General features: G+C 43.4%; 1 protein-coding gene across 1 annotated transcript; it reads left to right on the top strand.

Moving 5' to 3' along the window:
• Positions 1 to 46,955: 46,955 nt before the first annotated feature.
• SOX14 (SRY-box transcription factor 14) lies at positions 46,956 to 47,678 on the top strand. Its single transcript, XM_060149175.1, has one exon. It carries the CDS (start codon positions 46,956 to 46,958, stop codon positions 47,676 to 47,678), a length of 723 nt encoding a protein of 240 aa, XP_060005158.1.
• The last annotated feature ends 24,411 nt before the right edge of the window (positions 47,679 to 72,089 follow it).

Genomic DNA, 72,089 nt, shown 5'->3' with positions numbered 1-72,089 from the left:
ATGCTCTGGAAACAATGTGTGAATAAAGAGCCCCTGGAGAGTGTGCAGACTAAGGATAGAGGTGGTCTGAGGACAACACCTAGGGATTGACATTTAAGGCATGGGCCAAAACGGTGATTGATTCGAGAGGAAAGAGAAGTTGATGGATACAGTGGAGGTAGTCATAGTACTCAAGACAGTAGTGTTCTCCCACTACAGATACCTACACTGCTGCAATCTTGAGAAGGACTGGCCTCGCCTACATCTTTTTCCACACTTATTATTGGCCCCTCTAACTCTTGCTCCTAGTCCAGACTGTATGCCAGACCCTTACTAATTAATTAGAAAATTCCTAATAGAAACATTAGCCCCAGAAGTGTTACTTGGTCTTGTTAAAGATGTCTGTCCAGTTGTAATCCATTGTACTTCTTCAAGTTTAGTGAAACAGCCCCCTGGCTACTTCAACCCATCCATCAAATGTCTCCCTTAAGGTGCTGGTGATGAAGACCCACAGAGTCTCAGGATCATTAGTCCGAGGCTCCTTCAGTTTAATTCTCTATGGACTTTCCTTAGTAGCCTTCACCAGAGGCCCTGCAGCCCTGGGCCCAGGAAAAAGAGAGCATGTTCTGGAAAGGCTTAACCAACTAGAATTCCCTGCAGTCCTCAGGAACCAGAAAATGGAGGGGTGTCGCTCTCCTAAGAAACACATTCATCTACACACACAAAACAGCATGGGAAGCATATTTAAAGAGGGAAGGTAAAGAACAGACTGGGTGTGGATTTAGACGCATGTTCTTTAAGGATTCAGAATTCACTTATAACAGTAATCACAAACTACTTGAATCTCTAAACTGAAAAGAGATATGTTTTCTAAGAGAAAAATGAGTTTCTAGGTAATAATGAAAGATTAAGCCATATTATCTTTCTTTTCTTTTTTTTAAATTAATTAATTAATTTTTTAAAAAAATTATCTTCACCAACACTTGGTATTGTTGGTCTTTTTATTTATTTATTTTTTCTGTTCATTTTTTTTTAATTTTATTTTTTTTTATACAGCAGGTTCTTATTACTTATCCATTTTATACATATTAGTGTATATATGTCTGTGTTGGGTCTTCATTGCTGCGCACAGGCTTTCTCTAGTTACGGCAAGCAGGGTCTACTCTTCGTTGAGGTGTGCAGGCTTCTCATTGTGGTAGTTTCTCTTGTTGCAGAGCACGGGCTCTAGGCACGCAGGCTTCAGTAGTTGTGGCTCACAGGCTCTAGAGTGCAGGCTCAGGAGTTGTGGCACACAAGCTTAGTTGCTCTGCAGCATGTGGGATCTTCCCAGACCAGGGCTTGAACTCATGTCCCCTGCACTGACACGTGGATTCTTAACCACTGCGCCACCAAGGAAGTCCCCATCTTTCTTAAATTTCAGAAGACACAGTCATACTCACAACCAAGGAGGAGGATTTAGGTAAATATTTGAATAATCCTGAACTGGAAACAGAATAAATTTTGAAGTAGAAACAACAGTATCGTTGGGAAGAGGATGGAGGGTAGGCTGGAGAGGGTGCTTCAGGGGAAGGAAGTAGGAAATAGATGGAGTTTTAAAGAGACTTGCAGCTTTTATGAAAACTCAGGGTATCTAAGAACAGAGAAGATTTCCGCCCACCCACCCCGCCCCTGCAAATTACATGTACTTAATTGTACAATGTGATAATTTGATATATGTATACCTTGCTAAATTATTGCCACAATCAAGTTAAATAACACATCCATCACTTCACCTAGTTACCTTTTTTGTTTGTTTTTGTTTTTTGGTGGGAGCACTTAAGATCTACTCTCTTAGGAAATTTCAATAAAATATTTAAATACAGTACAGTACTGTTAACTTAGAGCTACTCATAACTGAAAATTTCTACACTTTGACCAACATCTCCTTCTTTTCCCCACCCCCAGCCCCTGACAGCTGCCATTCTACTCTGTTTCTGAGTTTAACTTTTCTTCTTAGATCTCACATATAAGCAACACCCTGCAGTATTTGTCTTCTCTGTCTGACTTATTTCCCTTGGCATAGTGCCCTCCAGGTTCACCCATGTTGCCACAGATGGTAGGATTTTCTCCTTTTTTGTGGCTGAATAATATTCCATGTTAGTACAGCTGGGGACTACAGTTAATGATACTGTGTCATATATTTGGGAAGTTACTCAGGGAGGAGATCTTAAGAGTTCTCATCACAAGAAAAAAACTGTAATTGTGTGTGATGATGGATGTTAACTAGACTTATTGTGGTGATCATTTGGCCATATGTGCAAATATCAAATCATGTTGTACACCTAAAACCCCTATAATATTATACATCAATCATATTTCAATAAAAAATTCTATGATATATACATCACATTTTTTCATATATGGTATATATATATATATATCTCTCTCTCACATTTTTTAATTCATTCATCCATTGACAAACATAAGTTGTTTCCATATCTTAGCTATTGTGAATAATGCCACAATGAACATGGGAATGCAGATATCTCTTCAAGATCCTGATTTTGATTCCTTCAGGTGTATACCAAGAAGTGGGATTGCTAGATCACATGGTAGCTCTATTTTTCATATTTTGAAGAATTTCCACACTGTTTTTCATAATGGTCATACCAATTTACATTCCCACCAACAGTGTACAGTGTTCCCTTTTCTCCATATCCTTCCTAACACTTGTTATCTCTAGTCTTTTGATAAAAGTCATGCTAATGGGTGTGAGGTAATTTCTCATTGTGGTTTTGATTTGCATTTCCCTGACGATTAGTGATGTTGAATACTTTCCCATGTACCTGTTGGCCATTTATATGTCTTCTTTGGAAAAAAAGTCTATTTAGATCTTTTGCCCATTTTTAATTGATCTATTTTATTTTCTGCTAATGAGTTGTATAAGTCCCTTATATATTTTGGATATTAACCCCTTATCAGATACATGGTTTGAAAATATTTTCTCCCATTCCACAGGTTGCCTTTTCATTTAGTTGATTTTTTTTTCTTTGCTGTACAGAAGCTTTTTCGACTGATGTAGTATTGTTTGTATAGTTTTGCTTTTGTTGCCTTTGTCTTTGATGTCATATCCAAAACATCATTGCCAAGACCAATGTCAAGGAACTTTTCCCCTATGAATATATCACCTGTGATACATTCTAGCCTAAATTCTTTAACCTGAATCATCAAATTTTAAAATATAACCTCCAGTCCCATGCTGCCCACATGCAACTGACTTGGTCAAAGTCATTCTTAACCACTTGAGCAGGGCAACTGACCCCTTCAGAAGCTGTAGTGTAGAACAAAGTAACTTAGAGCACAGACCCTGGGGCTAGACTGGCTAGGTCTGAATTTCACTGGTTAATCTTACTAGCAGTAGGACTTGGGGAAGTTATGTCTGTGCCTCAGTTTCCTTATCTGCAAAATGGGGATGATGACTGTACCTGTCTCATAGGGACTCTTAGGACAGCACCACACACATCATGAGGAGCTCCATTGCCACTGGCTGTTATTAAACGTTAGCTGTTCTTGTGTGATATACTAGTAATGTAACAGGTGTCTATGTATACCTTAGGGATATGAATATGGTCTTGTCCTGATTTTTCTGGCCCTATCTTTCTACCCCACTCACATCATTGTGCCTTGTCTCCCACTCTACTCACTGGATTCCCACCTCATCAGTCTTGGGTCCATTCCTAAAATATCTACCTCTTTCCCCTCCCAGGACATCACAATGTATTCCTTTTGCCTGGATACTCTTCACATGGCTGACTTTTTCTCACCGTAAATCTCGTCTCCTTCTCAGTCCAGCTACATGGGCCATACCATCTAAAGTGGCCTTGCCCCACCCCACCTTTCACAGTCCTGTGTTCATTTTTTTAGGTCATCTTGTTTTGTTATTATGTTGTTTATTTACTTTGTTATCTGCCTCTGCCCATGAAGGTTAGCTCTGTCTCATCCACTCTTGTAATCACAGTGCTTAGCACAAGGCTGTGCACATGGAAGAACTCTGTAAATAGTTGTTAAATGAATGAATAAACTATCGGAGGCATTCAGGTCATTCTTCTCAAAATAAAAAAAGGAAGGAAGGAAAGAAGGAAGGGAGGGAAGGAAGGAAGGGAGGAAGGAAGAAAGGGGGAGGGAGGGAGCAAGGAAGGAAGAAAGAAAGAAAAAGAGAAAGAAAGAAAGAAGGAAAAAAAGAAAGAAAGAGGAAGGGAATGAGGGAGGGAAGAAGGGGAAAAAAAATGAAAGAAAAGGTGACATTATACATCAGAGAAACAGTGTAAGTGTATATCACTTACACGGCATTATCTCTTCCTTGAAAAAAATGTGAAGTTTTGTTCACTTCACTCCACTGTAATAAGATTGAAAACAATAAGAAGTATAATAATAGTCAGAATGGAAACCAGAGATAAGCTAATTTAAAGGAGGTAATAAAAAAGGCCAAAGAATACAGAAGTGGAAGAACATGGCCATGGAAAACTAGCCAGTAGGTACTGAGAGACCGGGAGCTTAGTACAGATTGGGGGTCTTCTTAAGAAGAACAAAAGAAGAAAATCTGAAGGAGAGCCATGCCTGCTTTGTTCATGAAGTGTGTTCCCACAGTCGTAGGGGTGGCATGGACACAACTTCTGGGCCCTACTGGGAAATTTTCATGGTCAAAAACAACAGGAAATAGAACTCATTTCTTCTGAATCTTGATTTCTGGCTCTTTCCACTGTACCACACTGTCTGTTTTATTTTCAAAGTGACCGGAATGTGGAATTCTCTTCAAATGGAAAGTGAAAAGCAAGAAACATCACGAAGTAATTATGTCTAGAATGAGTTAGGAAATAGCAACAAAGCCCTGAGTCCTTTAGTGAATCTGAATTCAAGTCTCCAAATCCTGAATTATAGGCAGGCAGGGATCATTTCAGGGTCACTTTCAATGTTAGAAATGGGGACCTGAAGAATGAAAACAAGCAAATACTATTCCAATTTTTTTTTAAGTTAACAGACACACTTAAGTATCTACTCACCAATAAGCTTGACATTATGTACAGTCAAGTTCCAGGGAAAAATCATTTGCCCTATAGGGCTTGCATTTTAGTGCATCTCCTTTCCTCTGCAATTGCATTCTTGGTGTTATACTAGTCCAAACATGTTTGTGTAACTTCTTCATATAGATGTCACTAATTGCTATACACAAATGGAGGACGCACCAATGAATGGAAGCCCAACATCCCAGACTAGAAGAATTTCTGAACTGGAAGCCTAGCATCTCAGACTAGAATAATCTCTATTAGAAGGATTTGAAAATCCCAACACATCATAAAGGTGATCTTTTAGAAAAAAAGGGAGAAATCAATCAGAACAAAAGAGTTTGCAAAGAACAGACCATGCTGCAACATCCCCAATTCTGGAGTTACTAAGAGAAAGGAAAATACCAGAGAACTTATATCTGTATTTTGATATCAGTAAGCATCTGAAACACCTGTCTATGTACCATTTTGAATAAAATAACTGTGTACTCAATGATATTACTATCAGATGAATTTAGATCATTTTTCATCTACAGTAGAAGCCTGGTATTTCACCCATTAACTGAAAAAACAAATCAGAGTTAAGCATCACTAAAAAAAAATGATACTTATATATTCTATTTTAAATTTTTTATTTGATGCTAAAGTGTATTAAAAGGAAAATCACTTGGCAGTCTTTGGATTGAGACCAAGGTCCACGTTTTGTTTTCTTTCTTGCAAAAAGCACATCTTTGATAAATCCTATATGATTTCTATGTTATTGGGTTTGTTTGTTATTTAGCAAACAAATATTTAAACCCTTTAATTTTTTTTGTGATTTTTATTTGTTTGTTTTACAATTCTTTACAGTTCTCTCACCTACATCTAAATGGGCAGAATTTTTTTAAGCATCTCAGCCTTATCAATTTTTTCAAAGCACTTGAAAAATTTTCTCCGTTTTCATATAAACAACTTTTCCTTTTCACACTAATATTTCGTTGGTTTCCATGATATTTAATTAATTTCCATAATTACAGTAGCAAGAACAGCTGGTATAAATGGGCTTGGAGCAAACACAACGAACTCCTAGAAAGCATAAACCTTAATGCTGGAAGCAGCAGGAGCCCTAGACATACCTGAGCAGGCTGCCAGCCTGATTCTGCAAAATAGGGTAACTCCTCAGTGGGTTTAGAGAAGGAATGGAGAGCGCTGCTTACCAGAAGTCGTTCAGTGGAAGCTGGTAAATCCCCACAATGAGAATTTAGAAACTGCAGCAAAATCGTAGGTATACTCTGGAGCAGTGCTGACTCACTCTACAAAGTTCAGCGTTTCTTTCAGTGTCACGAAGAAGACATATGAATCAAATTTTCCAGTGGCACAGAGCTGGGAGGAACACTAACACAGCAAGGATCAACTCAAAATCAAAACACTCTCAACTTCCTTGAATTCCTCAGATGTCCTTCCACAAGGAATCTGATATGGAAAATGGTGGTGCAACCCTATTAAATGCTGGGTAATTGCATAAAGATTAAATTAGATGCACATATGTGTATACGACATGATCTCTGGAGTAGCTCAGATCTCCAAATGCCTGGATCAGTGCCCGGCATATGGAAGGTGTTCAAGAGATATGTTTGAATAGATAGAAAAAAAGCAAGGTGCGGAAGAGTGTACATGTTGTGTTTAAGTTTGTGCAAAAACAAAGAAGATATTTATAGTCTTTGCTAGTTTGTGCATAGATAATTGGTGCATAGATAAATTACTGGAAAGAAGATCAAGAAATTGATGAGTGTCTCTAGGGGGAGGAACTAGGATATCTGGGGTATGAGTTAGAATCAAAATTTACCTTTTTGTATATATTTTTAAACTGTTCTGATTTTTCACTATGTATATGTTTTAATAAATCTAGCAAATAATAACAACTTTACACTATCTGGAATGTTGGACTGAAACCATGATATTTAAAGTACACAGTGTGTGATCCTGCATTTTGCTTCAAAAAATACTTTCCTACGCCCAGATGAGGAGGGCAAATTTCTGCACACTTGGGCTCTGCAGAGGGCCTCAGACTCAGTCTCTTTACCCTTACGAGGGGGCCCTCCTAGCTTAGCCCCCTGTGTCTGCTGGCTAGGCCACTTCAAAAACCTCCAACCTGAGCTCCTGGTCCCTCCCTCACTAAACCAGCCCCGCCCAACACAAGACAACCCTCCCAAAGTGCAACTCGGATCTTGTCACTCCCCAAGTCAAAAATCAAAACTCGTTTCCCATCACCTTTTTATCTTTTGCTTTTTAAAAACTGAAATAATAATGTACTTTGTAAAAAAGGCGAAAATTTTTACTAGGCTTATCATGGAAAAAGCAGAAGCCCCTGACCTCCCACCCTCCAACACCCCAAGGTTCTACCACCCGATTGCAGCCACTTCCATCTTTTTAGGCCACTTCTGCTGCTATTTCTCTATATATTACTATATTATTTACGTGATATAACATGATGTGATATTCATATTATATATCCTCATCGCTTGCATTTCAGTGTACGATATTATCTATTGATTTATTACTATGGAAGATGAAGTTTTAACACACTCACAAAATACCCCTACACAAAACACAATCCATTCACACCTTCCTATCCTTTCTATATAGTGACATCACAAATTTTAGCTGAATTTACATTATTATGCTTATATTAATACTATGTATGATTAAGAAATGTATTATTCTTTCTTTTCTTTTTTTATACAATTGTCTTGTTTTTTCTATTTTGCTTACTTTTCTGTGGACCGTCACATAATCTCAGTAGACTCAGACAGACCCAGAACTCCAGCAGTAAGTACCTCAACCTCCCCTCCTTCCTGAAGCCCTTTTTTTTTTAACTAATTTATTTTTTTTATTGAAGTTTAGTTTATTTACAATGTTGGGCTAGTTTCAGGTGCACAGCAAAGTGATTCAGTTATACATACATATTTGTATGTGTGTGTGTATATATATACATTCATATACATATATTCTTTTTCAGATTGTTTTCCCATATAAATTATTACAAAATATTGAATATAGTTCCCTGTGCTATATAGTAGGTCCTTGTTGTTTATCTATTTTATATATAGTAGTGTGATTATGTTACTCCCAAATTCCTAATTTATCGCTACTTCCCACCTTTCCTCTTTGGTAAACATGTTTGTTTTCTATGTCTGTAAGTTTATTTCTGTTTTGTTAACAAGTTCATTTGTATCATTTTTTTTTGATTCCACATGTAAGTGGTATCATATGATATTTATCTTTCTCTGTCTGACTTACTTCACTTAGTATGATAACCTCTAGGGCCAACCATGTTGCTGCAAATGGCATTATTTCATTTCTTTTTATGGCTGAATAATATTCCATTGTTTGCATATATATATATACCACATTGAACCCCATTGATTGTTTTGTTTTTGCTTTTTGGTTTTTTTTTTTTTTTGCTTTTGCTTTTTTTTAACATCTTTATTGGAGTATAATTGCTTTACAATGTTGTGTTAGTTTCTGCTGCATAACAAAGTGAATCAGCTATATGTATACCTATATTGCCGTATCCCCTCCTTCTTGTGTCTTCCTCCCACCCTCCCTACCCCACCCTTCTATGTGGTTACAAAGCACCAAGCTGATCTCCCCGTGCAATACAGCTGCTTCCCACTAGCTATCTGTTTTACATTTGGTAGTGTACATATGTCAATGCTACTCTCTCACTTCGTCTCAGCTTACCCCTCCCCCTCCCCATGTCCTCAAGTCTATTCTCTACATCTGCCTCTTTATACCTGTCCTGTCCCTAAGCTCTTCAGAACTTTTTTTTTTTTAGATTCCATATATATGTGTTAGCATACAGTATTCATTTTTCTCTTTCTGACTTACGTCACTCTGTATGATACTCTCTAGGTCCATCCACCTCACTACAAATAACACAATTTCGTTTCTTTGTATTGCTGAGTACTATTCCATTGTATATATGTGCCACATCTTCTTTATCCATTCATCTGTCGATGGACACTTAGGTTGCTCCCATGTTCTGGCTATTGTAAATAGAGCTGCAATGAACATTGTGGTACTTGACTCTTTTTGAATTATGGTTTTCTCAGGGTATATGCCCAGTAGTGGGATTGCTGGGTCATATGCTCCATACCACCTTGTTTATGTTTCCTTTGCTGTGCAAAAGCTTTTAAGTTTCATTAGGTCCCATTTGCTTATTTTTGTTTTTATTTCCATTTCTCTAGGAGGTGGGTCAAAAAGGATCTTGCTGTGAATTATATCAAAGAGTGTTCTTCCTGTGCTTTCCTATAAGAATTTTATAGTGCCTGGCCTTACATTTAGGTCTTTAATCCATTTTGAGTTTAATTTTGTGTATGGTGTTAGGAAGTGTTCTAATTTCATTCTTTTACGTGTGGCTGTCCAATTTTCCCAGCACCACTTATTGAAGAGGCTGTCTTGCCTCCTTTATCAAACATAAGGTGACCATATGGGTGTGGGTTTATCTCTGGGCTTTCTATCCTGTTCCATTGATTGATATATTTTTTTTGTTTTTGTGCCAGTACCATACTGTATTGATTACTGAAGCTTTGTAGTATAGTTGGAAGTCAGGGAGCCTGATTCCTCCAGCTCTGTTTTTCTTTATCAAGATTGCTTTGACTATTCTGGGTCTTTTGTGTTTCCATACAAATTGTGAAATTTTTTCTTCTAGTTCTGTGAAAAATGCCAGTGGTAGTTTGATAGGGATTACATTGAATCTGTAGATTGCTTTGGGTAGTAGAGTCATTTTCACAATGTTGATTCTTCCAATCCAAGAACATAGTACATCTCTCGATCTGTTTGTATCATCTTTAATTTTTTTCATCAGTGTCTTATAGTTTTCTGCATACAGGTCTTTTGTCTCCTTAGGTAGGTTTATTCCTAAGTATTTTATTCTTTTTGTTGCAATGGTAAATGGGAGTGTTTCCTTAATTTCTCTTTCAGATTTTTCATCGCTAGTGTATAAGAATGCAAGAGATTTCTGTGCATTAATTTTATCTACTGCTACTTTACCAAATTCATTGATTAGCTTTAGTAGTTTTCTGGTAGCATCTTTAGGATTCTCTATGTATAGTATCATGTCATCTGCAAACAGTGACAGCTTTACTTCTTCTTTTCTGATTTGGATTCCTTTTATTTCTTTTTCTTCTCTGATTACTGTGACTAAAACTACCAAAACTATGTTGAATAATATTGGTGAGAGTGGGCATCCTTGTCTTGCTCCTGATTTTAGAGGAAATGGTTTCAGTTTTTCACCACTGAGAAGGATGTTGGCTGTGGGTTTGTCATGTATGGCCTTTATTATGTTGAGGTAAGTTCCCTCTATGTCTATTTCCTGGAGAGTTTTTATCATAAATGCATGCTGAATTTTGTCAGAAGCTTTTTCTGCATCTATTGAGATTATCATATGGTTTTTATCCTTCAGTTTGTTAATATGGTGTAGCACATTGATTGATTTGCATATATTGAAGAATCCTTGCATTCCTGGGGTAAACCCCACTTGATCATGGTATATGATCCTCTTAATGTGCTGCTGGATTCTGTTTGCTAGTATTTTGTTGAGGATTTTTGCATCTACATTCAACAGTGATATTGTTCAGTAGTTTTCTTTTTTTGTGACATCTCTGTCTGGTTTTGGTATCAGGGTGATGGTGGCCTCGTTGAATGAGTTTGGGAGTGTTCCTCCCTCTGCTATATTTTGGAAGAGTTTGAGAAGGATAGGTGTAAGCTCTTCTCTAAATGTTTGATGGAATTCACCTGTGAAGCCATCTGGTCCTGGGCTGTTGTTTGTTGGAAGATTTTAAATCACAGTTTCAGTTTCAGTGCTTGTGATTGTCTGTTTATATTTTCTATTTCTTCCTGGGTCAGTCTCAGAATGTTGTGCTTTTCTAAGAATTTGTCTATTTCTTCCAGGTTGTCCATTTTATTGGCATATAGTTGATTGTAGTAATCTCTCATGATCCTCTGTATTTCTGCAGTGTCAGTTGTTACCTCTCCTTTTTCATTTCTAATTCTATTGATTTGAGTCTTCTCCCTTTTTTTCTTGATGAGTCTAAGGCCATTTTTAAAACCTAATCTGAGTTTTATGCTCTCTGTATCCCTGCCACACAGTCATCATCCCGGGACCATCATCCTGAAAATTCCTCGCACTTCTCTCCTAGGAGGGATTCTCACTCCCCAAATCTAGTGTCTTCAGCTGATCCTATCTCCCGTATTGGAAGAGCCCATCCTCCAGTGGCTTCCCTGAAATAGTGCATGAAAGGTAAATTGATACCTGAATACTAAAAAATGTCTTTATTCTACTCACAGTTTTTTGAAAATTTTGCTAAGTATAGGAACTCAGATTGGAAAACATTTTGCTCTATTGTCTTTTAGTTTATACTGTTGCTGTTGACAGGTTCTGAGTCCATTTGGATTTTTGATCCTTTCTATATGACCCATTTCTCACCTCCAGTAGTTTTTAAGTACTCACTCTGTCCCCAGGGTTTTGAAATTTTATAATAATACAACTTTATATAAGCCTTGTTGTTACCCTTGTTGTGTTTCTTTCACTGAAATGGAGTTCTCTTAAGGGCCCTTCCAACTTCGAAACTTGTGTCCCATGGCAAAAGGAAATTGTTTTGAATTACTTCTTTGGTCATTTTCTCATCTGTGATTTTTCCGTTCTCTTTCTGAAGAGCCTTTTCTTTGGATATTGGATTTCTTGTCCTGCTCCTCCAATTATGTTACCTTTCCTCTTATTTTCTTCTCTGTTTTCCATTCTTTGCCAATTTGTGCTACTGTTTTATCTTTCAAACCCCCTATTGAATTTTTGCTTTCTGCTTTCATATTAATTTCCAAGAACTCTTTTCTTCCTTCTCTCTGAATGTTTCCTTTTTATTAGCTTTCTGTTCTTGTTTCATGAACAGAATATTCTCTCTGAGAATATTTATCCACACGGTTTTATTTTTGTTGTTCAATGTCCTTTGGCCCACTCTGCATCATCTCTCTTTTCTATACTTCCTGCTTTCTATATCTTTATTTTGATCTTCATATTTCACAGGAGACATTTTCCTCAGATGTCTGGTGAGGCACAGCTGTCTTCTCCTATTCAAGAGTGAGCCACTAAAAAGCTGATAGGAAGCCCTGTGTGCTTGGCTGTGCTTGTCCAGGGCCAGAAGAGCTCCCACTTGTCAATGTCTGTGCATCTTTTCTCTTCAGCATCTTGTTCTCCTCTCATCTCTAGCTAGGAGAGAAAATCCTGACTGCCAGTGTTCTTGGAGTTGGTGTCAGAGGCATTGGGCCTTAGTAACTAATACAGTTTTTCTCCTTGCCTCTGTCATATTCCTGAAGTCCTAACATACAGAGCCCGGAATCCTTCCCTTTTTAACTATGTGGGGCCAGGACAGGGGTTGGGCTTCTAACTGCTTCTTGAGTCAAACATGTTTTAACACCAGCTGCACCCACCTTCAGTGTCCCTAATTCTGAAGATCTTCAGGGTTCTGTGAAAGGAATGGGATTGTTTCTTCATTTACTTCCCCCACACTCATACCCTCTGCAGGCTTTCACTGTTCAGCTTTCCCTGGACTACTGGGTCAGTTACCAGTTGTGTATCAGCTTTCCAGCTTCCCATATTTGGCTAACATCTCTCTGCAATGCCTTTACCCTGTTTTATCCTGTAAGTGTCATTTTGGGGGACATTAGGGACATAGCATAACTAGAAGTCCCTCTGCCTTTTGAATTAAGTACAGACTTCCCACTCTGGTGTCCCTAGTTCTCCAAAATATCTCTAGTCGGCTTGTCCAGGCCCATCACCACTGCTGCCCCATCATGCACTCCTAGCTTCTGCCTTGGTTCTTTATGCTCCCTAAACACATTTGCCCCATTTTTTAAGGCACATCCTTTCTGCTGCCTCCTCAGCAAACTTACCCTGATTCCACAAACAGAAATGGGTTTTCTATTGCTAAAAAATGGAGGGACACAGCTATTGAGAACTAATATCATGCTGGGCTCCCTGAGTAGCTTATCTCATTTGTTTAAAAAATAAAAAGGAGTAATTTCTCAAGATCAGTAATATTGTTCCTCTAAAAATAAATCTTAAGGGTTACACATTAAGATAGAAAACAAAGAGTCGAAAAATATATCCTTGAGGGCACATTTCCAATCACAAAGAGGTTACAATTCTAGTAAGTTAGCTGGAGTCTGACACACACACACACGCACAGGAGACAGAGGGGAAAAGAAATTGTAGGAAAATAAATCTTTGTAGGATCAAAGTTTTAAATCTGCTCCTCACTTATGCTATGAGTTTCAAAGGTTTACAAAGGCCTTTTGAACAATAATTAACAGTTTAACCATTGTTTAGAGTTTTTCTACTGCTCTTTATACTTTTATATGGAAGGTTCTGCTCTAGTGGTTGGGTAAAATGAAGCTGAGTTTGGGTTTCCAACCTTGGCTTCTATATTCCATGTTTCCATGCTCACTCATCCTAGCAGATGACTCCTGGCCTCCCACACAGGAGCACTGAGATGCAGGGAGCTGATGGAGGCTGCTTTGGAGGGTCTGTACTTCAGCTGCAGTATTTTGCTATGCTAAGTCACTGCATTGAAATAGGATCTACTCTCCACTGTATCCTAGTGGAGTGCTGACCAGGCCAAAGCTATAGACAGACTTTATCTGCAAGCCTTAAATCAACTCTTGTGGCCAGTGATCAGAGCCCAAGCTGGTGACTGTGCACACCTACCTTGACGGTAGGGGGCAGGGCAGGGGTTAGAAAGCTCAGTTCCTAGGGCCACTCATTGAAGTTATTTAGAAAACAAAGACTAATGGACCCTAATGAACCCCTGAACACTGAAGCAAACTGGGTTTAGGTATTTTTAGTGATGGCTAATTCTGTAAGCCTATTTGTTTAGACATGGCTAAACACAGGTACACTATAAAAAAATCAGAAAAGGAAAAATCAGAAAATACCTTTTAGAAGTAGACCGATGTGTCACTATAAATCATCTTAGCATATTATTGAAAAACACAGCCCATCAACACCACAAAATATTTGCATCTAGAAAAGTAGAATTTCATTTTTCTAACTCAAGTGGGTGATGTGTGCTCTTCTCATTAATCTACACTTGGTGACCTTTCTGAATTTTCCACTTGCCTCTGGAGAATCTTGCCCTCAATGTGTCTGCTGCTCAACACAACCAAGGATGGTTATAACACACCAGATACTGTGAATTATAGCTCCTTCCAAGATCCTCTCCGTAGTTTGACTTTATTATTTTTCTTCAACAGAACACACAAGCAGAATTATCAGAAGAGGGAGGTAATAAGCATTAGAAAACAATGAAGAATGAACCTGTCTTTCCTTGCTGTTGAGGCCACACGATGAGCAACATTTTCAAAGTGCCATCTATTGTATAACATAGATTTTAGGGAAAATTAGATTATGCAGATAAAAAATTCTTCTGAGGTTTTCATACTGGTCTCACAAAATTTAAAGTGAGCACTGCAGGTCTTCTTATCAATCCTTAAATATTATTAACATATAACCTGAGTTACTACATCATCATCATACATGCAGATTATTGAATCACTGACTTGGGTATAATTCTCACCAATTTCCTTAGGAGTACAGTGATGGAATCATGAATCTTGCAGGGATCCAAGATAGCCCAAATCCTTTCTTTTATTATTGATGTATATGAGTAAGTTTGGTAGTAGGTAGGTAGGTAGGTAGAACAGTAGGTAAATAAGTGATAGTTAACTCCTCTAGTTTCACAGTGGATTTGATGCTTTGAGGCAGGTCAGCTCCTTCCATACTGGCAAATATCCCCAGGTATTAATCCAGAAGTTAAAATTGGAAACTATCCAAAACCAAAGATTTTATAAATAAATAGAAAAGCCTTTTAAGTGGGGTGCACATCATTCCCTTCAGTCTCACATCCAATCACTTCTGACATTTACACTACCTACCTGACTCATGAAGTCAACTGCATTTTTCACCACCAATTTAAACTCTAAATCATCTCTAACAGAAGTTTTTGTCATGAGGGAAATTTTCAACATCTATGTTGTTCAATTAAATAGCCACTAGCCACATGTGGCTATTTAAATTAGTTAAAATTAAAGAAAATAAAAAACTTCAGTTCCTCTCTCGCACCAGCCACATTTTCAGTGCTCAACAGCCACAGGTGGCCAGGGGCTAATGTTTTGGACAGCACAGATGTAGAACATTTCCATCGTTACAGAAAGTTCCATCTGACAGTGCTGTCCTAACCTATCAAAAACACTTTAAAAACATTCTGAAGCAGAGGTGCTACCATTGTTTTATTATAAATGTTTTTCCATATTAAAATTTCTTTCTTCATCAACTATATATGTATACACACACGTACGCACACACACACACACATTCTAAACTCTAATAACATATTTGAAAATCACTTTTTATTTCACAAAGAGCTTTCCCAACCACAATATTACTTTATCTCCACAAGAACTTATGGTCAGACAAGATTAGTGTGTTCAGGGTACTACGAATAGATAGTAGTATCTCATTTCACAATGAGAAAACTAAGCCCCAAGGAGGTTAAGTGACTTATCTATAGTTATAGAGCTAGAAGTTGGAGGGGTCAAGATTTAAGCAAAGGTTTTCTAATTCCAAATCCAAATCTCAGTTTAATAAGTCACAGATTCATGCTGTTCATTCATTTATTCATCAACATTTATTACCTACTCTGAACCAGCCACTATGCAGATTCTAGAATACCAAGGTTAGTAAGACATGTTCCTATTCCCAAGGAGCTCACGGTATAGTGAACAAGACAGACCAGTAAAATTGGCAGTTAAAATCCCCATGGACTTGAGCAACAGCAGTGGAAGAAGGAGATGCTATAGGAATACACAGAGGAGCACCTTCCCTGGTTGTAGTCAGGGGAGGCAGGAGGCATCAGAAGAAACTCTCTAGAGGAAACATCTAAGCTGAGAACAGAAGAAAGAGCAGATGTTGATTAGATGAAGAGTGAAGAGTGTCCTGGAAAAGAAAGCAGCACATTCCAGGGACTAGGGGAAGGAGTGCACAGGACAAATGCACAGAACTTGCATGATAAAGTCAGATATTCTCATGTACTCTGATTTAATTTCTTCCCTTCATCTCATTCTTCTCTTCCAGTTCCTAGTGTGTTTAATCCACAGGGCAAGTTTTCTTTTTCCTGATTCTTCCCAAATGCAACTCCTTTTCCCACTGTATCCAAGGTTGCCCAACTCATGATACCTCTATTGCCCCTGCTGCCATCACTCTTTTTAACCCTTGAGTTCTCAATGACAACGTAGACTTCTGGCACTCTCTTCTTCACAATCTTTGCCAGCTGATCTCAGAAGCCTTTCCTAACACATATACACACAAATATTTGTGCATGTGCATAACCACACTCCCCAGAGAGAACACATAGTGTGCTGCACGTTCCTGTATGTATTATTAGATCAATCAGCAATTGTTTATTGAGTGCCCACCATGTACCAGGCACTCACTGTTCTAGGCACAAAACACAGTCCCTGCCTTCTTGGAGTACATATTCCAATAGGGGAGCACACAATAAAGGAAGAAATAAATATAGATGCCAGAAGGTGACACATTACACATATCCGTGCACATTAGTACATAAACACGATCATACCATACATGATTCTCTAAGTTGCTCTTTTTTCACTCTACTGTATATCAAGTGTGCCTTTACTCTTCAATACATATTGATCTTTGTGATCTTTTTTGATCACCAAGGCAACCTTGAGCAGCATGCAGAAGCAGCCTTTTCCTCCCTTTATTGTGAGTCTTTCTGGCAGAAGGCTTAGGCCCCTGCTTTCACACTACACATTGTTGCCTGGCTCCACTTTGAACCCAGGTGACCTTGTGAGCCACTTCCAGAGCATATCGTGGTCTCTTCCATATCCCAGGTTTGTTTGTCCCTGGGGGATGCACTTGGCAAGGGGCAAGGTACCCTCTGTCCTCGGTGCCCAGCCCATAGCGATCAGGAGGACCATAACACCTTAGACTATCTTTTAGTCACATCTAAGCAAGTCCACACTCATCTTTCCAATCAGGGATCACAGGGTGTCCAGTCTGTGTTTGTTCTTTTGACTCCCTCTCTCCGGATACATCATGAGGACATTGCAATTTCCCTTCTGAGTTAAAAGTGTTTCCTTGTTGCTTGTAAACTAATTCAAACACCCACAAATAAGCTTCTTTTGTTTTCCCTAAAGGATTGATAAAGTTTACAACCCAGGGCCCTCCCCAGACTGCACTTCATATGGCACATGCTCCCGGAGGCAAACACTTATTTTGCTGTCAGACTGAGCCAAGTCCCCATTAAAGGCTCTACCTTCTCCCAACTTGGTGACCTGGGGCTGGTTCCTCTATGGTTACTCTCCCAAGTACGATCTACCTTCTAGCTACTCCAAACCACTGGCATCCTGAACATTCCTTGCTTCCTCTCACCATAAGTCTGTACACATTGTTGGTCCGTCTATCTGAAATGATAACAATAATGCCCATCACTTATTGTACACCTGCTATGTGCCAGTCCCTATGTCAACCACTTTATAAACATTATCTCACTTGATCCTCAGAAAAATCCTTGAGATAGAATAATTTTCTATTTCTTGGAACCCAAGAATGAATCTATTTTCTTTCTTTCTTCTTCTTATACTTTTATTAAGGTACATTAACATACCACAAAATTCATGCATTTTTTAAAAGTGAGCAATCTAATCACTTTTAGTAAATTTACAGAGTTCAGCAATCATCACTACAATTTTAGAACATCTCCATCACCCCAATAAAAGATCCTTCAAGCCCATTTGCCATCACTCCCTATTCCCAAACTCCACCCCAGGCAACCACTAATCTATTTTCTATCTCTATAGATTTTTCTTTCTGGACATTTCAAATAAATGGAATCATCCAATATGTGGTCTTTTGTATCTGGCTTCTTTCATGTAGCATAATGTTTTTGAGGTTCACCCCTATTGGAGAACGTATCAGAACTCTATTCCTTATTAGTACTGCATAGAGTTCCATTCTATGAATATACCACATTTTGTTCATCTGTTCTCTGGCTGATAGACATTTTGGTTGTTTCCAGTTTTTGCTACTGTGAATAATGCTGCATATGTGTTTTTTTGTGGACATACGATAGACTGAAATTATTGCTCTCAATACTTCATTCCCCACCAATAAGATAATACTTCCACATCCTTTGCCATGTAATCTTGTAGTGTCTCCCCCTGTAAGCAGAGTATAATTCTTCCACATTAATGGTGGACTTGGCCATATGAGTTATTTTGACCAATGGATTGTTTGCAGAAATGATAGTATGGGGACTTCCCTGGTGGCACAGTGGTTAAGACTTCACGTGCTAATTCAGGGGACACAGGTTTGAGTCCTGGTGCAGGAAGATCCCACATGCTGCGGAGCAACTAAGCCCGTGTGCCACAACTACTGAGCCTGCACTCTAGAGCCCGCGAGCCACAACTACTGAGCACGTGTGCCACAACTACTGAAGCCCACGCACCTAGAGCCCATGTTCCGCAACAAGAGAAGCCACCACAAGGAGAAGCCCACACACCACAACGAAGAGTAGCCCCCACTCGCCGCAACTAGAGAAAGCCCGTGTGCAGCAACAAAGACCCAACGCAGCAAGAAAGAAAGAAAGAAAGAAAGAAAGGACAGTGTGACAGCTTCAAGATGAGGTCCTAAGTGACATGACAAGTGTGCACTCATCCTTCTTGAGGTCTGTCATCTGCCATAAGGAGAATATGCCCCAGGTACCTTCTGGCTCCTAAATGAGAAGACATGTGGAACAGACCTGAACCCAATCTATAGCCTCTGACAATAAACCCAGCTAATCTCACCTGAGCCCAGCATTGGCCCCACCAATTGCAGACCTATGAATGAGAACACTGTATATTACCTGTTGTAAGCCACTGATTTTGGGGAATGGTTTGTTATGCAACATTATTTCAGCAATAGCTGACTAATACATCTAACTCTCTTCCCAATCCCTAATCCAAATTACTTACCATTACATGTCCCTATACCACACACTATATATGTATAATATATGATAGATTTTGCAAGATTCTGTTGAATTATTCTTTACTTCCATTTCTGTGGTAATTTCCATGATTAACATGAAATTCCAAGGGACTATCTTTTATAGTAGAATCATTAAAGTATAGTTCTTAGTATGTGGTAAGCACACAGAGACATTTCTTAAAATGTTTTTGGTATATACAGCATTTTCCTGGCACCAAGAAAATAATCTCCAACCAACACTGAGCATTATCTTATGAACAAAATTAATTCTCATTTTTTTTCTCTTTTCTACCTTCTCTTACCTCTATTTTCCTTAATAATTTTAATCATCTCTTTTACATCCATTCTCTCTGGATCCTCATAATAACCCAGCTTTATTCCCAATTTATAGATCATTATGAGAGAGTAAGTGACCTTCTCAAGGTCACACAGCTAGGAAGGAGACCTAGGAGACCTCCTAGGTTTGACCATAGGCCCAGTACGCTGCCCACCACCAGATGTCTCTGGTCATTTCTCTCCTGAGTCTTTATTATACGTGTGTTTTGCCTTTTCTTCTCTCCCAGCCAGTCCATCTGTCAGCAGGATCACAAACTTATGCTCTTCCAGTTTCCTTTCTGATAAACTCGGATTTTGTTTCTATATTACTGGGCAGCCAACTTTCTGAATCTTCTACTATATGACAGCAAAGGCTGATGTTGGTATGTTTTCTGTTTTCCATACCCTTGCTTTAAGCACATAGTTCTTTTCTTATATAGAACCTGGTGCTACTTCTGTTTTGTTTTGTTTTGTTTTCAGATGTTTTTAATGTGAAATCATCTATAAGACTTATCTACTTGACCAAGTTATTCTATTGATATTTCCTGCAGCCTCTACAAACAATTTTTAATAACTTCATCTACTCATCCATAAATTTCTCTTTTATGAGTATGGCTCTCCTTTGAAATATCTTTGTGTATTAAGTTCTCGGGTATTTTTTTAAGTTCTTCAGTCTTTGCCTCTTCCTTTTCCCTGACACTTCCCTTTCAAAGGTTAACACTCATAACATCTTGTGTCCCTGTATATGAGTTATTTCAAAACAAGAACAAAGAACACTGCTCCATTCTGTATATGCTGTCATTTGGTTACTTGTTCGAGAATTCAAGGGGTTCACAACTCTTGAAATAAGTTTAAATTGATAAAATCTGGGTCAGTTGAGAGAGGATAATAAAGTCACTTTTCCCCTCCAATTATAGCTCTCTTCGGAATGAAATAAAAATGTGTTGAATGTTAAGAGTAAACGAAGACAGGATGATGGCAAAAGATGGTAAGAAGCACTCTTTGGAACAATTCAAAAGCTGTCTTAGCAGAGGAGAAACAAACAGAAAAGGTAGATTGGTTGATCTGATAATATTTAAGGCAACCATCAATATTAATTCCTACTGACCTATCTGCAGCTTTTATTCATCTATCCATTCAACATATATTTATTGATATTCTACTATGTGTTAGCAATTATCAAGGTGCCTAGCCTGTAAATTGGCATTCAATAAATATCCAATGAACTGGAGTGAATTGCTTAAACAAGAGAATGGAGATAAATACTATAATGAAGATAGTATGGTCTCTTGAGCTTACACTCTGTAGGATTAAGAAGAGGCTTAATATTTATTGGAGAATGAATTACGTACTGGAAAAGTTTAACCTAATTGCCCATTTAATCCTAATAGCTCATACTTTAAGAATAAGAAAAGTAGAGACATACGTCACTTAGGAGTACACTGGGTGAAGTAGCAGTAAATCCAATCAACAATGACCTAAATAAATAGAAATTTATTTTTCTCACATAACAAGAAAGCAAGTGAATTTCTGGAGATGATACAATAGGTAAAAATTTCAGGATGTACATTTCTATGGCTCTTTTGTTCTTTCTTTTCTTCTTATAGTCTCATGGTAACAAGACGGTTGCTGTATCTCCACATATCACATCCATATTCAAGACATGAATAAGGTGATAAGGAGAAGAATGGTGCTATATATTTTTGTCCCTTTTAATAGTAGAGAAAAAGCAGATTTAACATCATACTAAATGCTTCCTATGCATCATCTCATTAAACTGTCTTCTTGTTGGAATACATTTTTTAAGGATAAGGATCTGTGGTAGTAAAATTTCTAAGTCCTTATTATCTGAAAATTTACTTATTTAACATGCATACTTGAATAAAGTTGAGCTGGGTATAAAAATAAGTTCAAAATTACTTTCCATCAGGGTTTAAAAGATATTTCTCCATTGTCTTCTTGAATTAAATGCTTTGAATAGAAGTCTGGAGTCACTCAAATGATTACTTCATTGTAGTTAATCTGCCTTCTGTAATTGCTATCTTTTTCATAATTTTTGATTTTTCATTGAAGTATATAGTTGATTTACAATGTTTCAGGTGTACAGAAAAGTGATTCAGTTATACATATGTATATATATATATATATTCTTTTTCAGATTATTTTCCATTATAGGTTATTAGAAGATATTGAATATAGTTCCCTGTGCTATACAGTAGGTCTTCGTTGTTTATCTATTTTATACATAGTAGTTTGTATCTGCTAATCCCGAAGTCCGAATTTATCCCTCCCCTCCCCACTTTCCCCTTTGGTAACCATAAGTTTGTTTTCTATGTCTGTGAATCTGTCTCTGTTTTGTAAATAAGTTTATTTGTATCATATTTTAGATTCTACATATAAGTGATATCATATAGTATTTGTCTTTCTCTGACGTACTTCACTTAGTATGATAATCTCTGGGTCCATCCATGTTACTACAAATGACATTTATTTCATTCTTTTTGTAGCTGAGTAATATTCCATTATATATATACATATATATATACACACACACATATATATGTATATATGTGTGTATATATATATATATATATATATACACACACACATCTTCTTAATTTAATCATCTGTTGGACATTTAGGTTGCTTCCATGTCTTGACTATTGTAAATAGTGTTGCTATGAACATTGGGGTGCATGTATCTTTTCAAATTTGAGTTTTCTCTGGATACATGCCCAGGAGTAGGATTGCTAGATGATATGGTAGTTCTATTTTTAGTTTTTAAAGGAACCTCCATATTGTTCTCCATTGTGTCTGAACCAATTTACATTCCCATAAATAGTATAAGAGGGTTCCCTTTTCTCCTGTCTCCAGCATTTGTTATTTGTAGACTTTTTAATGGTGGCCATTCTGACCAGTGTGAGCGGATACCTGATTGTAGTTTTGACTTGTATTTCTCTAATGTAAATGTTATCTTTTAATTTTTCTGTTTTTTCTTAATGTTCTGAGGTTTCGTAAAACATCTCTAAGTATGGGTTATTTATCCTGTTCTGCACTGGTGGTCTCTATAAATCTGAAAATTATGACCATCTCAGGTGTTGGAAATTTTTCAGTTATTATTTTTTCAGATATTGCCTTTCTTCCATTCTCTTCATTTTCTGTTCCTGATACTCATCACAATGTTTGGGTTTCTTTATCTATTTCCATTTTTTCTTTATTTTTTTCCATACTTTTGTCAGAGTAAGACAAGACATTCAGTTTAGTTAAAAACAAAGCTGAAATTTACTTGACTAAGAGAAAGATTAAACATATATAGATTGATTACCAGAAAAAAAGGTGATACAGGTTTATAAAATAAAAAGTAAACACATTTTGTGGAAAAGTGAGACATTTTTATGTCCTTGGTAGATGTTTGAATAAAACTGTGTGCTCTAGAGCACACTGACATTGTAGTCAGGGAGATAGCTCAAGTTACTTATGGATTTTTCACAAAATACTGTGATCTCACCCACGGAATGCTTGTGGGATGCTCATCTGTGGGCAGCGGCTGCTGCTGTCCTTCTGAAGGTTTCTCCACCTCAGTAAAGCTGAGACTGCACCATTTCCCTCATTATTATACTTTACTTTTCATCTCTTGTTCTATTTGCATACCATTCTGGGAGAATTTCTCAGCTTAACTGTTTGGCTCACTGATTCACTCTTCAGCTGGTTCAATGTGCTACTCAAACCATAAACTGAGGATTCTTTTTTCAGTAGCTATAAGTAGATAGATAGATTAGATAGACTCATGTGACTGGCCAGTTGGTGTTTGCTATCAGCTAGGAACTCAGCCTGTGCTGATAATCAGGGGCTTTTTTTTCTCTTCATGTGGGGTGCTGGGGTTTTCTCATGGAGTGGCTCAGTTCCAAGAGCAAATGTCCAGAGAGATCCAGGTGGAAACGTATTACCTTTTATGATTTAGCCTTGGAAGTACAATAACCACTTCTGCTGTAGCCATAAACCTCCCCAAATTTAAGGGATGAGAACATAGATTCCATCTCTCAATAAGAAGTGTGTCCAAGTCATATTGTAAGAAGAGAATCTGGAATGGGAGTTGTAGGGATGGCAAATTAAGAAAGTACAATCTGTCACATTGTCTCTTTTTTAATGGTGACCTTCCTGAGTTACTGGTCAGTTTTGTTGTGGGTCACTCATATAGCCTGTCCTCTCTTGATGGGGCAGACTCATGACAGTGGCAGCTTCAGACTCACAGAGAAGATGCTACAAAAGCCCAGAGACCACCTGAGTCCTTAGCAGCAGTATGGTGGCCTCTGCTTACTGATCTGGTTCCTGTTCTGTTTTTTCTATTAAGGACTCTCCATTTCCACTACACAGATAGTCCCCTTTGTTGTTTTATGGCTTGGCTATGTATTCCTTTTTATTATTTTGGTGATTTGGTGTATGTGTGGAGATTTTAGCATTTCCTCAAGCCATCATACTGAACATAATTTCCTCAGGTTGGAACTTTTATTGTCCACATTTTATAGTTAAAGAATGTGAAACTCAGAAAGGTTAAGCGACTTGCCTAAGCTTGAGAGATTGAAACGAGTTTGATTCCAAAGTTACTATGCTCTATTCTACATGAAAGTTCTTGTTCATGTCTAAAGTACTACTATGGATAAATGAGACATATTTCATCAACCATACATATAAATCCATCCAACTCTCTTGTAATCAAACCTCATCTATGAAGTATTTTAGTATCATCAGTAGAAATGGCTTATGAAACTTTGATAGCTTGAATCCAGTGGCCTCTTATCCTATGATTTCAAAAGATGTATCACACCATTTTAGATAACAGATTCTTTACTGGGAAAAAATATGTATGATTTTATAACTTGTAATGGGCACATACTAGGTAGCAGAATCATAAGTAACTTTCAATATAATATTTTATAATAAACCTAAAATTTTCTGCTTAAACCAGAAGCAATTAATTTTTTAATTCTCCTTTTAATAAGATTTCTAGTGACTCATAGGCTTCCTTCCCTCAAGCCTGTGAACATGGATTCGCTCAGGATAGTAAACCAGAACCAATCCTCAAGGAGTTGGACCATCACAGGTGCCTCAATAGGCATCATATCTGTATCATTATTATTTCAGGAAAACTAACTTACTTAAAACATGTTGTTTAAATATAAATTATATATCAATTTTCACTGAGACTCCTCGGTGGACTCTTCTTCACTTTCACACCCTCTGAGTCATTTCTATTTCACTTCTTTGCCCATTCTCACCATCTTTCAACCCAACATGAAAGTCTTGACTAAGCTCTCAATATGCTGCTGAGCAGTGGTTCCGACATGTGGAGCAGTATAACTGCCAACAAAGCACAAGAAAAATATCACACACAAAAATATCGGGTATATACATGAGAGTTGATAACTGTTTATTTTGCTGAGAATATCAAAATTGAAAAAAAGAAAAACAGCTACTACCTACTATCATTTCCTAACCAAGGACATGTATATTTTTAAAGATTAGGAAAAACATAATCTCACACTTTAAATTTTCTTTTTCTTTCTTTTCCATTATTGTTTATCACGGGATATTGAATATAGTTCCCTGTGCTATAATACAGTAGGACCTTGCTCTTTATCCATTCTATATATAATAGTTTGCATCTGCTAATCCCAAACTCCTAATCTACCCATTCCTCTTGGCAACCACAAGTCTGTTCTCTGTATCTGTGAGTCTGTTTCTGTTTCATAGGTAAGTGCATTTGTGTCATAGTTTAGATTCCACATATAAATGATATCATATGGTATTGGTCTTTCTCTTTCTAACTTACTTCCCTTAGTCATACGTTAAATTTTAAACATGAAAAATTCATTATATAACTTTTTTCCTTAGTTCCTTCATCTCCCCACAAGACAAAACTGGCTTGTGGTTTGGGAACTATTGCTCTAGGTAACATGAATAATTGTTTCTTCTCTTAATCTTGTTCCAGCATGATGTGACCCACAGCTGTGACTGGACATCAGCTGGCATATCATTGTCCCTTTTCTTCTTCATAGTCTGCCTCCTGGAGGTGGACTTCCTGGTGTGTGGGTCTGCTGAGTACACCCACAGTGACTGATGGCAATACAGTTTTTCCTCACTCCCCTGCAATGCACCGCTTCCTCCACTCACCCATGAAATACAGGGAAGCCAGCCATGCTGGTCAAAATAACCGCATAAAATTCTGCCTGCTTAGAATTCAATAACTCTATGTACTTTTGTGACTTGGGCAGGTATACTGTGTAACCAACAATCTCATCTATCCCAAAGGCTTGTTGGTGAGGTTTTGGGTATCTACTTGCTTCACGTGTGCTTCTTAGTCACATGGGTAAAGATTTCACCACTATCCACAGAGCCTTCTCCCTCCTATTGACAAAGGTAGCCTGGCAGTGCCCTTGATAATTCCTTCTTGTTTCTTCATCCTGAATACTCTCCCAGCCCTTGGAGGAGCAGAAAGGGAGAAGAGGCTAACAAGAACCAAAAGAGGAAGGGTGCAAGAGGCTGAAAGATGTTCTAGACCAGCTGTTCCCAAGGCTTCAGAGGATACAGACCCCTTTCCAACATCCAAGTATTTCACATACCTCAGTATGATTGGGGATACACTTTGAGTACTTGTTGCCTGAGAAAACATAGAACAGAAAGTTACACTGAATTCAGTAATACTTTGAAACAGGATGCCTTCAGTGGCAAGACACGGAAATCCAGATTCAAACTGGCTTTTCCAATCAGGATATATTGGATTGGCCAAAAAGTTCGTTCGGGTTTTTTTTTCTGTAACATTTTAGAAAAAATCCCAAATGAATTTTTGGTCAACCCCGTGTGGGGGTGTGTGTGTGTGTGTGTGTATATATATATAAAATCTCACACAACAGAAAGTCCAGGGGAAGGACTTCAGAGAGGGCTGATTCACTGGACTAGCATCATCATCAAACCCAGGGTCTTCCCATCACACAACTCTCCATCTTCCCTGTGGGCTTCACCTCCAAGCCGGCAGCACAAGGGCTGTCACTCCAGCTGTCACGTTCAGATTCACATCAGAAAGGCAAGGAAGCCCCTATCTTCCCATAGTTCGCTCACAGAAAGGAAAGTGTCCCCAGAAGCCCCTAGAAAACTTTCCTTCAAGTTTCATTGGCTTCAATATATACACATGCCCACTCCTGGACCAGTAATGAACAGAGACTACGATTAGACCAAAACAGATCAGGTTCCTTCTTGGAGCTGGGAGTGGGGTCAGCTTACCCTGGGTATCTGGCCACAAGGGAAAGCGGGGTGGATGCCTAGGGGAAAAATCAGGGTTCTGTTATGAAGGGAGGAATACGTGTCAGGCAAGCAAACAATAGTGCCTCCCACATCCTTTTAAATGAATTTGTAGTTCACTAACATGCATTAGAAAAACAAGAGTAAATAAATATTTGTGGAAATATTATTTATTCATCTCCAAGCAAATACATTTATGGATTCTGTGTTGTTAAAATATTGATACTTTCAGCTGCAAGTTCCATAATCAACTAAAAGTGATTTAAACAATTGTAGTTTACTTTTCTCACATAACAGAAATATCTGAGGTATTGATAGATCATTCCAGGCTTGGCCCAATGGCCAAGCATTGTGAGCACCTCTGGATCAGCTTCTCACTGATTCTATTGACTCTCTCCTCATAGTCACAAGCTGGCTGCTGTTGCTTCACATACCTCATCCCCACAGGACACCAGGAAGGAAAAAGAAGAGAGGGGAGGGGAGGAAGAGGGAGTGAGGGTATTTCTCTTCAAGGAATTCTCTTAGTCTGCACTTTTCTGAATGCTGAGATGTACTGTTGTCCAGTTTTCCCAGCACCACTTATTGAAGAGGCTGTCTTTTCTCCATTGTATATTCTTGCCTCCTTTATCAAAAATAAGGTGACCATATGTGTGTGGGTTTATCTCTGGGCTTTCTAAATGTTCCATTGATCTATAGTTCTGTTTTTGTGCCCGTACCATACTGTCTTGATTACTGTAGCTTTGTAGTACGTCAGAAGTCAGGGAGCCTGATTCCTCCACCTCCATTTTTCTTTCTCAAGATTGCTTTGGCTATTCTGGGTCTTTTGTGTTTCCATACAAATTGTAAAATTTTTTGTTCTAATTCTGTGGAAAAATGCCATTGGTAGTTTGATGGGGAATGCATTGAATCTGTAGATTGCTTTGAGTAGTAGAGTCATTTTCACAATGTTGATTCTTCCAATCCAAGAACATGGTATATCTCTCCATCTGTTTGTATCATCTTTAATTTCTTTCATCAGTGTCTTATAGTTTTCTGCATACAGGTCTTTTTTCTCCTTAGGTAGTTTATTCCTAGGTATTTTATTCTTTTTGTTGCAATGGTAAATGGGAGTGTTTCCTTAATTTCTCTTTCAGATTTTTCATCGCTAGTGTATAAGAATGCAAGAGATTTCTGTGCATTAATTTTATCTACTGCTACTTTACCAAATTCATTGATTAACTCTAGTAGTTTTCTGGTAGCATCTTTAGGGTTCTCTACGTATAGTATCATGTCATCTGCAAACAGTGACAGATTTACTTTTTCTTTTCCAATTTGGATTCCTTTTATTTCTTTTTCTTCTCTGATTGTTGTGGTTAAAACTACCAAAACTATGTTGAATAATAGTGATGGAGTCAGCAACCTTGTCTTTTCCTGATCTTAGTGGAAATGGTTTCAGGTTTTCACCATTGAGAACAATGTTGGCTGTGGGTTTGTCATGTACGGCCTTTATTATGTTGAGGTAAGTTCACTCTATGCCTACTTTATGGAGAGTGTTTATCATAAATGCATGTTAAATACTGTCAAAAGCTTTTTCTGCATCTATTGAGATTATTATATGGTTTTTACCCTTCAGTTTTTTAATATGGTGTACCACATTGATTTGCACATATTGAAGAATCCTTGCATTCCTGGGATAAACCCCACTTGATCATGGTGTATGATCCTTTTAATGTGCTGCTGGACTGTTTGCTAGTATTTGTTGAGGATTTCTGCATCTATGTTCATCAGTGATATTGGTCTGTAGTTTTCTTTTTTTGTGACATCTCTGTCTGGTTTTGGTATCAGGGTGATGGTGGCCTCGTTGAATGAGATTGGGAGTGTTTATCTTTCGGCTCTATTTTGGAAGAGTTTGAGAAGGATAGGTGTTAGCTCCTCTCTAAATGTTTGATAGAATTTGCCTGTGAATCCATCTGGTCCTCGGCTTTTGTTTGTTGGAAGATTTTAAATCACAGTTTCAATTTCAGTGCTTGTGATTGGTCTGTTTATATTTTCTATTTCTTCCTGGTTCTGTCTCGGAAGGTTGTGCTTTTCTAAGAATTTGTCCACTTCTTCCAGGTTGTCCATTTTATTGGCATATAGTTGTTTGTAGTAATCTCTCATGATCCTTTGTATTTCTGCAGTGTCAGTTGTTACCTCTCCTTGTTCATTTCTAAATCTGTTGATTTGAGTCTTCTCCCTTTTTTCTTCTTTTTTTTTTTTTTTTTTTTTTTTTTTGTGGTACGCGGGCCTCTCACTGTTGTGGCCTCTCCCGTTGCGGAGCACAGGCTCCAGACGCGCAGGCTCAGCAGCCATGGCTCACGGGCCCAGCCACTCCGAGGCATGCGGGATCTTCCTGGACCGGGGCACAAACCCACGTCCCCTGCATCGGCAGGCGGACTCTCAACCACTGCGCCACCAGGGAAGCCCTCTCCCTTTTTTTCTTGATGAGTCTGGCTAATGGTTTATCAATTTGGTTTATCTTCTCAAAGAACCAGCTTTTAGTTTTATTGATTTTTGTTATCGTTTCCTTCATTTCTTTTTCACTTAATTCTGACCTGATCTTTATGATTTCTTTCCTTCTGCTAACTTTGGGGCTTTTTTTTTTCTTCTTTCTCTAATTGCTTTAGGTGTAAGGTTAGGTTGTTTGAGATGTTCCTTATTTCTTAAGGTAGGATTGTATTGCTATAAATTTCCCTCTTAGATCTGCTTTTGCTGCATCCCATACGTTTTGGGTCATCGTGTTTTCATTGTCGTTTGTTTCTAGGTATTTTTTGATTTCCTCTATGATTTCCTCAGTGATCTCTTGGTTATTAAGTAGTGTATTGTTTAGGCTCCATGTGTTTGTATTTTTTACAGATTTTTTCCTGTAATTGATATATGGTCTCACAGCATTGTGGTCGGAAAGGATACTTGATACGAGTTCAATTTTCTTAAATTTACCAAGGCTTGATTTATGACCCAAGATATGATCTATCCTGGAGAATCTTCCATGAGCACTTGAGAAGAAAGTGTATTCTGTTGTTTTGGGATGGAACATCCTATAAATATCAGTTAAGTCCATCTTGTTCATTGTATCATTTAAAGCTTGTGTTTCCTTATTTATTTTCATTTTGGTTGATCTGTCCATTGATGAAAGTGGGGTGTTAAAGTCCCCTACTATAACTGTGCTACTGTTGATTTCCCCTTTTATGGCTGTTAGCATTTGCCTTATGTATTGTGGTGTTCCTAGGTTGGGTGCATAAATATTTACAATTGTTATATCTTCTTCTTGGATTGATCCCTTGATCATTATGTAGTGTCCGTCTTTGTCTCCTGTAATAGACTTTATTTTAAAGTCTATTTTGTCTGATATGAGAATTGCTACTCCAGCTTTCTTTTGACTTCCATTTGCATGGAATATATTTTTCCATCCCCTCACTTACAGCCTGTATGTGTCCCTAGGCCTGAAGTGGGTCTCTTGTAGACAGCATATATATGGGTCTTGTTTTTGTATCCATTCAGCCAGTGTATGTCTTTTGGTTGGATCATTTAATCCATTTACATTTAAGATAATTATATATGTATGTTCCTATTACCATTTTCTTTATTGTTTTGGGTTTGTTATTGTAGGTCTTTTCCTTCTCTTGTGTTTCCTGCCTAGAGAAGCTCCTTTAGCATTTGTTGTAAAGCTGGTTTTGTGGTGCTGAATCCTTTTAGCCTTTGCTTGTCTGTAAACGTTTTAATTTTTCCATCAAATCTGAATGAGATCCTTGCTGGGTAGAGTAATCTTGGTTGTAGGTTCTTCCCTTTCATCACTTTAAATATGCCCTTCCGCTCTCTTCTGGACTGCAGAGTTTCTGCTGAAAGATCAGCCATTAACCTTATGGGGATTCCCTTGTATATTATTTGTTGCTTTCCCTTGCTGCTTTTAATATTTTTTCTTTGTATTTAATTTTTGATAATTTGATTAATATGTGTATTGGCATGTTTCTCCTTGGCTTTACCCTGTATGGGACTCTCTGCGCTTCCTGGACTAGATTGACTATTTTCTTTCCCATATTAGGGAAGTTTTCAACTATAATCTCCTCAAATATTTTCTCAGTCCCTTTCTTTTTCTCTTCTTCTTCTGGAACCCCTATCATTAGAATGTTGGTGCGTTTAATGTTGTCCCAGAGGTCTCTGAGACTGTCCTCAATTCTTTTCATTCTTTTTTCTTTATTCTGCTCTGTGGTAGTTATTTCCACTATTTTCTCTTCCAGGTCACTTATCCGTTCTTCTACCTCAGTTATTCTGCTACTGATTCCTTCTAGAGTATTTTCAGTTTCATTTATTGTGTTGTTCATCATTCTTTGTTTGCTCTTTATTTCTTCTAGGTCCTTATTAAATGTTTCTTTTATTTTCTCCATTCTATTTCCAAGATTTTGGATCATCTTTACTATCACTACTCTGAATTCTTTGTCAGGTACACTGCCTATTTCCTCTTCATTTGTTTGTTCTGGTGGGTTTTTACCTTGCTCCTTCATCTGCTGTGTATTTCTCTGTCTTCTCATTTTGCTTAACTTACTGTGTTTTGGGTCTCCTTTTGCATGCTGCATGTTCGTAGTTCCCGTTGTTTTTGGTGTCTTCCCCCCATGGGTAAGGTTGGTTCAGTGTATTGTGTAGGCTTCCTGGTGGATGGGACTGGTGCCTCTGTTCTGGTGGATGAGACTGGATCTTGTCTTTCTGGTTGGTAGGACCACGTCTGGTGGTGTGTTTTGGGATGTCTGTGAACTTATGATTTTAGGCAGCCTCTCTGCTAATGGATAGGGTTCTGTTCCTCTCTTGCTAATTTTTGGAATGGGGTGTCCAGCACTGAAGCTTGCTGGTCATTGAGTAGATCTGGGTCTTAGCATTGAGACAGAGATCTCTGGGAGAGCTATGGCTGATTGATATTACGTGGGGCCAGTAGGTCTCTGGTGGTCCAATGTCCTGAACTCAGGTTTCCCACGTCAGAGGCTCAGTTCTGACACCTGGCTGGAGCACCAAGACCCTGTCAGCCAGAAGGCAGCAGCATCAGTATGCCATTATTATTGCTTTCTTTCTCTCTCAACAACTGAGCATGATAACATACACCCTCTTTCTCCAAGGATGACTGGTACGATGTCAACAATGTAGAAGACCAGCATGATGGCCTGTGGGTTAGTGAGATGATCAAGGTTCCTGCAGATGCAATAGGACAGAGTCGGAGAATTAACACTGATGTGAGGTAAATGAAGGAAGGCAGATTGCTGTTCCTAGATGGTCCACTGAAAGGTGGTAAAGCCCAGTCGCAGCCTGGAGTTCATTTAGGCTCTGCCTGGAGAGACCTGGACCAGGAGAAGCTGAAGCAGAGTTGGTGGGAGCAGGAGGAGCCACAGTCACAGCTGAGGCTTGACTCCAATGAAGTCAAAGCAGCACAAACCACCTTCCTCCTGCACCCTGAACCAACTTTCCCAGCACGTGAGCTGCCGTGTCACTGGCTATGTATTTCTTGATCAGTATAACGTATTCTTATGAACTCTTTGTTAAAATTCTGTGCCCAAGGAAAATAGACAAGAGGAAGAAAAATTTAAAAGTCACCAAGATGATATAGCAGAGACCACTGGTTGTCTCCCTAGCTCCTCTCTTCTTCCGTAGTAACAGAATATTTGGGACAGCACGTCTGTCCAAATCAAAGACTACAATTCCCAGCCCCCTTGACAGCCAGTTTGGGCATGTGACTCCGGTCTGGACAATGAAACAGAACAGATTTAATGTGCATAACCTCAGGGTGAGAGTCAAGAGGTTATCTGGAGCCACAGTGAGGAAGAGAAATAATGGAGAAATAACACTTGGTTCTGCTTCTATTTTGTTTGTTGCTTATATAGTATTTTATTTTTGATCCCCATGTCACCCAGTGGGAAAGGCATTAGTATCTTTTAGAGTTCAGGAAACTGAAACACAAATAGACATTTAAAATTTACTGTAAAGACAGAGAGTCATATAAGAGTGGCAAGGTTACTTCCATCAGTAACTGACCCTGTGTTTCAGCAGATTTCCCTCTCCCCTCCTCTCTCACAGGCGTCCTGAGGGTCTTTTCCCCTCTGCCAGCCACTGCCATAGTGTGAGAGTCACCCACTTGGGGAGCAACTACAAAGACCGAGTGCCTCCAAACAAAAGACAGAAGATTGGGTGCTTATTTGTCCAGGGAGGTTTTTCTACAACTTGAAACAATGTTAGACCCAGTGGGAGGAAGGGAAGGAGGAGGAAGAGTGGGACAACTGAGGCACATGGGCAGGAAAGGGAAATTCAGTTCTACCTGAGGGAGGATTGGTGGAGTCTTTGCATCTCGAGAACCAGGGAGCTGGGAGCGAGCGGAATCCCGCTCAGTGTCACCAACCTGAGGACACTGCCAGGTCCCCCACAGCCCAACTGAGCCACCGTCTACCTAAAACCCACCATCTAATAGTCCCAGCACCTTGGGATGGCAGATGGCCGGAAGGCAAAGGCTCTCCCCTAACCAAAGGGGACTGGGAAAAACCAGTTGGATATTTCCTTATGAGCCGGCAGAGCAGTGGACACCTCTTCCGTGTTATGAAAGGCATCTCAGCACACAGGTGTGACATGTGGAGTGTTAAGTTTGGTTTTAAAATAGAAATCTGGTAATTGTGTAGATTCGCTGGAAGCAAAGAGAAGCTCCTGTCAGTTCAGGCATGGAGTGACAAAAGCTAAAGATGGGAAAGAGAAAGGAGGGATCAGTGGGCAGGCAGTAAGAAGAAAGAGTAGACAAGGCTTGGTGGGTGGCAGCATATGAAAGAAAGGAGAAAAGGAAGAGTTGGTGAGAACCCTAATATCCCCAGTGAATCATGCTATGACAGGCTGAAATAAAGAAGGAAGAAGCTGAGCAGTCAGCATGGAAGGAAAGATAACTTCTGTTCTGGACAGAAGGGAAAAGAAGCAATATCCAGACACCCACGTGGAAATGTTCATTAAGCACAGAAACAAGCTTAGAGCTGGGAAAGAGGTCGGAGCAGAAGACAGGTCTGAATCACCAGGCATCTGTTGTGCTATTTCGTATGAGCCCCTGGATTGTCCTGGGTACAAGGTTAATCAGATTCTTCTTGGCAGGAAGCTCATCTGATCTCAGCTGACAGGTTTTCAATACACAACTGGGCTATCCCAGAGAGAAAGTGAAAAGGGAGGAATCAAAGGGCTGAGGTCAGGGAAAGTTTAAAGTTAAACTTTTCGGCAGAAGAGTTTAGAGGGTGGAGAACAGCACCAACAGCTGCAAAGGGTCGAGGGAAAGCAGGGCTGAGCGAAGGTCACACATTTGCCAGGACAAGGGCCTGGTTGCCTTCGCTAGTTCCCTTTTGGTAATTTACAGGAGCAGGGAACAGAAGGCAGGGTGTTAAGGACCAGAGGTTCAGGGAAGACATGGAATCAAAGGCCTGGATTTTCCACTCTAGACGTCTAGTACACTGAAAGAACAGCGCAGTCAGCTTGTCTTCTGCCCGAGAAAGAGAGAAACCAGAGCCCATCCCTAGCTAGAAAGAATGGCATCCTTGCAGAAGACATGCTAATAGAAAAGGCTCCAGCTTTATATCAGGAGGAAGATAGAATGAGCCTCTGGTACAGGGAACTTTGGAGAAAAGAAGGCATCTCTCCTTCTGAGACTGGGAGAAAAAGAAAAGATGGGAAAGAAACAGCCTAGTTTGGACGTAGAGAGATGCTAAGAGACACCTCACAGATGAAATGGCTAGAGTCTGATGGATCTTCAGTTGCAGTCTCATTGAGGGAGTGTAATCAGAATGACAGATGAATAGAGGGACTGCTGGGCAGCCACGGGCAGCTGCATCAGGACTGGCAAAATCAGCACAATCATAGGACTCGGGATAGGTGCTGAGGAGCTACAATGTGTGTGTTTGGGGGAGGGCGTTCTCTAGACCCCCAACCGTATCGGGGCCAACATGGCTCCCAGCAGCCGTAAAGGACAGCAGTATCTACTGCTCCAAGATCGTTACAGGGAGAAACTCAGCCCAGCTCATTCCTATTCCTCCCCAGTTGCAAAACTGAGGGGTTATTTATACAGCAAGCAGATGCCAACCCACATAAACTGGTCAGTAAAAATAATCACAATTTTACTACATTAAAGTATGTGAAAATAGAGTGTAGCTGAACAGAAAATCCATAAAAAGAAGACTCAGATGTGCATACCAAAAGAGCTTCAGCTCCCACACATAAGAGCTTAGTGGTGCTTGTATAAATTCAGCTAAGTCCAATTTTAAACAAAACCTGAGATGGTAAAGAGGGGGGCTTTGTTACCACATAGGCAGCTTTTGACTGCACCAACAGAAAACCTAACCAGAAGGACTTAAACAATAAAAAAAGTGAATTCGCTCACTCATCAAAAAGTTTCAAAAGTTGGGTTCAGCTAATGCAGTAGTTCTATTAAATCAAGGAACTAAATTCTCGCCCTTTCACGACTCTTCATCCTCATCTTATTGATGTGCTTGCTTCTTCTCATTCCCCCTCATGGTCTCAGGGAAGCGGTCCTAGTTCCAACAGTGAAATAGCAACATGAATACAACAAGATCTCAAAACAGAAAAACTGGGATCATTTCCTCCTGTGCAACTCTTGTGTAGAGCAAGGAAAACTTTCCCCAGAATCCCACATCAGAGCAGACTCCCGCTCATTGGCCAGACCGGGGCACATGCCCACCCTTCAACCAATCACTGACAAGCAGATGGTGAGTCTATTATAGGTTTAATCAAGTTACCCCTGAGCAGTGGATACTGAAAAGAATCAAGGTCCGATTATCAAGGAAGAATAGGGGAAATGACTGTTGGCTGGGCTGTCAGCATTCTCTGTCGTAGACGTTGTGTTAGCAAGTCAGAGAATCACAATATGATGTTCACAAATGAGGAGGGGGTTCTGTGCCAGCGAACAGGGCCACAAAAGTACTTCAAGGTATCTGTCCTACTTACTCAGTTCAAGTCCAAATTCACATATCCAATAAATATGCCCTATGTTTAGACATCTTTAAGCAAGTATTTCAGCGAGGCAGTCTGGTAGAGTAGGATTAGACAGATCTATGTACCAATCCTGGCCCCATGACTTGAATGTACGTAAGGGACTTTGCCACACATTCCAGGGTGGCTTCTTTTTCTCCTAATCTTGTGTCCATTGTGGAGATTAATAAACAGAGAATCTCAGTGTGTAGTACATACTATGAAATACAAGGATTGAGATTATCTTCTAAATTATAATCCAAGGATTATAAATGGACTGTCCTGATTTATAGTGAAGACTAATCATTGCTAAAATTATCCTACCGAATTTAGCTCTTGAACATAGGTTGATAAGGGAATCAATCCATGCTCGCATAGTAAGTACAAACCTAAAAATATTTTTAGCAAAGAACTGCTGCAAGATATATTTGGTTAAAACCGTAATAACAGACCAAAATAAGTCCTAATCAGCAGACTAGACATTCCGCTTTCTGATAAAAGTAAGAATTTAGGGGAATTTATTGAAATAAATGTTGCATTAGCAGAGACATTGCAAATGCTTATCCAGAATAAATAAGGATAGTAAATAAGTACAGGATAACTTCCAATTTCTTCCCATCTCCAATCATTTCTATAACACTCTCACACTGAACTTCACAAAGTCTCACTTTTTAAAAAATTTATATTATTGAAGTATAGTTGATCTACAATGTTGTCTTAATTTCTACTGTACAGCAAAGTGATTCAGTTATACATAGTATATACATTATTTACCATATTATTTTCCTTTATGGTTTATCACAGGATATTGACTATAGTTTCCTGTGCTCTACAGTAGGACCTTGTTTGTTGTTTATCCATTCTATATATAATAGTTTGCATCTGCTAATCCCAAACTCCCAATCCATCCTTCCCTCAACCCTCCTCCCCCTCGGCAACCACAAGTCTGTTCTCCATGTCTGCGAGTCAGTTTCTGTTTCATAGACAAGTTCATTTGTGTCATATTTTAGATTCCACAGAGAAGCGATATCACATGGCATTTGTCTTTCTATAAAGTCTCACTTTTAAGCCCTTACTCCTCATCTCTAACATGTACTGTCTTGGTTGCCCATCCGACAGCCTGCCAGCCCCCATTCTGGTATCCAATGCCGTCGAGATCTGTTCTTCTTACACCTTTCCCCAATTTGTACTGAGTCCTTCCTCTCATCTCTATACCTGCTGCAATGCACACATCTCTCCACCTGAACTGCTGCCTTCCCTCCCCTCAGCCTATAGGACCTTCCCATCCTTTCATTAAAGAAGAGGGTCAAGGTCTCTACTCAAGGAGCCTTCTGTGAAGTTCTAGCCCTCAAGGATCCACACGCCCCTCCTCTGCCTTGTACCATGCTTAGGTTCCATTCCAGTTCACAGTGGGTCATCCCGAGGGGAGCTGGGACAGCAGGATGAAGGGTCTTGAGTCAGACAACATCTGAGTTCAAACCCTGGATCCACTGCTTACTAGCTCTGTGACTTTGGGCAAGTCCTGTCTAACTTTTTTAGGGCCTCAGTTTCCTTGCCTTCAAAATGGGGATAATGACAGATTTCTCCACCTAAGCATATTGACTATTAAATAATGTATGTAAAGAGTTTTTGCATAAGTACCTGGAATACGATATGAGCAAAGAAGGATTCAATAATAGCTGGATGCTTCCTGCTACAATTGTCTGCTCTCAAAACACTTTCTGAGTCTATGTCTTGCCTCACTGGTTCAGCAGAAATCCCTGTGGATAATGACCAGGAAGGACAGATCCCCTCCTCTTCCCATCTCCTCCGTCAGGTCCTGTTGGTCCCTCACCACGTAGGACGAGGTTTGCCAGGTTTGTGTCAACTGAACTTTCCCTCCGCCACTATCCCACGCTAGAATCAGAGATGTCAACTCTTCCAAAGCCAGGTCTGTCCTGGATAGAGCGTTCCCTTGAATGTTTTCAGGGAAAGCTCTAATAAGAGTAGAGAAGCATGTTCGCAGAGGGCAGGACTGCCACAGGGCAGCATGACGGCACTGGCCTCTGGAAGGAAGGGGAGAAAGAATGCCATGAGGTAAAACAGAGGGGAGCTCAAAAAGTTAGAGGTAGGGGCCAGAGTCAAGGGAGAAGAGCAAAAGTGAGGACAGGACGTTCCTGTACCCAAACCATGAAGGAAACCTGAGAGCTGAAGACAGGACACAAAACCTGCAGCTCCCACAGGAGAAAGAAGTGAAGGCAATGTTTTGGGTGAAGATGAAAGGAGACCACAGGCACCAGGCTGAGAAGCAACCATTCCAGCCTGGAGCCCTGGGACTCAAGGAGACTCATGTTGAGGACCACCATTGTCCTGCCATCTCTTCAACCTGATGAAAATACTGGGAGATGCGCTCCCACAAAACATGGGAGAAAACAAGAAAGGGGAAGGTGTGAGAAATAGAAACTAAGACCCCCAACCCAGAAGGAAAGGACCTCCGGAAAGGATGTCTCCGAGAAAGAGTCTTGAATGGGGGACTCCCTGACATGGCTGGCCTCATGGGAAGTTGTGTAAGGGGCTGTGGGAAGGCTGGGGAGAATCAGTAACAGCTAGAAAGCAAACCAAGTAAGTGGGAAATAGGACAATTAGCAGAAAGTAAAAAATGAACATCTTCCTAATACACTACAATGCTCAAATCTGCATAGGTCTAATCATGTGAACACTGCTAATTTAATCAAAAAATAAAAAATTTAAAAAAATTTTTTAACTACACAAAATAGAACTACATTAGGAGAGGAGAGGAGAGGAAGCAGAGTGGGTGGGGAGCCAGAGAACTAACTCCTCACCTATCAGCCAGGAGATAACAGTCTGCACATTTTGTTTAGAAATATGGAGATGTGAAGTGATTCTGGAGGAATGGAAAATGGCTATCTCTGGAGAAAAGCTCTTTGGGGAACTGTGAAAGGCAGACTTACCAGGCTTTAGTACTTTCTAACTTTTGAAACCACGTGAATATACTATTTCAGTAAAGTAAAATTTAAATAACAAAAAAAAGGAAAAGGTCAAATTGATCAACATATTCTAAGTCAATGCACTGGTTCCTCATGAACGGATTGCTAATGGGCTTTTCACTTAGATATTTTCACATTTGTTTTACCTGTGGATATCAAGGTCAGCACTAGCTAAAGAGCAGACAGAGTGAAGTGAGATCATTTCAGGGGTGCTGCAAAGGGCTCCATCAACATCATCAACACTGCCTTTATTTTCCCCCTCACAGTCACCCTGACCTGGGTCCTCTTCTAAAATCCAGCTCCAGATAAGCTGATGGCCACCACTCAGTGTCTGTGGCCCCAGAGACAAAGTCCATGAACCTGTGAGGTCCCGGAACTCCCCTTGCTGTTCCCTACTGAGTCAACCCTTCCTTCAAATGCTAAGCACCCCCATATTTTTATAATAAATTTCAGTTGGGGCTTAAAAATAATCCTCAAGTCCTTTATAGGCACCTTAAGGACTAGTGAGCGTCTCAGCTCACAGAAGCTGACAGAAGTTAATAGGACACAGTTTGGGAAGGAGAATGGTGAGGGGCAGGATGGTGTTAACGAAAGTGCAAAAAGGGCATGAGCCAGCTCCAGCAGGGCCAATGTCCACTGACAGAGGCAAGTGGTAGAATTTTAAACAAAATGAGGTTCTCTGCACAGTTCTGTCCAGAGCTAGCTATGATTCTGTCCAGAAGAAACAGAATCAGTGAAGGTAACTTAGAGTTATGGTATTTTGCTGCCTACAAAGCTCTTTCCACTCTTGTCCAGTTGGAGCGTGTGGTAGGAAGTCCCCGGGACAGTCCCCTGTGATCCCTCCTCCTGATATCCACACCCTGGTGTAGTCCTCTCCCACAGTGGACCAAGCCTCTGTCTCAGTCCCTCTCAGATCATCTGCACAAGGGAATCAAGCTGCCATGATGTGAGCAGGCTTTAGGGAGAGGCTTGTGTGATGAGAAACTGAGACCTCCTGCCAACAGCCACATGAGTGAGCCTGGAAGCAAATCCAGCTCAGTGGAGCCTTCAGATGACTGCAGCCCTAGCAACATCTTGATCACACTCTCATAAGCAACTCTGAGTCAGAACTACCCGGCTAGTTCTGGATTCTTGACCCTCAGAAACCAGATTAGATCATAAAGTTTGTTGTTTCAAGCCACTAAGTTTTGGAGTAATTTGTTACACTGAGGCCAAGAGAAGTCAAGTGATTTGCCCAAGGTCTCACAGTAATTAGAAGCCCTAGGTCTTAAAATTCATTTTTATAGCTCTTTCTATGTAACCATCAATTCACTCCATAAATATTTCAATGACTTTCTTGTTAAATAAAATGTTAAGGGTTGTTCGTGTTCAGACATGTAAAAATGGTGCTTTAAAGAAACAAAAGGTACACAAAAATAAGCATGCTTAATGTGACCCCTTTTGCAACTGCTGAGTGCCCTAATATTTCCTGCTGTTTATGTTGGGAGCAGCAAAGGCAGCTACCACAAAAAGAGGAAGTGTTATTCTGATCCTCGATTGGGGCTTGTTGCCAGAGTTTGGTCTTATCCTCTGCGCTGTATAATTTGTGATAAAATTGGCAAGAGAAGGTATGCTCCAATAACTTGGCTGATTGCATTAGGCAAACACAGAGTCTTAAAGAGTATTATTTATGATGAAAGCTGACCAAGGATTCTTACATTAGAAGAATGGGGTTGTGGGAGCCCTAATGCATGTGAAACACCTGAACACAATAAAACCCAATGGATAGGCATACAATGTTGACATTCCTTTGGCTTTTATTCTTAGAAACAAAATGTGTCTTTCCTGTTCTTATAACCATGGGATATTTTTTAATCCTAAGAAACCTCACTTGCTCACATACAACTCCTATATTTCTCAGGCTGAGACATTCAAGATGCCTAAATGTGGACTCAGTATCTCCAGAAAGGGTCAAGTCGGAGGCCTCATGCTCTCCACAGGGAAGTAGGAGAACTTTACTTGGTGGGAAGTGGGAAGAGTAAGTCAGGGACCCATCAGGCCGCTAATATTTACAGAATATCAATGGATATGTTTTCAGAATCGTGAACAGCTGTGACCATCCCTTGGTTTATTCCTTGGCTTCCAGCGGGGAAAGGAGAGAGAAGAGGGTTCCAAAGCGTTCAGCAGGGTGGCATTATTCTTTAAGGGATGGTCAAGCAGCTGACTCCAGGGCCAAGAAAAATCTGTCCATTTATGAAGTTTCTGGCCCATAACTGGAGGTGAGATTCCTCCATAAGTAGAGTGTCTGATAATGAATAATTTGTGTATGCTGGGATTGTTGTTAAATCATTCTGTTGGTTCTCATTCCAATGACTTCCCAGTACACTTAGAATAAAACCCGAACTCCTTATGGAGTCTACAAGGCCCTAGATAGTCTGGGCTCTGCCGACCTCACCCAGCCTTTTCCTTATACTCTCCCCAAGGTCATGGCCAGGTTTCAGCCATACTGGCTCCTTAAATCTTTCAGGTACCTTCAGTTAGTCTCTCCCCCAGGTGGTGGTATTTCCTACTTCTCCTGCTTTACCCGCCCCCACCCCCTGCTTCCCTCAGCAGCCTGGCACCTTCCAGGGTTCAGGCCCCTGGGCACCCAACGTAAATGAGACCACCCTTCCCTCAGCCCCTGTCTCATCACCCTGATTCACTGTTGGCCACTTATCACTATCAGAAATCAACTCCATATTTATTTAATGATAAAACAATATAATCTATTTATTGGGCAGGTTCACAGGCCAAGCATGTTCTAAGGGTTTTCCTCATAGTAACTCAATTAATCCTTATAACAATCCATTATACCCATTGCAGGTGAGGAAACCAGGACGCAGACAGGTTAAGTACTTTGCCTGAAGTGGTGGAGCCAGGAATCAGCCCAGGATTTGTTTCTCAGTTTATGTCTGTCCTCCCATTGGGCTGTAAGTACCAGGGGGAGAAGGGCATTTGCAGGTTTTGTTCACTGCTGTGACCCAGAATCCAGCACGGTGTCTGACACATAGTAGGTGCTGAATAAATAGCCGTTAGTGAATGAATAAGATTTCAAAGCCCTACCCCTGCTCCCAACCCTTGCCCTTTCTGGGAGGCTTGTGTAGATGTTATGCAATCCTCTATTCACTTGCACCAAGTCGGTGAATCAAGTGATGTCTGCTTGCAACAGACCCCAGCTACTCAAATTAAGGTGGTTTGAAGTATCAAAAAATCTCCTTACCTGGGCACACTCGGAGTTTGAGACAGAAGTGTCCTTCAGCCCACTAAGCTCGCTCTGCCAGTTGGCGGCAAACACGCTGTTGCAGGCGCTCCAGGACTGAGACCCAGTTTTGTTTGGTTTCTCATCGTTTCTTGGTGGAAGCCGCGCCCTCCTGTGCCATCTTGGCTGCGAGGGACACTTGGAGTTTTACAAACTTTCAAGAAGCACCGGGGCTGGGCTGGGTTCTGGAAGGAAGACCCTAGAGCAATTACCAGGAAATGTTTTAAGAGGACCACAGCCCTGGGTCTCTGAATTTGAAAACAGAAAACAGGAAAAAGGGGAAAAGCAGGGGAGCCAAATATGAAAATATTTTTTGTAATAAGAAAAGGTAAAAGTTTATGATTTAACCAAAAGTGCACTATTTCCTAAGATTCAATTTACCATCTGCAACGTTGGCCCCTGGGCTGTTGCCTCTCGGGAGTGGGCCGGATCGGCGCACCGGCAGCTGCACACCTTGAGTGTGTCTCAAGCTCACACTCCCCGCAGCGAGCGGGAGCCGGGGCTGCGCGCAAACTCCCCGAAACCGTCACCTGGAACTTCCCTCAGCTCCTCTCGGGAATCCCAGAGGGGCCGCAGTGAGCCGGCAGGGCTGGCGTCCCGCGCGTGCCCAACACCTCGGCCTGTCCAGACGCGGTGACTCTCCTGGCCTCTTCGAAAACCCGACGGGCGCGAGCCGCGTGACAAGCTCTCCTCTTCTCCTCCACCCTCCGAACCACATTCTCCAAGCCAGGGTCTGCGCATCTTCCTTTCCGCGCCGGGCTGTCGCTCAGTCCAGAAGGCTTAGGCGAGGAGCCCTTCCTCCCACTAGAGAGGTGGGGTGGAGGCTGGAAGGCCGTCAGGGCATTGAGGCCAAGCAGGTGGGTGCAGGCCTGGGGGCCCGTGACTTCCACGTTTGGCTCTACCAGGCTGCATCTGGGGTCCTGTCCGCTCAGCTGCAAGTCACGGAAAGGCCTGTTGGAAAAGCTTAAGCCTGAGCAGAAGGAAACTATCCGGTGTCTTCTTTGCGTTCGGCGGTGTGTGGACCCTGGACACTCAAAGATGAATAACACGCAGCCACCACCTTCGAGGAGCTCGATGGCTGGTGGACTGCATGGGCTGCGACAGGGCGCCACACGAGGCTGGGGAAGAGGGCGTGAGATGGAGAGGGCATAGAGGGAGAGCATAGAAGGGGGTCTTAGCCCAGTTCGGGAATCAACGAAGACCCTTCAGAGGAGGTGAAGCCTTGAAAGAGACCTGAGGTACGCAAAGGAGTTGGGCGACAGGAGAGGGGAAGTGCTCCCTACAAAGGCCCAGAGCCAGAAGAGAGGAGGGCGCATCTTGGATCTTGCTGGGGCGCCAGGGGAGAGGGGGCGGGGCGAGAAGTGGATTGGGTCTTGACCTCCGAGGCCTCTCTCCTTCGTTCGACCCGAACAGCGACGGTTCGCTGACCGGGTCCATGCTGCTCAGTGATTCAGACACCAGGCTCAGGACCGCACGCGGCGGGCCTTGAGTAACTGCGCTGCGTAAAGACGAGCGTACTGAGGACGTGCGCGCAGATTCTGTAGGCAAACGCGGAAGCGGAAAAGCCACATCCCAGGGAGGTCTTCGGCCCTGGAGAGTGGCCTTCGGCCCAAGCTTCAGGCTGCGGATAAAGCAGGAGGCGCGTTTAGGCGACCTCTGTCTTAAGACCTGTTCCGGTGGTGACCAAAACTGCTGGTTCTCCCAGGAGCCACCTCTCCAGGACGTCTGCCCGGGAATCTAAGCCTGGCAGGGAGGCAGAGCTCAGAGGGACAAAGCAGCCCAGGAGAAGGTAGAGGCATGGGCTGGAGACAGCACCAAGCCAGGCCCAGCGTTAAGGAGGGTTGAATGAACCGGTGGCCAGCCAGCTCTGTGTAAGGGGCGTACGAGGCTGCGCCGTCCGCCTAGGAGACGCCGCGATGCCAGGCGGGGAGAGCGCGCCCCTCAACCCTGAGTTCCTTCGCAGCGCGGAGTTCAAGTCTCAAGGCCAAGATGAGCCGCAGGATGCTGGCTCCCGCCAGAGTCAGTGCAGCGTGACCCAAACAGCCTGGGGCTTCGGAACCCCGGGTGGTCAGGGGCGCCCTGCCCACAAACTGCCACGCCACCATTGTGCGCCCTTTGTAATAATTCTCTCCGGACTCCTGGATTGCGAGCTGAGCTCTGAGCGCAAGATGTTTAAAGAGGAACGCGGACAAGAAGAGGAAGTGGAAATATGAGGACTGAAGGAGAGCCCGCGCCTGCCCCGAGTTGCCTCGGGATAAAAGGACTGAGTTGGCCTGGAGGCAGGAAAGAGAGAAGGGGTCTACGACCCCATGCCAGATCCCCTCCTAAAGCAGTTTTCAAGAGGTTGGTTTGCATTAACACAAACCTCTCTGTGGGTTTAGTGTCCCCTGAGGGTTCCTGAGTGAGATTTGGAGGGTCCACCTCTCTGCAGATGTGAACATTTCTGTCATTCCTTCAGCAAACGGTCGAGATCGCCCCGTGGAACTCGAATGGCCTGGTCCCTGGACCTCGGATCCCTGGCGGGCTCTGAGCACAGCGCTAAGTCAGCAGGCTGGTCCAATCTGAGTTGGAGTTGCCAGCCACTCTTGGAAACCCTCCCCGGACTGGGCTGGAAAGGGCTTCTACTTCCTGGTACCCCAAGCTAAATGAAACTTCTTGCCGAGAAAACAGGGGTAGAGGGCAGGTGGAGGCCGGGGCTGGGGCTAAGAGGAATGTGAAGACAGCACCTGCTCGCGAGCCCACGCAGAGGTGGCTCTCTGGGCGCGAGGTCTATGCTCAGGGAGGCCAGGTCTCGGACAAGAGCCTGAGTAAATCAAGAGCAGGCTTGAGGATCAGTCCTCCAGTGCAGTTTATCCGTATGGCAGGTTTCGATGGCTACAGTAGTCTCGTCGAGGGGCCCGCGTTTGGCTTCAGCACTATTTAATCCTCAGACGTGGCGCCGCGTGGGGTGGGGAAAAAAAAAAAAACCAGGTAAGTGTTTCAAATTCTGTACACCCGGCGTCACCACTTTCCATTGGAGTCACTTTTGGCAAATCGCGTAGCCTTTCCCAGCCTCAGTTTCCTAATCTGTAAAATGGGCATAGTGCCCACCTCTCTGAAGAGCGCGCTGAGGATGAGAAATGCCACACGTCTTTCTAATTGTAGGAAGGAGAAGCAAAGCCTTCGCCTCAAACTTGACACAGTACCTGCTAAAGAAAGACCCTCTCTCCCTGCCTCCTCGTTCTCTGCTTACCTCCCCCACCCCCAACCGGTCCAAGCCCGAGGAGCAGCGCGCGTTTCTGGTCGGTGCTCCCGAGAGAGGCTGGTGCAAAAGCCAATAAGCCTGGAACACACGCAGGTCCTGCTGGGCCTGGGACAATGGTTTCCATTTAATAAATATTTTCCCCAAGGGCATTTCACATCGGGCAGGCAATTATTCAAAGGAAACAGGCGCGCAGGTTGGCTCCGCGGGTTACTTCGTCCTCTTTACCCGAAGAATGCTCATCTGACGCAAGAAACGAGTCTCGCTTTCTCGCTGGGTGGGAAGAGACGCCCGGGGACAAACCGACCCTGGGTGCGGATACAGCCTGAGACTCCGCTCTAGGGCCGCTGCTGAAGGGGCAGCGGGGAAAACCACACGCCCCGCCGGGCGCTAGCCGGCCTTCAGATTGCCCTCCCGGTTTGGACAGATGTGGAAAGTTGGAGGTTTAAAAACACTAAATAATAGTAACATAAATAGGAATCGTGATGGAAATTCCATCCCTCGCCCCCTCTACGAAAGTGAAGAGCGGGTCGCGGTGCTCTTCAAGCCTCACCAACCAGGGTTTGAAAACTCTGCACCTTCGGACGCAAGGCCCTCGGGCATCGGCTTGGAACGCGCGGCTGAGCTAGCCCGGGGCCCTGCGCTTCGCCCAAGGCGCAGCATCCCGGGGCAGGGTGGAGGCGGAGCCGCACCGGCGTCCCGTGAGAACGCAGCCAACGGACCGCCGAGGGCACGGCGCGAAAAGTTTATTTCGCTTTTTAACCTGAGTTTGATACATTCTTTTTCTCTTCCGAGGATCTTTGACAAGGGGGGGAAAGTGCTGTCCTTGCATTTCGTGGCGAGGCTGTCCTATTTATCAACACGCTCTCTTGGCTTGCTCCCTCTGCTGCCCCCTCCCCGGGTCTTTGTATTCGAAGCCCCATTTCTCCTTTGCACAACCGGGAAAGGAAACGGGCAAGAAGAGTTTTATTTGACAGTGCCAGAAACAAGGTGGAATCCAAGTCCCCGGTCCGGAGCTGGCCGCTCCGTTCTCTCGGTCTCTCTCTTACACCTCTCCCCGCCCCCAGCAGTCGTGCTCCCTCTTTCCAACGCGGGCGCGTTGGCAGGTGCGCCCCCTCGCCTCCTCTGCTGCTGATTGGCGCCCAGGTTGGGGAGTCGCCGCCCCGCGCTTATGTCAGAGTGCGTGCCGTCCTGGCCCACCTCGCCTTTGAACTTCGCCGCTTTTGGCTCTCGTTCACCAGCTTCCCCGCATTCTCAGCCTGGTGCTGCGCTAGGCGAGGCAGCTCCGGGAAAGCCACGGGCGGGGGGGAGGGTGCCACGGCCGTAGACACTGGAGAGAAGAGAACCAGAAAAGGCGAAGGTGGAGAGGGGAAGAAGGAGGAGCTTCCTGCCCTCGCCAGCAAATTACCTGGCCACTCAATCCCAGAGACTCCGGTACTTGGGCCCCAGCCTCCGGTGCCGGCAGCCCCCCGGCCGGCCTCCCTCTCCTCCCCCCGCCCTTCCTGCCCCCGCTTGCCCCCCGGGGCCTGCCTAGGTGCCGAGACTGGCATGATCAGCTGAACTTTGCGGGGTGAGCGCTTCTCTCTGGCTTCCCCTCTGCGGTGCGGAGGCGAGGGGAGCGCAGAGCCCCGGCTCAGGACGGACAGACAGGCAGACCGACAACCGCGTCCGGGCTCGCCTGCAGAGCCCCTGCACTGCCCACCCCCACCGCCTAGCCTCCCGGACCATGTCCAAACCTTCAGACCACATCAAGCGACCCATGAACGCCTTCATGGTATGGTCCCGAGGCCAGCGGCGCAAGATGGCCCAGGAAAACCCCAAGATGCACAACTCAGAGATCAGCAAACGCCTAGGCGCCGAATGGAAGCTTCTGTCCGAGGCAGAGAAGCGGCCGTACATTGACGAGGCCAAGAGGCTACGCGCCCAGCACATGAAGGAGCACCCTGACTACAAGTACCGGCCGCGGCGCAAGCCCAAGAACCTGCTCAAGAAGGACAGGTATGTCTTCCCCCTGCCCTACCTGGGCGACACGGACCCGCTCAAGGCGGCCGGCCTGCCCGTGGGGGCCTCCGACGGCCTCCTGAGCGCGCCCGAGAAAGCCCGGGCCTTCTTGCCGCCCGCCTCGGCGCCCTACTCCCTGCTGGACCCCGCGCAGTTTAGCTCGAGCGCCATCCAGAAGATGGGTGAAGTGCCCCACACCTTGGCCACCGGCGCGCTGCCCTACGCGTCCACCCTGGGCTACCAGAACGGCGCTTTCGGCAGCCTCAGCTGTCCCAGCCAGCACACGCACACGCACCCGTCCCCCACCAACCCGGGCTACGTGGTGCCCTGTAACTGTACCGCCTGGTCTGCCTCCACCCTGCAGCCCCCCGTCGCCTACATCCTCTTCCCGGGCATGACCAAGACTGGCATAGACCCTTATTCGTCAGCCCACGCCACGGCCATGTAACCCCCAACCCGGCCTACCAGACCTGGAGGGCGGCCTGGAATCGGGGTCTGCACCCCGTCCTCTGCGCCTATCCGGGGCCTGCAGATGCCTAGGGGTCAGTCCTGCTGCCACCCCCTACCCTACCCCAGACTCTGCCTCTCTCTCTCTTCCACGGGGATGGTAGGGGCATCCTCCCGGACCCAAGGCGCAGACAGGTGCCAGAAACTTGCGAACGGTTATGACAGCTATACAGCTGCCCCTACCCCGACTGTCCCAAAACAAACCTCCGACTGTACCCCCTTTGGACAAAAAAGTAGGCAGTTTTGCTTTATTTATGTCCCCTTCTCTTTCCTCTGATGGGCTTTGGACTCCAGAACTCCCAGATCCTGGTATTATATCTAGAATATGCATATTTTTTTCTTTTGCACCCTGAAGAAAGAGTTAGCTGTGTCTCTGTGTTTTGCCATCAGACACAACTAGGTGCCATTTGCTCTTCATGTGGGGGGAAAAGGCTTAAAAGTTTAAAACCACAGAAAGGGAAACGTTTCTATTTAAAATCATGCTATGATAGTGTTTGCTTCTTTACAGGTAAAACAAAAGGACCCACATGGTTATTTACTTTGTATAAAGCAGTGCTCCTAGAGACCTAAGTTTACTTTTAGACAGAATGTCAGGTTATGAAGTCAGGAAGTAGAAAGTGAACAAAAATTAAAAGAATAAAAACATCCTAAATGGTCATAAATGTTTTGACAATGTCTTGGAAATGTACCTAGAAGGATTTCACCTCCTTACTCTGTTCATTTGTTGAACAAAGACGTTTTGAATAAAGACAATCTGTCATTGCAAAAAGTAACCTTTGATGTGCATAAAATCTGAAGTCGAGAGGCCAGGTCCGCGGGGGCCGGGGTCTCTGGGAGGCTGAGTGTACATAGAGTGAGTCCAGCAGTGGCGGCTGGCGGCTGGCCCGCACGGGCCGAGCCTGGTGTCCCGTGGGCCAGGTGCAGAGGGGCCCAGACTCTAGGGTTTGTCCCGATTGCCCCCTCGGGATCCACTTTTTGCCTTTAGAGGCCAGACAAAGGTATCCATTCCTGGGACATCACTCCTTCCTTGAGTTTTTCACAAAGTGGTCAGACCACTTCGAGAAGCGATTGAACTAAGACAAAGGCCGACCCAGACTTCTGAGATCTGAGTGCATTTTCTTTTTTTTAACCAAACTCCAAAGGAATGGAAAGAAGCGCCGAGCCTACAGGGAAGCAGTTGCCCGCAGAGCACCTCGTCCTGCGGTGGGTGTTTAAGTTCAATGCTGGGGGAAGAGTGGTGGAATGGATATTTTTTTTAACAAGGTGTTTGAAAACGCTGTTGCTGGGTCTGCTGGGGATTGGGGGCTTGATACTGGTTTCTAAGTTCAGATTAAAAGTCTAAGAAATGCTGTAGGTCCCCGCTCCGGACGGTGGGAGACTTTTTACTAAGACCCTGCAGGTGCAAAGGGAAAATGAAGGCGATGGTGACACGGCTCCTACAAGGAGTTTCTTAAAACATCATAAAAATTAAATAACTTGTAGCCCTTTGTGTTTATCCAACAAGGAAAAGAGCCTTTTTCTTATCCCCGGTGGTTGAATGTTGGCTTGAAGATTGCTCTGGCTTTCATGGGGAGAAAGGACCTTTTGATTGCTTTCAGAACAACTCTTTGGAACTTTTTCTCAAAATCGAAGGGTGCCCCCCCATTGCTTGTCTCCCCGCCCCACTCTCACCTCCACAGCCGTGCTCACGCGTGTTTCTCCGTAGGTCGGGTGCCTTTCTCACTGGCTTTGATATGGTGCTGGGTGGGGGTGGCGGCAGCCGAGCGGCTGGTCTGCCTTCTGCTGCTGTTGAGGGATTTTTGCGCTTGCCTCTGCCATTTCCAAAGGAGTCGGTGGCCGCAAGTGCACGGAAATGTGGTCAACAGACACCAAAGCCGAAAACCACGGATTAGCATATTGTCCTCAGAACAATTAGAAGTGTTTGAGGTGTTATTTGGAGCCTATTCATCCGAGCCCCTTTGTCAAAGGGGGATTTTCATTATTAAAAAAAAAAAAAGTTAGTTGTCCATCTGGCTGAGCTGAATAGCAAAGTGATCCGTGTTGTATATGCTTTTCTCATTAAGAGCTCTTTGGAGACCGATGTTAGAATTAAATGGTATAACACAATTAACATACACGGGCGCTGAATAGGAGAGGACGCCTATAAATAATAGATAGATAAATAAATGAGCGATCAGGCGAAGGTAAACAAAGGCGGGCTGGGGGACTCGTGGGGGGAGGCCGGGCGGGCTGCGCCACGCTTACTTAGCATCACAAAACCCTCTTACAAATCGAAACAATTAGGAAGTGACTTGCCTCTGGTGGTCGTCCGGTCTGGGGGCTCCGGGCGCTTAGGGAAAGCCCCTCCTCCCGCCCCCTAGGAAGCCCAGGAGGCCCAGGGTGGAGGCTTCGCGGTTTCGCTGTCTGATATAACCCCAGCTGACAGTCCTGTCAACCGCTCTGATCTCCCTCATAGCTCAGTGTCCCTTAACATCTCTTAAGACGAAGCTTACAGGGGTCTGGGTGTCTCCCCGCAGAGCCCGGCGCACCAGCGCCCTGGGTACACAGAGTGCCCCAGCCCGAGGAGGAACCCCGCGCACGGCCCCACCCGGGCGCCCAGCAGACTTCCAGGCGGGGTTAGGCTGGGAAGGGGCACCAAGTGGGTCCGAGTATGGAAGGCTTCGGGCGGCGGCAGTTGGAAAACTGAAACCAGGGTTCCAGATTGAGCCCGGCCCTGGGGACTCGGAACGGAGCTCCAGGAAACTGGGGTGCGCCGTGGCTGGGAGGCGCCGGTGCGCCGCGGCTGGGTCACTGAGATTTCTTTCCAGCCAGCAGGGAGCAGAGGGCCCAACGCAGGTCCCGGACTTAAAGCCGCAGACCTAGCTCGGGCAGCTTCTGCCAATCACACCTCTTCTCCGTACCTGGCAGCCGGGCTTGTGCAGCTGTCTGCGCTCCTTAGGCCCGGCCCCAGCTTCGGCCCCCGCAGGGACCTGCCTGAGCCTTGCCTCCCGCGCCCCGCGGGCCGCAGAGCCTCCGCCGAGGTGCGCAGCCGGGACTCGCCCCAACAAACAGCCCAAATCCTCCCCGTCACGCCGCTGACAGGGGCCGATTACGACTTTGAAGTCAGGCGCAGACAAAAAGAAATCCCCTGGGGTTGGGGGGGGGCGGTGGGGAGCAGTCCCTGTCGAACCTGTTTGCTCACAACTGTCTCTTTCTTTCAAGAAAATCATTAAAGCAAACCTGTAGGGAGAACAGCGCCCCGCCCGCCCGGAGTCGAGGAGAGATGCTTCTCCCCGGCGCGCGACGCGCGGCAAAGAGCAACCAAGAGTTCCTTTGGCCAGACTGCGTGGTCGGGAGAAAGCGAGCTCCCTCGGCGCGCGGGGCGCCCGAGACCCTGCAAGAGGCGACTCCGTGGACCTCTCTGCGCTTGGCGCGCGTCCCTCGGCCCGGGAGTCCGGGACATCTCCTGCCCTCAACGTGGGCCTCCCTCGAGCGGGGGCTCCAGGGCAGGCCCCGACCTCTCGCCAGCGGGTGCGATTGCTTCCAGGGAACAACAACCAAAAAAAAAATTGACCCAAAAGCAAGCCGCGCTCGCCCCCGCCCTTCCTCTACTGGATGTTTCCTAGGACCAAGGAGACCTGGCCAACACGCTGCTCGGGATGGCAGCGAGCGGCGCTGGCACGGCAGGGGCAGAGTTTGAATTGTAGGTTTTCTTACTTAAACCTTGGCAGCCTTTTGGCTCAAGGGCACACTGGCCCCATTCTTCTGGGAGATGTGGGATTGTTGGCCCCCTTCTGCTCCTGGCCTCTCCTGGAGAGCCTCTGCAGCCTTTCTTGCACTTCCCCAGTTTTGGATCTGACTCCAAACACCTTTGATTCCCTTCCAGTTTCCTAGTTTTCTCATTTAAATATCAATTTCCTTAGAACTGCTAACTTCATTGATGGGAAAGACCAGCTACTTAGAGTAAATCAGACTGAAGTGTGAGTGGCTGACTTCTGAGACCACCCCCCCTTAACATTTGCATTTTAAAGCAGGATCTAGATAACCTCCAGGAATCTCTCCAATCATCTAAAGTGGGGTGATATTTCAGACAGGGTGGGGCCTAGAGGACTTTCATTACATCACACCATCTAGGGAAACCTCTCCAGCGCGGGCAGCTTCTCTGGAGATCCGAGACTGCCAGGGCCGGGAAAACTTGGCTAGCCGTGGCGCCAAGGACTGCCCTTGAGGACTCGACTCGTTTTTTTCGGCTCTTTCCCAGCTCAGGGCTTGTCACCATTGTTCAAGCGGACAATGAATTTCAAGTCATTTGAATTTGAATATCATGTAACTCACGAGATTCGTGTTGAGAACGCATCTTTATTCACTGAGCGCATTGTACCTGTGTATGAGTGTTAGAGAGGAACACAGACAGAGGCAGAAGGGGCCCATTAGATTGGGGTTCAGGAGATGCCGGGGCGGGTGCTTCCCGCCTCGGCCGAGGGCCACGCGCTTCTAGCCTCTGGCCCGGCCCTGGCCTCGGAGACCTCGCAGACCCAGGTGCCGGAGCGCTACTTGGGCTGGTTTCTTTCTTGGAGCTACTGGGATGAGCCTTGTCCTGGAACCAGAAGCGCTGGCGCAGGGCCGCTACAGAGTAATTAAGAAATAGTAAAGTTGGGGGCGGGTGTGGGCCGCTAGAAATCCTAGGGCCCCCACACCAAACCAGAGACTAGTGGTCGCCGCCGTCCTAACCCAGGCTCTGTGCGCGCTTGGAGCCCGAAGCTTGGTAGTGTCCGCCCTGGCACTGGGAGGGGACTGAAGTAGAAAAGAGGGTGCTTCGGCAGCCCCTCCTCGTCCAGACCCCGGCCCTGCGTCCAGAGGAGCCATCTCCCGTGGACTCCTGGTCGGTCCCCGGGGCCCGGGTGTGGGACTTGTGCTCTCGGAAGCGGGAAGGGCCCCGGGCCCCGGACGTTCTTGGGCAACCTCCCTAGGTTCTCCGTCCTCTTCGCTCGAATCTCTGCTCTGGTTATCCTCTCCGACCCCCAAAATGCCCGAAGAGTTTGCTCCGAGTTGGGGAAGGGAGCGGGTGCCTTGGCCGGATAGAGACCGAAAGGAGTCCACGGGTTTCCTCTTTGCTGCAAAGTGAAGGAGTTGCGCTACTCTGGCAGTCAGTGGCCATTTCCAAACTTTTTCACTCTTGGGTTGGGAAAAGAAGCAATTCATTCGGGATCCCTGCCTTCGGGGCAGGCGCGGAAGGGACTTCAGAAAACTCTTGAGTGTCGGCCGGACCGCATTCGGCCTTGGAGCTGGGAGCAGACGCAACACTAGACCCGACGGGTGCGTGCGGGACGATACACCGCACTAGGGCGCAGGTCCTCCTTCGGCCCCCAGGCACCGCCTGCCGCTCCCTGCCTCTCCGGAGTGCTTCAGGGCCCGGCCGCAGCTCGGAGTCCCGAGGTTCTGTCGGCGCTAGAGAGGCGGTGAGAAGGAAGGGAGGTGGGTATGAGGCGTGCTCTGGGTGCCGCGGGAGAGGTGGCACGGCGCATCCCCCTAGCTGGCGGAGGGCGGAGAGCCTTGAGTCCCGAGAGCCGCTTAGCGGCTCCCTACTTCCTGCAGCCGGACCAAACCCCCGCGGGCTCTCCCGGCGCCCGGCCCGGGGACCGAGGGAGGAGAGAGGAGAGGGAGGGAGCCGGTGGCCGAGGCACACGCCTCTAGTCCCCGTTCGCCCGGCACCCCCCGTGACGCGGCGAGTCAATGGGATTTGCACACTCGATGTGTAACAGCATTACTGCATTAATTACCATTTCCATTTCACGTCCAGATTGTTTACTTATCTGCGGGAAACATATGTCGGGAGAAGTTCACATTCCGAATTCTGCTCCGCTGCCCAAGGTGCAATTCCGGGGAGGCGGCGAGGGGGAGGGGAGGGCTTCAGATTTTTTATTACACCCTCTAGCCTTATCTGCCGCTGTAAATTATGAGGATCCTCCATTGAGCGGCATATGGAGATGATATACTTTTTTGAATATCGTTTCCCAAAGCCTGCAGATTTTCACTTTGAAATGAAACAATCCTCCGCCGGCTCCCCCGGGGCCCGGAGCCTGCTGCGCTCCTCTGCGCGACCAGGGGAACCCTTTTCGCAGGGCCGGGCGTGCACCCATATCCCCAATGCCGCGGCCAGCGCCCAGCGGAGCCTTATTTCCAGGATCTGAAATAATCTCTCGAGGAAAACTCATCCATGCGAGGTGTTTGAGAACCCAAGCGACACCCCTGCTCTGTTTTCTGCACCTGAACCCCGGGCTTCTGCGCAGTTTGCAGGGTTTTCATTTTGGATACCCGCGTAGACGCGAGCTCACTTGAGCCCTCTTCCTACGCTGGGCGTCTCCAACCCCGCGGCGGGGGTGGAGGTATCCACGCCCGCCCACAGCCGCCTGCCTTGCGCTCACGCACCGCAAAAGTTCCCCACCGCATTGGTCTTGGGACAGCCAATTTTGGCTTCTGTGTTTGTTTGGAGGTGGGGGGACGGTGGAGGTGGCGGGGAACGTGCCCCGGCTTGTGACCGCTTCTTGTGAACCCGGAACGGAAATCCTACGTGGAAGACAACTGCCTCCCTGCCCCGGGAGAAGCAGGACGGACCAGAGCAGCGCTACCGAATCCCATCTTTCTTATCTCTCCGAGACTCCTTTCAGGCTGAGATCAGAGAGGGAGGGAAAAGGAAGAGAGAATCATTGTTCTTCTTTTTTTAATTTAATATACCAAGCCACCCGTTCAGGTCATTTATATGCTTAATTTAGTGATAAAAGTCAATAAGCACAATCACAGGATTCTCCCCCTTTCTATTTCTTTGACCACATTTTTTTTCACAGTAATTGGGGAAACAGTAAAACATATATGCCCCTGACTTTTTGCCCCCGTTCAGTGCTTTGTCTGCAATGCACTTACAAGAAGTGTGCTTTTGTAATGTAATTTGTTTGCTTTTTGTTTTAAGAACATAAGGAAAAAGTATACCTTTAATGCGATTATTTTTCATCTTTTTGTGCCCAGTTTGCAGGATTACACACACCCCATATGTAGACACCCACTCTCAAAAACCAAATTCAGAAATTTCCTTGAAATGCCCGTTTTTATGATTCTAAATATCCCAGGGGAAACCTATTGTGATGTTACACCAGAAACAATTAAATGGACCAAAGCAACGCAATTAAGGCAGAGAAAAAGTTAAGCCGGTAGAATGGGGGAAATAAACAGATTCTTTTCCATTAAGTATTGTTTTGGGATTTCTAATTTTTTCAAGACTTCTAAGAAAATTGTGAGGTGTCACTTCTCTCTTCTGAGTCTATCTGTAATTGAATCTAGGTCACTATTCTAAAGCAAGAAAAGTCTGCTTCCCACCTTCCTACATCAGACTGAAATTTGGGGGAGGGACAAGGGTCTCGCAATTTCATTTAAAATGTAATGGTGGATGAACTGATAAGCAAATAGGGAAAAAAGAGTCTGCTTAAAAGAAAAAAAAAAGCCATGGTTTTAATATGCTCCAGATGGGGGGAAAATGATTTACATGAGAGTTTATTTCCTCTTTGCTGATATGAAAGAATTACAGATACAAAACCCACTGATCTATAGAATAAAAAAAGAAAAGAAATGTTATTTTCCTGTAAAGGTGTCAGTTCATTTATATTCATTTAACCATCCATCCATCAATTCACTTTCTCACTCCTTGCACATTTTCTCTGGCTCTGTTAAATCTTGCCCCACCAATATACTTTTCTAGAATATGCAATGAAGTTTCCTTTCTTTAAAATAATGTGAGAGTGAGATGAAGTAGGTAAAGATAGGTAAAGAGAGAAGGTTTTGTTGTTGTTGTTTTTAAATATCGCTGACAATTTAACATTACGATTTCAGGGCAAAATTTTAACCATAGTCACCTTTCATTCTTGCTGCAGTTTGAGCCTGAAAGACTGTATGCAGAGGATATGCAATTATTTTTCCATAACATATGCATGCAATAGAAAGACGTTTACCAGTTGAAAACCTTTATATAACATAGAAATGTACCAAAGGATGAATCCTTATGTAGAGTCAGATGTTGGGTCAGTAATGCATTGTTTTATTAAAAGAGCTACTATGGTTATGAACAAGTTCACATTTCCCTGAGGATTTCCTGCTTCATCAAGACATACCTTGATGAAGCAGCAGCATCAACTCTTGTGTTAAAAGTTGCCAGGTCTAAATAATTGTGTAGCAAAATTTGCATATATCAAGAAAGAAATGAGAGGTGCTGTTATTTGGGGGCTTCCAAGTGGAGGAGAAGATTACTTAAGAATAGGTTTTACTTTTCTTGAAATAAAAGATGATGACAGACACTTTTCACCCAAATAAAGGGGTAATATAGTATCACCCCCTGTTTTTGTTTTTAATGTATTTATTTATTTATTATTTTTTGGCTGTGCTGTGTCTTTGTTGCTGTGCACAAGCTTCTCACTGTGGTGGCTTCTCTTGGTGCAGAGCACGGGCTCTAGGCGCACAGGCTTCAGTAGTTGTGGCTCGTGAGCTCTAGAGTACAGGCTCAGTAGTTGTGGCTCACGGGCTTAGTTGCTCCACGGCATGTGGGATCTTCCCGGACCAGGGCTTGAACCCGTGTCCCCTGCATTGGCAGACGGATTCTTAACCACTGTGCCACCAGGGAAGTCCCACACCCACTGTTTTAATGTCTCCCAAATGGATGATTGGAGATCTACAGACCTAAGCAAGGACAAGACCAACCGTCAACATCTGATGATGGTTTTCACAACTAAGGAAAACAGTAAATGCATTCCCACAGGAGGAAGTTCCTCTACACGGAAGACTCATTCTTCCATTCTTTTTTGTTTTTTCCTTTCTCATTCCTTCCCCTCCCCTTCCTCTTCCTGCTCGTGTTTAGTTTTCCTTTTAAAATGTGAACACTGCTGTCAGATCAGAAATTTCCTTCCTAGGTCTTCATAAATTATCAGCATCATTTTTCATAATGTCGGTTTCTTCCCAGTGCCACATCCTTATGCTGTGGTAATGCATTTACTTTCCCATCTAATTTTTAATCAAGCAAACTGAATATGTGGCAAAAGGAGTAACAGCCTGGCCAGAAGTTGAAATGTTTTGTGTATATTTCTCACCTCAAACTCCATAGACTCATTTGAAGTGAGTGCTTATAAGTCAGCTGGATGAGATGACACCTTTAAGACATTTAAAATGTTCTCCTTACCATTGTCTTTACATCCTGGGTTCTCTGGACTGTTTGTGATACTTATACAATTTGAAGTGAGTGCTTATAAGTCAGCTGGATGAGACGACACCATTAAGACATTTAAAATGTTCTCCTTACCATTGTCTTTACATCCTGGGTTCTCTGGACTGTTTGTGATACTTATACCTAATAAGAAGGCTACATTTGCTTTGAATTCTCTTTGAGAAGGAAATTGACAAGAAAAACTTGAAGTCATCTATAGAACAGGTAAGCTGAACTCTTCTCTGTCCAAATATACTCTTGGTTTACAATAAGCCATGTACATATGTGTATAAATAAGTTACACACTGAGTTAAAGTAAGCACAAACAAGGTGTAAATACGAATGACTCCCTATCTGATACTGTGGCATCTTCAGCTGTCACCTGGGGTTCAGACCTGCCTTGTTACCACTGGCCTGGTGAAATTCAAAGTGTATCACACTGTAGCAGCCTTCACAGCCAACTTGTTAGGTAGAGAGGGTTGGCATCAGATAGGAAGCCAATCTGCTGTCAAATTAACAACCTTTGCTCCCTTTGCCAATGGTTGGAGTTGCTCCAACATTTCTTGAAAACACATTTTATAATAAACAGGCAAAATGAGGGATCACGGAAGTGGTTTTGGATTTCTTATTTTAGGAAGAGAAATTACCTCAGCAAATATGAAGCCATGCCTGCGATTCGGTCTCTTTCTGTCTTAGCCCCATCCTTCTGCAGATGGCCTCTTCTGGAGCTCCCGTAGCACACCAAGACTGCCTGCCTCTTTGGTGGCAGCCTCTTGCTCTCCCGTGCCAACTCTCCGAGGACATTCTACAGCGACATTTTATTCTTGCCTTCCTTTTTTCCTTTTAATGGGAACAGAAATTAGATTATCTCCACTGTCCACCATTGTGCAATGGGATGTGCATCTGAGTCATCAGACCCACTGAGAGAAGGAGCCCTCACCCCCTTACGAGACAATCTGGAGGAAAACAGGTAAATTTGATTCATGACAAACTATTCCCAAAAAGGAAATTACCATTTTGATTTCACTCTTCTTATTTGGGGAGGGCTCAAAAGTAGGATAAATTCAGAAAGAGAAAAACAAAATTCTTTGCACTGAGACCAAAAGGGATTTGTATTCATTTCTATCATCTGGCCATCCTCTGGGTTTCAGTTAGATGTCAAAACAGCATTCCTTAGTTAATAAGGGGGGAATGACCTTGATTCATGAATGTATTTGTCAACCCCTATGGTTCAAATTCCTTAGTTTCCTGAATGGATCCAGAGCCCTCATGTGAAGGTTCCACACCACTGTCAATAAAACGGGGTGGGAAAGGAATGATGGAGTGCCAGGCCACTGCCAGTGAATCATGAAAGTCCTAATAATGGGGCTTTGGTCCCCTACTGATGGTATCAATTCACTTGTATACTCTTTCCCTCAGTGATGGAGGAGAGCATCAAAAGTTCTGACTGTCTTACTAGGAGAAATCCATGGTACTGGAAGACACAAACCATGGAGTACGATCAGACAAGCCTGGAAGACTCCCAGAGTCCAGTGGAGCTGCTGCCTGGATGGATGCCAAAGTCTGAGCACCAAGCCTCAGACCATTCATTTACTGAATTCCCTGGCTTAGATGCAGAAAAAGAAGTCACAAAAGTTGTGTTTTACTCCAAGGGGCATTGACTGTGCCTGGATTGGTGGGTAAGACAGTCCATTGGATTCAAATGGGTGAGATTTTTATCTCTTGAAATCAGTGACTGAGAGAAAAGCCAACATTGTTGACTGTTTAGGTACCATCTCAGCTAGTGAATTAAAAGAGATTATTTTTTCTCTTTCAGTAAAATGTGTTTTAGGGATATGTTTTAATTGATTGTATTTCTTTCCAGCACTCTGAAGCTCTGTCTTCATCTTCCCTGGGGAGATGTACTCTGTTTGCAATAAGAGAGAACCACAGTTGTTTATTAGATGGATGTTAATTAAGCGCTCTGTGCAAAGAAGCACATGAGGTGTCTTAGACACTCCATGTTGTTGAATTCTCCCTAAAGCACCAGGAGGTAGGTACTGCTATTACCCCTGCTTCTCACAGGAGGAAACTGAGGCTCAGAGACATTCAGTAACTCACCCAAGGGCTTATGGCTCTCACGATGAAACTGCTATACCAATGCTCACCGTCTGCCCACTACTATCTATAAAATCGAGGGCTCACTGGAGGTGGTTAAAGGGGGCCACTGAGGACCCATGGAATTCAGGGCTGAGGTTGAGACCAAGGAAGAGGAGAAAATGTAGAGTTTTGGGGTAAGGTGGAGGAGCTGCAAAGCTTTCCCTTTCTCAGGTGGATGAGAAGAATATGCAGAATTGGAATGAATCCGTATCTCCTGTCACCATGGATGGAGCCCTCTTACTGGCTGGGCTCACACTGCTTCAGCTTTTTGGGTCCAAGTCTCACTAGCTGCTTCTAAGTTTCGCCGACACACACACAGCCAGGGACCAGGACATCACCAAGCTAATCCCAAATCGTCACAGATTTGGAGGGGCATAGGCTCAGGCAGATTTCCTGCAGAGCCCACCAGTCGAGTCCCCAGTCCCTTCTAGACTCATTTCATGATGTTCACATCAGAGGGCCCTCCTGTGCCAGGGAGCTTAGCAAGTAAAGGTATAGTGTGTTGGTTACCCTTCTCGGGCCCCTGAATTCCTCAGCCAGATTCTTTCAATCTGCCCAGCCTCTGTGTCTTTGCCTTAAGGTGGGAACACTGTTTTTTGCTTGTTCATCCTGTACTGAGCTCTTGCATATCAATCGTGGTATACCAAACGGTTTTGCATTTTCTTGCTAAGAATAGTTTGCATTTGTCACATCTTTGTAGGAAGATCAAAGCATGCCATAAACAAAAAGTTACTTATCATAATATTTCTGTTTAAGGCAATATGGAGACATTCCAAAGCCTCTTAGTTGCCCAGTCCCTCCTTTGGACACAACGTTACAGAACTGTTCAGAAACATGCTTATTTACTCCTTCCTTCTCTGGTTTTATTTTTTTTAATGATTATCACAATAGGTCTGTTAAACAGCCAACACCTCATATAGATACAACATTAAAGAAATAGAAAAGAAAGGTTTTTTTCCTTGTGATAAGAACTCAGGATTTACTTTCTTAACTTTCATACATAATGTACAGAAGTGATAATTATATTTATTATGTTGTACATTACACCCCTAGTACTTATTTATCTTTTTTTATAAAGTCTTTATTGAATTTGTTACAACATTGCTTCTGTTTTATGTCTTGGTTTTTTGGCCACAAGGCATATGGGATCTGAGCTTCCCGACCAGGAATCGAACCTGCACCCCCTGCATTGGAAGGCAAAGTCTTAACACCTGGACCGCCAGGGAAGTCCCTTATTTATCTTTTTTTTTAATTAATTTTTATTGAGAGTATAGTTGCTTGACAATGTTGTGTTAGTTTCTGCTGTATAGCAAAGTGAATCAGTTATACGTATATATATATGTATATATATATATATATATATATCCCCTCTTTTTTAGATTTCCTTCCCATTTAGGTCACCACAGAGCATTGAGTAGAGTTCCCTGTGTTATACAGTAGGTTCTCATTAGTTATCTATTTTATACATAGTAGTGTATATATGTCTGTTCATCCCCCCCCACCCCACCCCACCCGGCTTTTCTAGTTTTAGAATCGCCTCCCTGGTTGGCATACAGATGATTCCTAACAAGTCATATTAAACAAATGAATGTATGAAGGAGGGAGTCCTTGGAGAACTGAAGGGCAGAAACCTGTGGGCAAGATGTGATAATTTTATAAAAAATTAAAAGGAGATTTGAAATGCTATTGGCCTTACTAAGACTTTTATTTGTGAAGTGCTCTGGTTGACATATGATCACTTGTGCAAATTACAGTTTGGGATCCAAGGACTGCAGACCAGTGACTGGGTGTGTGGGGAAGGTTTCTCAATAACGTTGACGAAAATCCCTGATAGAAGCTGGGAGGGCAGAGCAGAGGGGAACCAAAAAGAGCCATTAAAGAGGAGGAGGCTGCCTGCCAGTCTTGGTCTCTGCCCTTGGTAAGGGGCAGAAGGTCAAGGCTGACTCCTTTCTACTATCACATCCATCTATAATTTCAGTAACTTTAGATTTTTCTTTCATTTGATTCACTTTTTCACTTTGGCCTCATCCTACACAATCATCACATGAATCGTTGAGGTTTTTTTGCAGTAGTTTTTTTAGTAAGATTAACTGAAATTAAAATTTTCCCCTGTCACAATCATACTGTCTCAAGTCACACACTTGGAGAAACACTGATCTAAAGTGCTCACTTCACCACGGAGGAAAATGAAGAAAGATCAGAGGGGTAAAGTGATTTCTCCAAAGTCACACAGCCTGACAGCAGGAAAGGGCAGTCTACAGCCCAAGTCTTCTGGGTCTTGGCCCAGCACGCTTTCCTTCTATTTCTTTTATTTTTCTCAGAGGCTGAAAGAAAGCATTAGGCAGTTAGCACTTTCTCTTGGGGGTGGAGGGTATGAAGATTCGCCTGGTTCTCTCATAAATTTTAAAAGCTTCCTTGGTGGTGTTAAGCCTTATTTCCTTATTCAGAATGTCTTCAGCCTACTAATTATATTGTATAAAACCTAACGTGGTTCCACAGGAAGTGGGCTAAAGAGGAGGGGCTCTGTGGGAAGGAGGGATCTGGATGGCTTTACAACCAGGAGCTGTCTATCCCCTAAGAAGGTCGGCTGGACAGGAGATGGCAGGAAGGAAAGGGGAAGGCCACTAACTACAAGCAGTCCCCTGATGGCAGCCGCCAGTGTCTTTGTGCCACGGACAGATCCAGCAAGTTGGGGAATGCAGTCTCCTCTGTCAGCTGGGTTCCCGAGGCTGTGTGCCGCCCCACCTGTCTTCCCCCAGATATTTGTTTTAACTTGGATCACCTGGTGGCCCAAGAGGGCTGAATTCTTCATCTGTGGCCTCGCAAAGTCTGTGGTTGTTTCCAAAATGAGGCGGCCTTGTATTTGTCACTCCCAGCACGGATTTCTAAGTGGCCTTCAGTAAAAGTTAAAAAAAAAAGAGAGCCAGGGATGCAGTCGGCCCCATAAGAGAAAAAAAGCTCCCGACAAATCAAGTGTTTTGCTGCAGACCGATCCTGGTTTCTTTATCCGTTTATTTGAGGGTCTGAGATCTTCTCACAAACTACTTTCTTTTTCCTTCGGCCACACTTCTCACTTGGAACTACTTTGTAGCTGTACGTCCCCTGAGGGGGCTAGGCTGCAATAACGCATCTGTGTAGCACATCCCCGCTTCCCTGCCTTCCCGTGCGGTCAACTCTGAACACCCTGTCTGTAGGTATTATCTCTATTTTACAGAAGAAACCCAAGTTTTGAGAAGTTAAGTGACATTCCTGTGGTCACAAAGCCACTCGGAAGAGGCCCTGAAAACACAGACCTTTTCTCCCTCACGTTGGGTCCTAGCTCTCCATCAAGACCCTGTAAGCCTTCTCGACCTGCATCTGCTGCGGCTCTATCCTTCCTTAAGTAAACACACGCTTTCTCCACAGTCCTTGGGGCCTTCCTCAGTCAATTCTGCAGCGATAACTAACTCCTTAAGACTCTTCTGTCTTGGGTCTGTTTTGTCTTTTGCGTCTTTTTCAGGCATCAGATTATCATTTTGGTTGATCACTTGAGTCTGGAGTCAGACCCTCAAGACTGGAATCCCAGCTCTGCTGCTTGCTAGCTGTGCGACCTCTCTGGGTCTCACTTTCCTCATCTGCAAAATGGACATAGAAATAGCACTAATCTCATGGGATTGTTTTGAGGATTGAAAGACATTATGGTTGTAAGGTGCTTAGTACCAGGCCACACACTTAATAAGTAGTAGCTGTAATTTTGTATTTACTATTTATTTTCTTTCACTTAAAACAAAACCCTTTCCCCGTGTATTTTGTATAGTGAATGAGAATATCAGCTTAGGGTCTGTTCTGTCCACCTCTTCAAAGTGGAGTCATACATTTTCTTTTAACATGACACAAAGAGAATCCCCAGCCTTTTTCCCCTTCCCAGATGGCTACAGTTTGCCCATCGTTATTCAGGTTACTCCTTTTCCTCATAGCACAACTGGGGATAGAAACATAGTTTAGGAATGTTTTCATGGACAAATCTTATTTGTTCCCTCCTAATTATACTGAAAAGAAAAAAATCTCTCTGGTTACAGAAACATTGACCTCTTTGGTAGTCAGTAGCTGGAAATGGCAAGGGGGATTTCAGTGGGTTTCTCAGCTCCCAGCTCAGAGAACACATTCACCTCCTGTTCTCACATCCGGCATCTCCCCGCCTCGCAACCTCATCACGGTCTTCTTAAGGAACTGCATCCCTGAAAGCCCCACCACTCCTTCTGCGCTCTCTGAGGCGTGTTTCCCAGAGCCAGCCTCTGTTAGCCACCCCCATGGGAGCCTGATTCTTCTTTCCCCACTGCGGTCTCCCCTCCCTTTGCTCTACCTTCTACCCAGGCTTGCTCCTCTGTCTTTCCCTCTACACCTTTATCCATTCAACCATAGTCATGGAGTGCTAGTCACGTTCAAGCACTTTTTGGCACTAAAGGATCAAAGGGGGACAAGGCCAACCCTTGGAGGCTACTATCTTCCCTTTAGTGATGGGAGTGAATGTAATTCCCTTTCAGAAACTACTTGTACTTTATTTAGCTCTGTCTAGTTTTCTGCTACTTACTACTTCTATAACTATGGGCTACTTAATATACGTCTCAGGGTGTGTTTATTCATCAGTTGAAAGGGGGATTAAAATAGCAAACACAGATGTGTTATCAGAATGAAATGAGATAACATGCAGAGAGCCCAGCCTGGTGCCCAGCACATACTAAATGCCCAGGAAATGTCATGACTGTCATATATTATTATTAAACTGTATCTACATGGCAGAAATCAATGAGGTGTACTACTTTATTAATCCAGACTTCTTCTCCTCTCTTTTTCCTTTCCCATGATATTTAAGTAGAAAAGCTCTGTGTATTTTTAAGTCAATTATCTACTCATTGTTTCTGTACAGTCTAGATTCACTTGATAATCTCTCCATGTTTCTGTAGAGACTCAGTGAAATGTCAGAATAAGAAACAGAAGGTGAGGGGTTGGTCCACGTCTTCAGGGTAGGCAAATGTTTTCAACCTGGATAGAATGGGGAAAGAGTATATAAGAATTTACTAAATTCTAAAGCTGTGGTCTATGTGTACTTGAGGTTTTAGAAGTTCACAACTGAGAGAAACGTCTGAGAATTTTGAGGTTAGCCTCATATTTTCATATTAAAAAAAAATCAAGGATGAGGGAAGGAGGTCAAGGTGCCAAGGTCAAGGTCTCACAGGGAAGCCATGACAGAGCAAAACGTTTTGATGCTTCCCCCTTATGTGAGCCCCACTTCATTATGTGGCTGGGATAACAGATGAAATTAAAATGTAGTCCATTGCTTCGAGCCTTTTTGACACTGAACACTTTTTTGTGCCTGTACATGTATGGAGGAACGGTCTATGGGCTTCTGAGACGGACAAGCAGATGTAAACTCTTATGATCATGAGCCCTCTTACTACCGATAGCTCAGAATACTAACTGCCCGCCTCTTAGACTGCTCTGCGCCAGGAGCTTTGTGTTAACCCCGCATTTCATCCTCACTCCATCCTTCAGGGTAGATGTTATTCTGCCCTGAGGAAACTGATGCTCCAGGAGGCTAAATATGCCCACAGTCCTAGTGGACCCAGGTTGGTACTGAGATCTGTGTGTCTTCAAAGAACATGTGCTTTCCCCTGTGTCCTGTTGCTTTATTCGTGCTCAGAACGGACCCCTTGAGAAGGTTACAAAAAGAGAGGCACAGCGTGTGGGGGAAAAGGTCCAGAAGGAGAGGATAAGGAATATCTGGAGAAGCCTTCCTGGAAGAAGTAAGTCTGTAGAGAATTGAGAACACATTGATGAGACCTCTTCATCCTTTAGAGAACCTAGTAGTCTTACCGAAACTGTGGGCCATATGGGTTTATAAGGCATCAATATTTTATCTATGCGAAATGTTTCAGTTAAGCTTCTATGTACCTCTTTCAGATCACTTCATGTAATTGTCAATGTCATATCTCTTTTTCTTTTTTCAATATATTCTTAAAAACAAAACTCTATAGCTCATTCTAGCCTGGCTTATTTAGAAATATACAGGGTCATAGTGAAGTTTGAGGATTGCCGCTTTAAGGATTACTATATGCTCTGTCAAACTTATGCATCTTACTCAATTTACGGAAGAGACTAGAGTTGCTTAGTATCATATCCATGTCTGTTGCACCCGAACGGAGCTTCCGAGTTTTGTACTGCTTAAAATTTTCACAAATAAAATTTTTTCTCATGGTGGTTAAAAAAAAAAAAAAAAAAACTGGAGGGAAAGGGGGTGACAGGAACAAGGCAAGTCTAGTTTACCAATGGGTTTTCTCGTATTCAGTTTTTGTGCCACATAATAATAATAAGGTTTGCTGTCTTTGTACTTTAGAATGTAAAATAAGGCAAGACTGGCTTTTTCAGTCAGCATAAGAATAATTTCTTTTATTTATATGACATTCTCAAAATGACAAAAGTATAGTTGCTAAGGGTCGGTGGGGGAGGGAAGGTGTAGATGGCAAAGTGGCAGCACAGGACACTTCCGCGTGGTGCGACTGTCCTGTGTTGTGATGGTAGGAGTGATTACACCCATTTATACACTGTTAACACGCATAGAGCTGTACCTCCAAAGAGGCAATTGGACAGTACGCTACTATTGAAAATAAAACAAAATATTATAAAACAAGGCACAGAAACCATCAAAGAACACTTGGGTTGCGTTCACCAGGAAACAAAGGGATCTAGTTAAATTGGTCCACTCTTTGGTCTGTCATCCGAGGCCTCTCACTGTCTAGCCTGGTGCCCAGCTGACAGCTGACCTCACTATGGTACCAGCTGAGGGCTAGGGGCCTGTTCCACACAAGTCCAGCCTACAGCTCTTCCATGGGCCTCGTTTTTCCATCTGAGCCTGGAGGAACTGGAGTGGGAGGGGTGAGAGGGGAAATCACATTCAGGCAGGAATGTGCCTCTTGATCACAATGTATAGTTTTTACAAGAAGCCTCTGTCACCACAGAGTATGCATGACATTTCCCCTAAACCTATTATCTTCTAAAACTAAATACAGGTAAAGAGATTCTCTAAAACAGGATGTTACTCTAAAGTAGCATTAAACCCTCTTACAACTATAATAGCAACTGATACCATTTACTGAGTGCCTCCTCAAGGGAACAGGAATTTTCTATCTCTGCATTGTCTCATTTATCCCTCACAATCAACCTTCAAGGAAGGAGAACCATTGCTCACATGAGGAAATTCAAGCTCAGAGTGGTAGAACCACCTGCCCAAGGTCACAAGGCTGATTCCTGGCAGAACGGGGATTTTCATCTCGGTCTCAGACCCCAGGAGCTGGTGTCCTTCCTCTGAGTTCCAATGGTCACTTCAGCTGGGGTCCCCCAGTCCTACCAAGGAGCCATCCCTGCCCCACCTCTCACCCCCTCCCCAGTCCCCACCATTTCCCACTCTGCCTAGCTGGTCTCCCCCTAACCCTCAATCTGTCCCCACTCTTCCCCATCCCCTTAAGAGATTTGTCCCTGCTTTGAATCCATCCATTCCCAGCCCTCCATCCTTCCCTGTTGTGCTCTGAGAACCAGTAGCTTGGAAACAAGGAAGAAACACACAAAGTCAGAAGAAGATGAGCTCCTGGTACCTACTCCACGTGGTCCTCCATGCTTGTCCTGATAGACCTTGTTATAAATGGTGGGAAGGTTTTATAGGCTGTTGACTTGGAATCAGACCTCTCTCTCTCTCTTTATTCATAGATAGGAATGTTGGAGGGAACCTCAGCCCTTATCTCACCCGAGCTCTAGGGATTGCAGAGAATCTTGAGGGCAGACCTAGGAATCTAGTTGTGTAGGTCTATGGTACTCAAAGTGTGTGCATCTGCATCAACTGGGATCTTGTTAGAAATGCACATTCTCAGGCCCCTGCACAGACTTACTGACTCAGAAACTCTGGAGGTGGAGCCCAGCAATGTGGGTTTCAAAAAGGCCTCGAGCTGATTCTGAAGCATGTGAAAGTTTGAGATCTACTGATGGAGACCGGTGCTTCTAACACTTTAATGTGCATAAAAATCACCTGAAGATAGGGTTGCCAGATTTGGCAAGTATTTTTTTGTTCTATAGGTACAGTTATGGGATATACTTAGACTACAAAACTTCTCGCTGTTGATCTGAAATTGAAATATAACTGGGCATCCTGTATTTTACCTGGCAGTTCTACCTGAGTATCTGTTCCAAGTGCAGCTTCTGATTCAGTGGTTCTGAGGAGAAGCCTGAGATTCTGCCTTTCTAACAAGGTGATGCCAGAGATGCCAAAACACGCCGATACTAGAGATACTTGTTAAGTACAGATTCCTGGATCCTCCCCCAACCTACTGATTCAGAAACGTCCAAGGGAGACATTGATTTGGAATATTGTGACTGAAGGGCCATGTGCTCTGAGTCACAGACCTCCCATCTACAACTTTGGGGGAGATGGTCTGTAAGTTCAGATCTTACCCTTGCATGTAACTCCACACACACAACGGTTAGTGCAGGTGAGCCAAGAATAGGGGGCTCTGCCGAGCGGCCGGAGGGGAAGGGAAGCTTGCTGAGGTGGATGGAGAATTTACCGAGGGAGTGGAGGACCCAGGAAATTGGAGACTTGGTGTGTCTGTGGGGAAGGAGCAAAACCCAGGCCCAACAAAGACAATCACGTCTTTCTCTTCAAGGTGGACCACACTCGTGGGTACATTTATTGAATCCCTCTTGCATTAAGAACTCTATAGATCGTATCTAATTTCAGTTTATTCTCAAACAATGCTTTAAATTTGAAATTCTTTCTCCCATTTAGTAGATGAAGAGCACAAAGCTCGGAAAGGGCGGGGGAACTTGCCTGAGGTCCTACAGCTGGCGAGTCCTGGAGTCCGATTTGAACACGGGTCTGTGCCCAAAGTGCTCTCCACTGCACGTGTCACTCTCCAGACGCTCGTATTTATGGAAGGTGCTGAAGCACAGTGGTGGCTCTGGGAGAGACTGGCCGCTGCCCTCCACGACTGCAGCCACAGACCCATTCCTCATGGCATATGCCTTCAGCACTCTCCCAGCTGGGCCTCTCCACCCCATCAGGTGACGCCCCAGAGCATCCCATGCACAGACTCAGCCTGCGCCATGACTCACCTGCTGGCTTGTTTCTTCCCAGGAGTGTGGCCCGTACAGCGGAAGTCCCTCGAGAGGCCTGATATCCCACCTCATTAGGCCCATTAGCCTCCCCCTCTTGCTGTTGTGGGATTAGTCATGTATTTACTCTTGAAGCACTTTTTCTTTCCTTTGATCTTCCAGAAGAGCCACTTCAATTTAGGTGTCTACCTGGACATGATGAAATTCCAAGCATGTTCTCAACTCCATCCCAGGTTTCAAGGTGTATTAGTCTAAAGAATTTCTCTCCATCTGAGGAAATGATGTTGGTCTGAGCCATGCTGGAGAGTTGGAGGTCCCAGACCTCTCACCATGGGTGAGACATCAGAATTTCAAACTCTTAATCCTATTGATTCCTCCTCCTTTTCATCTTTTCAGCACTTGTCGGGAAAGTTGAGTTTGTGTAATTTGGAGGGGCGGCTGATTGACTCTGGTTTGATTATGACCTATTTGTGTCATGTCATTAATAAGAGTGGCAGCCAGCTGACGAACCACTTAAGGACATCCTTGCAACTTCTGCTATGCTGAAGCCCAGGCAATTATTTGGGTTTTAGAAAAGTGACTGAATCAGATCATCAGCGTGGGATGGATTTTGTTTTGCCTTTAAGCAAGCCCTAGCCATCCTCTGGAGAGTCCACCAGTGAATAGAATAACCAAGAAACACGTGGCTCTTTTCAAGGACAGGAAAAGGGAAGAAAAATCATATTTCCTGAGTGTTTAGGTTGCGCCAGGCACTTAACTCACTTAATCCTCTCAGTAGCTTTAGGTCGTAGATCTTATTATCCCCATTTTACAGATTAGAGAGTCTAGCCTCAGAGGTTAAGAAACACACACCAAGTTCAAACAGCCAGAAAATGACAGAACTCAAATCTGTCTGATTTCAAAGTCATTGTGTTTTCACACTATGTAGGTTGGAGAACTTCTTAATGCAGCCCCAAAAGTAAGAAAACTTGTTTGTTTTTTTTTAATTGTTTCTGTGTTTTTAATGAATAGAATATGTGTTATTTAAAAGTACTGGGCTCTCACTCAACCAGATATCAAAACTAACTAAAAGCTCTGCTAGTAAGTGAGAAATATAAATAGATCAGTGGAATAATATTGGGATCTGAGAAACAGCCCGACAGAAATCAGTGGGGGAGGTGATGTACTATTTAATAAGTGGTACTAGGGCAACTGACTTTCCAAATTAAATATAAAGTTAAATTCTTACCTCATCCTGTACATAAAAACAAACTCCAGGTGGCATATATATTTAAAAGTTTAAACAAGAAAAAAAATATAGGAGAGTATCTTTGTGAGCTTAAGGCAAGGAAGACATAAAAAATAGAAATAATAATGGGAAATATTGGTAAATGGGGCTACCATAAATTTTAAAATGTTTGTAGAACAAAAGGCCCCTCTTACAGGGCTTCCCTGGTGGCGCAGTGGTTGAGAGTCTGCCTGCCGATTCAGGGGACACGGGTTCGTGGCCCAGTCTGGGAAGATCCCACATGCCGTGGAGCGGCTGGGCCCGTGAGCCATGGCCGCTGAGCCTGCGCATCCGGAGCCTGTGCTCCACAACGGGAGAGGCTGCAACGGTGAGAGGCCCGCGAACTGCAAAAAAAAAAAAAAAAAAACCAAAACAAAACAAAAAAAAAAACAAAAACCCTCTTACAAAGTTAAAAGATGAGAAGCAGGCTGAGAGAAGAGATTGACGATATATATAACAGTCAAGATTAGTATTAAGAATGTTTTTAAAAACTACAAATCAATACCCCAAGACAGACAACCCAGTAAATAAATGGGCAAATATTATAGAACAAGAAGTTCACAGAAGGGAAACCCATACTCCCCCACCCCCAGAATAAACAAGCAAATGAAAAGATGTTCGACCTCACAGGGAAATAACAACAAAGCTAATACGCTTGGCAAAAATTAAGTAATATTTCATTATTAAGTATGTGTGAGAATATGAGCTAATGGGAGCTTTCATACACTGCTGTTATTTGTGTACCTTTGTATGGCCATTAGGGAAAGCATTTTGGTAATTTCAGATTAAAATGGACAATGTGCATGGCCACTCAGAAACCCATTTGCAGACAAGATCCTGGAGCACCTTTCAGGCAGATAGATGCAGGACCAGCTCCATGGGCATGCATAGTCTCACAGTGCCTGTCCTCATGAGGGCCCCGTGCTTGGTCTAATGTTCTGCTTTCACCATCTTGAAATTCTTAATAGCTTTAAACTTGTGCTTTTGAGTGAAGTTCCCTGAGACAATGGAGCATGTCCCGGGCAGAGGAGGTGGGTGTAATATGCACACCTCCCTGTTCCTTGCCTCCCATTCACATCTCGCGTTCAGGATGTCCCCCGAGCACAGCATTCCAGTGGACCCATCATGTGGGGGAGTTTAGTGGGGCTCAGAGGGAGAACAAGGTAAGCATGTGACATCTACGACAGAGTAATCGAGTAATCATGAAGCTGACATCCCCAAGAGGCCACACTTCTCCTGAACCAGAACTTGCCTCAAATGCAGAAAGAAGGCATGGGCAACCAAGGATCCCTGTCTTACCCTTCCTTACTCACGTTACTTCCCTGTATTAACCAACCAGTTACCCTGAAAGTGATGACACAGAAGGAAAGGGAAGGACAGAGCAACTCAGTTCTTTTTCTCTCAGTGTTTCCTTATTCATCAGGAAGTCAAAGGCAGAGAGTGTGGGTAGAAGGTACCTGAGTCAAGAAGTGACATAAAAACACTTCAATTAGTTTTGTTCAGTGTTTCTACTGTTTCTGGTACAAATGAAATACATATGCATGTCGGAGCTGCAAGATGAGAGTTGTGTGATTTCAGTGATTCCCTGTAAGTGTTAAATATGCTTATATTTGCATTTAAAACTGGCATTGCATAGTATACCATAGACTGCTGAAAGGTAAAATTCCTGATAATAATTTACATTTCTCATCTTTCTTAGAACAATATTAGGATGGCAAATAAAAAAACAGTGTGACAAGTTTAGAGAGAGAGAGACCATGGAAGAAAAGAAAAAGTTTTATATTTTAGTTCCTTTAACAGCACTTTTCCCCTATGTTTTGAATAAGCATGCAGGGGCCAGCCCTACAATTTCTTTTTTTTTTTTTTTTGCGGTACGCACAGGCTCCGGACGCGCAGGTTCAGCGGCCATGGCTCACGGGCCCTGCCGCACAGCGGCATGTGGGATCTTCCCGGACCGGGACGCGAACCCGTGTCGTCTGCATCGGCAGGCAGACTCTCAACCGCTACGCCACCAGGGAAGCCCCAGCCCTACAGTTTCATTTTGCACTGGGCCAGCAAATTATGTAGCCAGCCCTGTGTAGTTGCCCGTGGAAACATGAACAAGAATGTCCATTTAAACAGAGTTGTAATGGTGAAAAAAAATGGAAACAATTCAATGTCCAGGATAATGGAATAAATAATGGGATAAATTACAGCATAGTCAATAGAATGGAATAAATGTATTGACAAAATCCATGGGTACATAGTGGAGATCAAAAACAAGGCTGAGAAAAAAGAGAGAAAGAAAGAAAGAAAGAAAAAATGCTGCTCGTATATAAGTATACTGTAAATTTTATTGTAACTAACAAAATTATTTAAAATATTTTTAAAGGCTGAGAAAAAATTAAAACTGGAAGGCATTACACAAAGTATGAGAACATGCGTCTATTTAACTTTATAAAGCACCCACAAAATTCATTACCTATGGATACATTTTTATATACAGTGAAGTACAGAAACGTTGGCCAGACACACACTAAGTTCATGACAGTGATTTTATTTAAGGAGGGAGAGAGAGAGTGGGGCCAGGAAAGGGAAAATGGAGGACT

The sequence above is a fragment of the Lagenorhynchus albirostris genome, chromosome 5, assembly GCF_949774975.1.
Source record: "Lagenorhynchus albirostris chromosome 5, mLagAlb1.1, whole genome shotgun sequence".
In the NCBI taxonomy this organism is placed as follows: Eukaryota; Metazoa; Chordata; class Mammalia; order Artiodactyla; family Delphinidae; genus Lagenorhynchus; species Lagenorhynchus albirostris.
This window is presented reverse-complemented; position numbering and strand designations above follow the sequence as displayed.

Excerpts from the sequence above, each read along its gene's own strand:
- SOX14 (XM_060149175.1), top strand. The coding sequence starts at position 46,956 with ATGTCCAAACCTTCAGACCACATCAAGCGACCCATGAACGCCTTCATG.